This window comes from Canis lupus, chromosome X (assembly GCF_048164855.1).
Source record: "Canis lupus baileyi chromosome X, mCanLup2.hap1, whole genome shotgun sequence".
In the NCBI taxonomy this organism is placed as follows: Eukaryota; Metazoa; Chordata; class Mammalia; order Carnivora; family Canidae; genus Canis; species Canis lupus.
In genome coordinates, this window is record NC_132876.1 from 47,868,785 (window position 1) to 47,940,873 (window position 72,089).

Genomic DNA, 72,089 nt, shown 5'->3' on the forward strand with positions numbered 1-72,089 from the left:
GTAAGGCAGTCCATGGAGTAGATTGTTCTTCCAAGGTACGCCTGGGTGGCTCAGTGTTTGGGCGTCTGCCTTTGGCTCAGGGCGTGATCCTCAGTTTGGGGATCAAGTCCCACAATGAGCTCCCTGCATGGGGTCTGCTTCTCCCTCTGCCTATGTATCTGCCTCTCTCTGTGTGTCATAAATAAATAAATAAATAAATAAATAAATAAATAAATAAAATCTTTTAAAAAATTGTTCTTCCAAAAAAATTAATTTAAGGTGTCCTGGGAAAGTGAGCTGGGCAAAGAGCTTCTGAGAAATCATCTCTTCTCCTGGGAGCAATTGGAGAAGAGGATGGAAAGAGGGCCCTTGAATGAAGCCTAACTACATGTAGCAAAAGGTATAACATTTCTCTTCTCGCTCGATGTGCTAGCAAAACTTAATCAGGCCATTTCCCCCATTTTCATATTTTGGCAAAATACACACATTATGTTATGTTAAAATGTTATCATTTTAACCATTTTAAGGTGTATGATTCATAGCATTACGTACATTCATAATGTTGTGCAAGCATTAACACTATCTAGTTTCAGAACATTCCTTCATCCTACAAGAAACCCCATATCAATTAAGCACTCACTCCTCATTTTCCCCTCTTTCCCCACAGCCCCTGACAGTGAAACTTCTTCTTCCTAACTTGCTTATTCTGAATATTTCAAATAAATGGAATCATACAAATGGCCGTTTGCATCTAGCTTCTTTTAGTTAGCATAATGATTTTTTGTTTGGTTGGTTTTTTTAGATTTAAATTTTTTAGATTTAAACTCAAGTTAGTTTGCATATAGTGTATTATTAGTTTCAGTAGCATAATTTTTTCAGGTTCATACATTGTGTAAATGAATGAAGACCACCCAAATGAGAACAAATAAAGGCTATTTTTTTCATACCTTGTTATAGGAAGAAAGTTCTTCACTATTATTTTTGTATTACTAGATATTTAGTATTATTTACTATGTAAGTATTATTACTTACATTTGAAAGTCTAAGGCAACAGGGGAAGGTAAAATGTTTATAGTGGAAAAAAGGGAGTTTCAGGTATGTTCTAATTGAAGACTGTTAGCAAGGGGGGGTATTTATTGTATAAATAGAATCATATAACATGTGACCTTTGCATCTTGATTCTTTCACTTAGCATGATGTTTTTCAGGTTTATCCATATTGAAACATGTATCAGTACTTTACTTGTTTTTACAGCTGTGTATACACCACATTCTGTTTATCTAGTCACTTGCTTATGGATGGTCAATTCTATCTTGTAACCCCAAGATTCATCTAGGAGATTCTGATGAGGGACAAACTCTTAGGTGATCCAATTCAAATTACACATATAAATTATTATTTTGCAAAGGAAAAAATAATGTAAGAATGTACAATGGAGTATTGGGTATATAAGAGAAGATACAGAAAATAATTTAATATCCATAATAGAACATTGGTAAATTAATGAAGGCAATTTCTACAAATAATGGAATACTATGCCACCATTAAAAATAAATTAGGGCAGCCTGGGTGGCTCAGCAGTTTAGTGCCACCTTAGCCCAGGGCAAGATCCTGGAGACCCAGGATCGAGTCACACATCCGGCTCCCTGCATGGAGCCTGCTTCTCCCTCTGCCTGTGTCTCTGCCTCTTTCTGTCTCTCTCTGAGTCTCTCATGAATAAATAAATAAAATCTTTTTAAAAATTAATTAATTAATTAAATGTGAAATAGGAAATGAGTTTCACCTATCAGATTGGCAAAAAATTTTTTATAATACATTTATTTTTTATAGGTGTTCAATTTGACAACATACAGAATAACACCCAGTGCTCATCCCGTCAAGTGCCACCCTCAGTACCCATCATCCATTCACCCCCACCCCCCGCCCTCCTCCCCTGACACTCCCCCAGTTCATTTCCCAGAGTTAGGAGTCCTTATGTTCTGTCTCCCTTTCTGATATTACCCACAAATTTCTTCTCCCTTCCCTTACAATCCCTTTCACTATTATTTATAATCCCCAAATGAATGAGAACATATACTGTTTGTCCTTCTCCAATTGACTTATTTCACTCAACATAATACCCTCCAGTTCCATCCACGTTGAAGCAAATGGTGGGTATTTGTCATTTCTAATGGCTGAGTAATATTCCATTGTATACATAAACCACATCTTCTTTATTCACTTCATCTTTCGATGGACACCGAGGCTCCTTCCACAGTTTGGCTATGGTGTCTTGATGACTGTCTTGATGACCACAGCTTTGTAGTACAACCTGAAATCTGGCATTGTGATGCCCCCAGATATGGTTTTCTTTTTTAAAATTCCCCTGGCTATTCGGGGGCTTTTCTGATTCCAAACAAATCTTAACATAATTTGTTCTAACTCTCTGAAGAAACTCCATGGTGTTTTGATAGAGATTGCATTAAACGTGTATATTGCCCTGGGTAACATTGACATTTTCACAATATTAATTCTGCTAATCCATGAGCATGGAATATTTTTCCATCTCTTTGTGTCTTCCTCAATTTCTTTTAGGAGTGTTCTATACTTTTTAGGGTATAGATCCTTTACCGCTTTGGTTAGGTTTATTCCTAGGTATCTCATGCTTTTGGGTGCAATTGTAAATGGGATTGACTCCTTAATTTCTCTTTCTTCAGTCTCATTGTTAGTGTGTAGAAATGCCACTGATTTCTGGGCATTGATTTTGTATCCTGCCACGCTACCAAATTGCTGTATGAGTTCTAGCAATCTTGGGGTGGAGACTTTTGGGTTTTCTACGTAGAGTATCATGTCATCGGTGAAGAAGGAGAGTTTGACTTCTTCTTTGCCAATTAGAATGCCTTTAATGTCTTTTTGTTGGCTGGTTGCTGAGGCTATGACTTCCAGTACTATGTTGAATAGCAGTGGTGAGAGTGAACTTCCCTGTCTTGTTCCTGATCTTAGGGGAAAGGCTCCCAGTGCTTCCCCATTGAGAATGATATTTGCTGTGGGCTTTTCGTAGATGACTTTTAAGATGTTGAGGAATGTTCCCTCTATCCCTACACTCTGAAGAGTTTTGATCAGGAATGGATGCTGTATTTTGTCAAATGCTTTCTCTGCATCTATTGAGAGGATCATATGGTCCTTGGTTTTTCTCTTGCTGATATGATGAATCACATTGATTGTTTTACGAGTGTTGAACCAGCCTTGTGTCCCGGGGATAAATCCTACTTGGTCATGGTGAATAATTTTCTTAATGTACTCTTGGATCCTCTTGGCTAGTATCTTGTTGAGAATTTTTGCATCCATGTTCATCAGGGATATTGGTCTGTAATTATCCTTTTTGCTGGGGTCTTTGTCTGGTTTTGGAATTAAGGTGATGCTGGCCTCATAGAACGAATTTGGAAGCACTCCATCTCTTTCTATCTTTCCAAAGAGCTTTAGCAGAATAGGTATGGTTTCTTCTTTAAATGATTGATAGAATTCCCCTGGGAAGCCATCTGGCCCTGGACTTTTGTGTCTTGGGAGGTTTTTGATGACTGCTTCAATTTCCTCCCTGGTTGTTTGCCTGGTCAGGTTTTCTATTTCTTCCTGTTCCAGTTTTGGTAGTTTGTGGCTTTCCAGGAATGCGTCCATTTCTTCTAGATTGCCTAATTTATTGGCGTATAGCTGTTCATAATATGCTTTTAAAATCGTTTGTATTTCCTTGGTGTTGGTAGTGATCTCTCCTTTCTCATTCATGATTTTATTAATTTGAATCTTCTCTCTCTTCTTTTTAATAAGGCTGGCTAATGGTTTATCCATCTTATTAATTCTTTCAAAGAACCATCTCCTGGTTTGTTGATCTGTTCCACAGTTCTTCTGGTCTCGATTTTGTTGAGTTCTGCTCAATCTTTATTAACTCTGTTCTGCTGGGTGTAGGATCTATTTGCTGTTTTTTCTCTAGCTTCTTTATGTGTAAGGTTAGCTTTTGTATTTGAGTTCTTTCCAGTTTTTGAATGGATGCTTGTATTGCGATCTATTTCCCCCTTAGGACTTCTTTTGCTGCATTCCAAAGATTTTGAACGGTTGTATCTTCATTCTCATTAGTTTCCATCTATCTTTTTAATTCTTCCTTAATTTCCTGGTTGACCCTTTCATCTTTTAGCAGGATGGTCCCAACCTCCACGTGTTTGAAGTCCTTCCAAACTTCTTGTTGTGATTTAGTTCTAATTTCAAGGCATTATGGTCTGAGACTATGCAGGGGATGATCCCAATCTTTTGGTATCGGTTCAGACCCGATTTGTGACCCAGTATGTGGTTTATTCTGGAGAAAGTTCCATGTGCACTTGAGAAGAATGTGTATTCAGTTGCGTTTGGATGTAAAGTTCTGTAGATATCTGTGAAATCCATCTGGTCCAGTGTATCATTTAAAGCTCTCATTTCTTTGGAGATGTTGTGTTTAGAAGACCTATCGAGTGTAGAAAGCGTTAGATTGAAGTCACCAAGTATTAGTTTATTATTATCTAAGTATATCTTTACTTTGGTTATTAATTGATTTATATATTTGGCAGCTCCCACATTCGGGGCATATATATTGAGGATTGTTAAGTCCTCTTGTTGGATAGATCCTTTAAGTATGATATAGGGCCCCTCTTCATCTCTCACTACAGTCTTCGGGGTAAATTTTAGTTCATCTGATATAAGGATGGCTACCCCTGCTTTCTTTTGAGGACCATTTGAATGGTAAATGGTTCTCCAACCTTTTATTTTCAGGCTGAAAGTGTCCTTCTGTCTAAAATGAGTCTCTTGTAGACAGCAAATACATGGGTCCTGCTTTTTTATCCAGTCTGACACCCTGTACCTTTTGATGGGGACATTAAGCCCATTCACGTTCAGAGTTACTATTGACAGATATGAGTTTAGTGTCATCATGATATCTATTCAGTTCTTGATTTTGTGGATTGTTCCACTGGACTTCTTCTTAAAGGGGAATTTTAAGAGTCCTCCTTAAAATTTCTTTTTTTTACAATAAATTTATTTTTTATAGGTGTTCAATTTGCCAACATACAGAATAACACCCAGTGCTCATCCCGTCAAGTGCCACCCTCAGTGCCCGTCACCCATTCACCCCCCCCGCCCTCCTCCCCTTCCACCACCCCTATTTCGTTTCTCAGAGTTAGGAGTCTTTATGTTCTGTCTCCCTTTCTTATATTTCCCACACATTTCTCCTCCCTTCCCTTATATTCCCTTTCACTATTATTTATATTCCCCAAATGAATGAGAACCCATTAAAATTTCTTGCAGAGCTGGTTTGGAGGTCACATATTCTTTCAGTTCCTGCCTGTCTTGGAAGCTCTTTATCTCTCCTTCCATTCTGAATGAGAGCCTTGCTGGATAAAGTGTTCTTGGTTGCATGTTTTTCTCATTTAGGACGCTGAATATATCCTGCTAGCCATTTCTGGCCTGCCAGGTCTCTGTGGAGAGAGGTCTGCTGTTACCCTAATACTCCTCGCCATAAAAGTCAGGGATTTCTTGTCTCTTGCTGCTTTAAGGATCTCTTTATCTTTGAAATTTGCAAGTTTCACTCTTATATGTTGAGGTGTTGAACGGTTTTTATTGATTTTAGGGGGGATCTCTCTATTTCCTGGATCTGAATGCCTGTTTCCCTTCCCAGATTAGGAAAGTTTTCAGCTAGGATTTGTTCAAATACATACTCTGGCACTCTGGCCCTTTCGGCGCCCTTGGAACCCTAGTTAAACGTAGGTTTTTCTTCCTCAGGCTGTCGTTTATTTCCCTTAATCTATCCTCATGGTCTTTTAATTGTTTGTCTCTTTTTTCCTCAGTTTCCCTCTTTGCCATTAACTTGTCTTCTATGTCACTGACTCGTTCTTCCACTTCGTGAACCCTCGTCGTTAGGACTTCTAGTTTGGATTGCATCTCATTCAATTGATTTTTAATTTCTGCCTGATTAGATCTAAATTCTGCAGTCATGAAGTCTCTTGAATCCTTTATGCTTTTTTCTATAGCCACCAGTAGGTGTATAATAGTGCTTCTGAATTGGCTTTCTGACATTGAATTGTAATCCAGATTTTGTAACTCTGTGGGAGAGAGGACTGTTTCTGATTCTTTCTTTTGAGGTGAGGTTTTCCTTCTAGTCATTTTGCTCAGTGCAGAGTGGCCAAAAGCAAGTTGTATTGGGAAAAGGAGAAAAAGAGCGGAGAGAAAGAAGGAAAGAAAAGAGAAAAAGAAAAAAGAAAAAAAGAAGAAAAAAGAGAAGAAAAAGAGAAAGAAAAAGAAAGAAAGGGAAAAAGGGTGGGGGAAGCAAACAGAAATCAAAAGCAAAAAAAAAAAAAAAAACCACGGGGGAGTATCTTCTGATTGTGTATACTTTAAGTCCCTTGACTTCTCCTGGAACTTTCCATCTAGCTGGTCTTCTGGGGGAGGGGCCTGTTGTGCTGATTTTCAGGTGTTAGCACTTGGGGGAGCTGCTCTGCCCCCTGCCTGGTGCTGGGCTCAGTGGGGGTTGTTTACCCCGTGAGGCCCCTGGAGGAACAACCCCAGTGTCTGTGGCAGCTCTGGAAACCTTGATTCAGCTCCCACAGTAACTACGGAGCTCTCAGCCTGCAGGGGCCTGGATGCTCCGGGGGCGGGGCCGCTGATCTGCTCAGCAGGAGCGTCCTTGCTGTCCTGGGCCCTCCTGGCCTCTACCTGTCCGGGAGGGGGGGGTGGAGGCCGGGCCTGTGCTGTTGGATTCGCGCTCCCGGCAGCGCAGCCCCCTCCGCGGAGCCACCGCCCGAGCCCCTCCGAGCTGCTCCCGGGTCCAGCCGTGTGGGCTGCAGCCCTTTAGGGAGCTCCGCGCACTCTCCCCGGGGCGCAGGTGTCTGTTAGTGTCCCAGGGAGCCTGAGGGCTTCCCCGCCCTCCTGGGGTCCTGCTCTAACTCCCTGCTAGCGCCTTTCCACCCGGGAAGATTGGTGAAGCTCCTGCTTCTCCAGGATGGAGCTCTCCTGTCCTGGGGACACTCGCCCCGGCCTTAGCCCAGCTCCTCACGGGGCCCCTCCCCCTTGGATGCCTTTTGTTTATTTCTTTTTTCCCTGTCTTCCCACCTTGATAGAAGCATGAACTCTTCTCACTGTAGCATTCCAGCTGTTCTCTCTTTAAATCTCAGGCCAAATTCGTAGATTTTCAGGATGATTTGAAGTTTATCTAGGTAATTTGGTGGGGACAGGTGACTTGGGGACCCTACTCTTCCGCCATCTTGCCCCTCCACCCCACATTGTAGTTCTAATTCTACTTTCTTGCTGGGACACGGGGACAGATTATATAGAATGTCTTGAGCCCTGGAGTGCTGTTTCATGGTTTAGTCGAGTTCCTTCCTGTGTAAAAGGAAGGTGTGAGCAGATGGCAGGTGATTCCAAGACTACATGCGAGCTTTCACACACCCTGGGCAGTCTACCTGCGGCTCCAGAGCTTGAGCTAATACCGCAATTTTTTTTTTTAAAAGATTGATGATATCCAGTGTTGCTAAAGGTATAGAAAAGCAAATACTTTCACAAACTGTTGGTGGGAATACAAATACATGCAATCATTTTGGAGATCAAATTAGCAAAACTTATTAAAATTGAATGATGTATCTATTTGCAAATGCAGTTACACTTCTAAGAAATTGTAATATAAAACTATTTCTATGTATTCAAAGAGACATGTAGTTCAATTTTGTATTAAATAGAATTCTCCCTAGAAGCAGAACCAATAAAGTATATATAAGAAGGTTTATTATAGAAATTGACTTACTTCAGTTATAGACCCTGAGAAGTTCCACAATCTGCCATGCCTAAGCTGGAGTGGAGTCCATGGTGGAACTGTTAGTTGGAGGCTGAAGGCCTGAGAACAGGGCAGTTGAAATCCTGGAGTCCAAGGGCCCAAGAAGCAGGAGCTCTAATGTCCAAGGGCAGGAGAAGGTGGATGTAGCAACTGAATAAGTGAAGGAATTTACTCTTCCTTCATCTTTTTGTTCTACATGGACCCTCAAAGGTGATGCCCTCTCACATTGGTGAGGACTGATATCTTCTCAGTCTTTGGATTCAAATGCTAATCTTTTCCAGAAACACCTTCACAAATGAACCTAGAAGTAACATTTAACCAGTTATCTGGGCATCCCTTAGCTCAGTTGAGTTGACTCATAAAATTAACCATTACAGGGGCACATGGGTGGCTCAGTGGTTGAGCGTCTGCCTTCAGCTCATGGCATGATCCCGGGTTCTGGGATCGAGTCCCATATCAGTTTCCTTGCAGGGAGCCTGCTTCTACCTCTGCCTATGTCTCTGCCTCTCTCTCTCTCTGTGCCTCACATGAATAAATAAATAAAATCTTTAAAAAATTAACCATCACAGATGTTAACTGAACTTGAATTTAATAGCAGAAGAATGGGAAATAAATGTCTATCACCTGAGAACTTGTTAAACAGACCATAAAACATCCATACAATGGAATACTAAAACACTACAAAAAAGAAGGTTTAAAAATACTGAAACAGAAAGCTATCAAAGACAAATTGTGAAGTAAAAAAAATAAGTTGCAGAATTATTTATGAACATGTAATATATATGCATATATATGTGCCTACATTGAGCTGAAGGCTGGGTTAAGTCTCTTTTTTGTCAGTAGGTTTGTGGTGGTAGAGGTGAATACCAAACCAGGCAGTGTTTTCTCTTCTAGATTGACTTCAAAGAAGTTCCCATGTCCATTGTGAGTCATGGCAGAGGCCCCACCCTTATTTCTTCCATTTTTTAAACATCCTAAGCAGAATTTCTGACATTGATCTGTATTTTTTAAATTCACTTCATTCCCTTGCTATTCAAAATGTGGTCCACATGTAGAGAGGGGTAATGCAGACAGAGCTAAGCATACTTCCTGAATTGTGGAGATGGAGCCAAGAGTGTAGGGAGATCAAGGAATCTAGAGTTCATTTGACAGACAGGAGGGATACACAGAGAGAGAAATCTAGAGAGCTATAGAAGGACCCCCATGGGAATTCATCAGAGCACTGATAACCTCTTGTGTGTGAAGAAAATTCTCAAGTTTAAGGAAGAACAACCTGAAAGTATCGGAGTGCTTGGCACTCACACAGGGCCACAAATAGTCCCAATCCACCAGTCAAAACCTCAAAACTCATGAAGCATTGGATAGAATTATCAGAAGGATTTACATCAGTAGCAGGTAATAATTAGTCCTAGACTAAATAAAGATCGGGTTCCACTTAACATAACTTAAAACAAGACCTAAAAGGATAAACCTGTTCTCAAGCAATTTAATGCATCCCAGAACCAGACTCGTGAATATTTATGAGTACAAAAATTATACAGGAGGCAAAAATGCCAACCTCCCAATCTCTCTTAAGAAAAATAATAGGTATGAGCCACACATATAAGGACAATTGATTTTTGACATGGGAAAATATGATTTATTGCAGAAGTGATAGTGTTTTCAACAAATGATGCTAGAAAACTTGGACATGCAAATTTTTAAAAGAAAAAAGATTGAATTTTTACTTCACATGGTACACAAAAATTAACTCAAAGTGGATCAAATTTAAATGTAAAATCTAAAAATCTTAAACTTCTAAAAGAAACACAGAGTATCTTTGTGGCCTTAGGTTAGACAGATATTTCTTAGACATGACACCAAAAGAACAATCTATAGAAAAACAAATTGAGAGGTGTCTGGGTGGCTAAGTTGGTTAAGTGTCTGTCTTTGGCTCAGGTCATGATCCCAGGGTCCTGGGATGGAGCCCTGCATTAGGCTCCCTGCTCAGCAGGGAGTCTGCTTCTCCCTCTGCCCCTCTCCTTGCTCATGCTTTCTCTCTCTCTCTCTCTCAAATAAATATAATCTTTTTTAAAAAGGAAAAACAAATTGATAAATTAGACCTCATCAAACCTAAAAAAATTTTCTTTGTGAAAGCCATTGGTAACATAATAAAAAGACATGCTATAAACTGGCATAAAACTCTATAATACATATACATAATACAGGACTTGTATTCAGAGTATTTAAGAAAGAACTCTTAAAAGTCAATAAGAAAATACCTTCCTGGGATCCCTGGGTGGCGCAGCGGTTTGGCGCCTGCCTTTGGCCCAGGGCGCGATCCTGGAGACCCAGGATCGAATCCCACGTCGGGCTCCCAGTGCATGAAGCCTGCTTCTCCCTCTGCCTATGTCTCTGCCTCTCTCTCTGTGTGTGTGACTATCATAAATAAATAAAAAATCTAAAAAAAAGAAAATACCTTCCTTCTCTGGAAATAGGCTAAATATTTGACTAGACATATTACCAAGAAGATATACAGGTAACCAAAAAGCACAGGAAATAATGCTCAACATTATTGTTCATTAAAGAAATGAAAATTAAAGCCACAATGAAACACTAGTGCACACTTATTTGAATAGCTAAAATTCAACGTGGATGGAACTGGAGGGTATTATGCTGAGTGAAGTAAGTCAGTCGGAGAAGGACAAACATTATATGTTCTCATTCATTTGGGGAATATAAATAATAGTGAAAGGGAAAATAAGGGAAGGGAGAAGAAATGTGTGGGAAATATCAGAAAGGGAGACAGAACGTAAAGACTGCTAACTCTGGGAAACGAACTAGGGGTGGTAGAAGGGGAGGAGGGCGGGGGGTGGGAGTGAATGGGTGATGGGCATTGGGTGTTATTCTGTATGTTAGTAAATTGAACACCAATAAAAAAAAATATCATTATAAAAAAAAAAAAAAAAAAAAGAAAAGACTGACCACACCAAGTGTTGATGAGGAGATTAAGAAACTAAAATTCTCCTACATTGCTTGTTGGCATGTAAAATGATACAACTACTGTGGAAAAACAGATTAAAGGAAAAATGAGTGGGAAAAGTTAGAGGATGACAAAACATGAGACTCCTAACTCTGGGAAATGAACAAGGGGAAGTGTAAGGGGAGGTGGGCAGAGGGATGGGGTGACTGGGTGACAGGCACTGAAAGGGGTACTTGATGGGGTGAGCACTGGGTGTCATACTATATGTTGGCAAATCAAACTTCAGTTAAAAATATATAAAAATGGAAAAAGGTTTCCTTAAAAGTTAAAAACATATACCTTTCATATAATATAATCATTCCACTTAAAGGTATTTATGCAAAGGAAATAAAGGCATATAAACATAAAAACATTTTTCTATGAATGATCATGACAGTTTTAGTTGTGATAGTTCAAATCTAGAAATAATCCAAATATCTATTATCGGGTGAATGGCTAACAAACTGTGGTACAGCCATATAATGAAATATTACTTGGCAATAAAAAGGAATAAACTATAGACAACTTGGAACCACATTAACAAGATGACAGATTAGGAATCTCAGGTCCTTTATTACTTATGGAAATGTTTAAAATAACAACTAGAGAATGGCTATAATTACTTTATAGGAGTTCTGGAAAACAGGTCTACAACAATCAAGTGAATGTCTACCCAAGAAAAAACTACATTCAAATTATACGAAATTATAAGGCATTTTTGCTCATCCTTGCTCCACTTCTTTCCGGAAACAACAGAGCAAACTCAGAATACAGGCCCAAATCCCAATCAGAAAGAACAGAGCAAATCTTATTTGCAACATCCTAACCTGTCTGGGGGCTGCCCAAGGGACTTGTCTCTACTTTACCTCAGTTCCGAGCTCAGATCTGTGGCGTAGCTCAGATCTCAAGTTGGAAAAAGCTATGGGAAGCAGCAGATACTGCTGATGAAACCTGCAGGACTATAGACATGCAGATATCTGGGGAAAGATATTACAGTAGAGAAATAAGTAAAATATCTAAGTCCCCCAATAAAAGGCTGGGATGAAACTTTGGAAATTAAGACATTTGAGAGCAGTCATATATATGGGGGAATTTCAAAAAGCACATGCATATTATAGGGACTATAGTCAATGATATTGTAATAGCATTGTATGGTGACTCATGGTAGTTAAACTTGTGATGAGCATAGCATAACATACTGAGAAGTTGAATCACAAAGCTGTACACCTAAAGCTAATGTAACATGTGTATCAACTATACTTCAAAAAATAAAAGAAAGTACATGCACAGGCCCAGACAAAATGCATAACCAGAGAAAACTGAGAAGTATTTAGGCTTTCACTTCAGGCTGAATTCAAGACTCAGAATATGACCTGTTACAAAAACAGGGAACTTGAACAATAATACTATAGACCAAATGAATGTAACAGACATTTACAGATTACTCTAGTCAACAATAGCAAAATACACATTTTTCTCAAGCACATGTGGAATATTCATCAAGGTAAGTCATAAGCCATAATTAAACATTAACTAAAATAAGAAGAAGGAAAAAAGAGTATGACTTGCTAATTAGTGAAGGTATTACACAGCATGGAGACAGTCTGCAAAGACTGGGAGTGGTAGATATTCATTCAAGGGACCAATATTCAACACAAAACACAAGGCATACAAAGAAGTAGGAAAACACAGCCCACTTAATGGAAGAAAATATAGTGACATAAATCATCTGGGAGGAAGCAGTCATTAAGTTACAAAAGAAAAAGATTAAAATAACTGTGCTAAATATTCTCAATGAGCTTTAAAAAATGCACAAAGAGCTAATGGAACACAGGAAAACAGCATATGAACAAAATAAGAAAATAAAGATAAATACAAGAAGGATCCAAATGGAAACTCTGGAGTAATAAAATATATATGTTTTATTTTATAGTAAGTGAATTGAAAAACTCACTATGGGAATTGGACAAAACACTTGAGCAGACAAAAGAATGAGTGAACTTGACAGGTCATTTGAAACTATTGAGTCTGAGGAACAAAAGGAAAAAATAAAAGTAAACAGAGCCTGAGAGACTTACGAGAAACCATCCAGCAGACCAATATGCACATTATAGGAGTTGCAGAAGAAGAGAAAGTAGCAGAGATAATTTTTTCAAAGAAATAATGGCTGAAAACTTCCCAAATGAGGGAAAATAAAGATGCACAAATCCAAAAACCTGAGTGAACTCCAAAGAGACCCACATCAAATGCATTACATTCAAACTTTGAAGGCCAAAGCCAAAGAGAGTCTTGAAAGCACCAAAAGAAGAGTGGCTCAATAGGTACAATGGATCCTCAATGAAATTACCAGTAGATTCTCAGCAGAAACTACAGATGAGAAAGCAGTTGGAGGATATATTTAAATTATTGAAAGAAAAAAAAAACTACTGTATCTTTCTAATATATTTTAAGTAAGTAAGTGTGATACCTCCCCCTTAGTTCTTCTTTTGCAAGATTGACTTGGCTATTTGTGCTCTTTCATGGTTCCATATGAATTGTAGAATTGTTTTTTTTTCTTTTCATGTAAAGTATATCATTAGGATTTTGATAGGGATTGCATTGAAACTGTAGATAGATTTGGGTAGTATGGACATTATAACAATATTATAACAATTCCAATTTATGAATATGAGATGTCTTTGCATTTATTCATTACTGCTGTAATTTCTATCATAAATGTTTTATAGTTTTCAGTATACAGGTCTTTCACCTCCTTACGTAAGTTTATTCCTAAATAGATTATTCTTCCTGGTGCTATTGTAAATAAAATTGCTTATCTAATTTTCCTTTCAGATAGTTGTTAGTCTATAGGAACACAACTGATATTTTATGTTGATTTTGTATTCTGCAACTTTACTGAATTCATTTATTAGTTCTAACAGGTTTTTTTTTATCATTTTTGGGGTTTTCTATATATAAGATCATGCTGTCATTGATCTTGCAATGGGACATAATAAAGTCTAGAAATAAATGTACACCTACAAAGTCTACTGATCTCTGACAATGGTACAAAGAATACACAATAGGGATAAGATAGTCTCTTAAAAAACTGGTTCTTCATAAGCTGGAGATCTGCATGCAAAAGAGTAAAATTGGATCTTTATCTTATATCATACACAAAAATTAACTAAAAATGGATTAAAGACTTAAACATAAGACCCCAAACTATAAAGTGCATAAGAGAAATACTTCAATATATTGGTCTTGGTGATGATTTCTTGTGTAAGACATGAAAAACACAGGTAAAAACAAAAAATTAACAATTTTTATTGTATCAAACTAAAAATCTTCTGCATAGCAAAGGAAACAAAGAGTGGAAAGACAACCTATGAAATGGGAGAGAATATATGCAAACCATATATTTGATAAGGGATTGGTATACAGAATATATAAGTAACTCTTACACTCCATAGGCAGAAAAACTAATAACATTATTAAAAATAGACTAAGGACTTGAATAAACATTAATCAAAAAAAGATGAATGGCCAGAAATACATGAAAAATTGCTCAGTATTACTGATCATCAAGGAAAGGCAAATCAAAACTTCAATGAGATATTGCCTCACCCCTGTCAGATGTGTATTATCAAAAAAGTAAAGACAGCAAATATTGGTAATAATGTGGAGAAATGAGAACTCTTGAACACTATTGTGTGAGTGCAAAATGGTGCAGCCACTATTGGAAATTGTTGGGAAAGGCAGTCTCATGCATGCAGTCTTTTGACCCCCACTCAGTTGCATAAGAATATGCCTTGGAACACTTCCTTACTAAGAAATAGTGTGCTCCCACAGCCTGCACCTAGCTTATCATCTTCTGTGGGACTACCTTTCCCTGTTTTGTGCTCAATGAATTCTCTTTTGTCTTTGCTTAGTGTATAGGCATCTGGCTAACCCCACTGTTATATCTCTTCTCCATGGGGAGGTGACAGGTATTTTTACATCGTCACAGAAGAGATGTATGTAGGCAGATTGCCCTGCACTGGCCTCTAGAAGAGGCCTGCTGGACATGGGGGACTGATGCACACTACTGATGCTCTTTTTGCTCTCCTCCATGTGAGTAAAGCATTGTTCTATCCAGTATTTAACTGTGTTGTGTTCTTCTTGGAAATTCTGATACCAATGATGCAATAGCGGAAGTATTTATAGTTCTCCTTTGGGATTTGTAACCAGTGCAAGATGCCCTACAACCTTGGGATTGATAACCAGTGCATGGTTATCTGCTCAACAAAAGCAGTATGGAGGTTCCTCAAAAACTTGAAAATAGAATTATTACCTCATCCAACAATACTATTTCTAGGTATTTATCCAAAAGAATTGAAATCAGGATCTCAAAAAGATATCTACGCTGTCATGTTCATTGCAACAATATTTACAATAGCCAAAATGTGGAAACAGTGTAAATGTCCATTGATAGATACATGGATAAAGAAAATGGGAGCATATGCATACAATGGATTATCACTCAGCCTTCAAAAATATGAAGGAAATTTTGCAATATGCAACCAACATGGATAAACCTGGAAGGCATTATACCAAGTGAAATAAGCCAGACATAGAAAGACAGGCATTGCATAATTCTACTTATATGAGGTATCTAAAATAGTCACACTGATAGAATCAAAGGGTGGCATGGAATTTGCCAGGGTTTGGGGGGGTTGGGGAAATGGAGAGTTACTAATCAATGGGCATAAAGTTTCAGTTAAGCAAGATAAATAAATCCTAGAGATCTTCTGCATAACATTGTACAAATAGTCATCAATGCTGTATTGTACACTTAAAATTTGTTAAAAAGGTGTCATGTTAAGTGTTTACAATAAAATAAATAAATTAAAAAAGGAAAAATAGAACACTGTCAACTGAGAATTCTATGTTTAACTGTTTTTCTTTTAAATGAGGGCATTTCCAGACAAACAAAACCTGAGGGAGTTTATTACCACTAAATCTTCTTGCAAGAAATGCTAAAGAGGAAAGACTATCCACTGGAAAAAAGACAGTCTCTTCAATAAATGGTGCTGGGAAAATTGGACATCCACATGCAGAAGAATGAAACTAGACCACTCTCTTTCACCATACACAAAGATAGACTCAAAATGGATGAAAGATCTAAATGTGAGACAAGATTCCATCAAAATCCTAGAGGAGAACACAGGCAACTCCCTTTTTGAATTTGGCCACAGCAACTTCTTGCAAGATACATCCATGATGGCAAGAGAAACAAAAGCAAAAATGAACTATTGGGACTTCATCAAGATAAGAAGCTTTTGCACAGCAGAAGAAACAGTCCACAAAACTAAAAGACAACCTACAGAATGGGAGAAGATATTTGCAAATGACCTATCAGATAAAGGGCTAGTTTCCAAGATCTATAAAGAACTTATTAAACTCAACAGCAAAGAGACAAACAATCCAATCATGAAATGGGCAAAAGACATGAACAGAAATCTCAGAGGAAGACATAGACATGGCCAACATGCACATGAGAAAATGCTCCGCATCACTGGCCATCAGGGAAATACAAATCAAAACCACAATGAGATACCACCTCACACCAGTGACAATGAGGAAAATTAACAAGGCAGGAAACAACAAATGTTGGAGAGGATGTCGAGAAAGGGGGACCCTCTTGCACTGTTGGTGGGAATGCGAACTGGTGCAGCCACTCTGGAAAACTGTGTGGAGGTTCCTCAAAGAGTTAAAAATAGACCTGCCCTACGACCCAGCAATTGCACTGCTGGGCATTTACCCCAAAGATACAGATACAATGAAATGCCGGCACACCTGCACCCCGATGTTTATAGCAGCAATGTCCACAAAAGCCAAACTGCGGAAGGAGCTTCAGTGTCCATCGAAAGATGAATGGATAAAGAAGATGTGGTTTATGTATACAATGGAATATTACTCTGCCATTAGAAACGACAAATACCCACCATCCATTTGCTTCGACGTGGATGGATCTGGAGGGTATTATGCTGAGTGAAATAAGTCAATCGGAGAAGGACAAACATTGTATGGTCTTATTCATTTGGGGAATATAAAAAATAGTGAAAGGGAATAAAGGGTAAAGGAGAAAAATGAGTGGGAAATATCAGAAAGGGAGACACAACATGAGAGACTCCTAACTCTGGGAAACAAACTAGGGATGGTGGAAGGGGAGGTGGGCAGGGGATGGGGGTAACTGGGTGACGGGCACTGAGGGGGGCACTTGATGGGATGAGCACTGGGTATTATTCTATATGTTGGCAAATTAAACACCAATAAAAAATAAATTTATATAAAAAAAGAAACGCTAAAGAGATTCCTTCAAGTTGGAAAGAAAAGATGGTAGAAGTTATTTGAAGCCATATGAAAATATAAAGATCTCCAGTAAAGGTAAGTACATAGGCAAAGATAAAAACAATTATGATTGCAATTTTGGTGTGTAACTCCATCCTTTATTTTGATGGGATTTAAAAGATGAATGCACAAAAATTCATTATGAATATATTTTAATGGGCACACAATATATAAAAATGTAATTTGTGACATTAATAACATAAAGTTGGGGGGCTGACCTGTAAAAGTAGAGTTTTTATATGTGATTGAAATTAAGTTACTTCCAATTTATATTACTATGTTATAATTTCAGGATGCTATATGTATTCCCCATCGTAGCCACATAGAAAATATCTATAGAATATATACAAAAGGAAAAGGGAAGATAATGAAAATATATAACAACAACAAAAATTAACTAAATACAAATGAGGACAGTAATGGAAGAAATGAGGAATCAAAAAAGCTATAAAAAATACAGAAAACAACAAAATCCTAAAGCAAATACTTCCCTGTCAGTAATTACTTTAAATATAAATGGATTAAACACCCAAATCAAATACATAGATAGTCAGAGTGGATTAAAAAACAGTATCCAACTTTATGCTGTCTACGAGAGACTTATTTTAGATCTAAGGACATTCATAAGTTGAACGTGAAAGAATGGGGAAAGATATCTAGGCAAAGAGTAACCAAAGGAGAGCAAGAGTGGCTATTCCAATATCAAATAAAATAGACTTTAATAAAAAAAGTGATGAGAGGCAAAAAAAGATGTTATAAAATGACAAAAGTGTCACTAGGTCAAAAAGATGTAATGACTTTAAAAATAGATGCATTAAACATCAAAGGATAAAAATATATGAAGCAAACATTGACAAAAATGGAAAAGAGTTATAGATAGCTCTAAAACAACAGTAGAAGACTTTAGCATTTCACTTTCAATAATGGATAGAACAGAAAGAATATCAATAAGAAAATAGAGGGCCCCAACAACACCACAAACAAATTAGACCAATATACATATACAGAACATCCACCAAACAAAAACACAATACAATTTTTTAAGTACAGATGGAATATTCTTCAGGATAGACCATATGTTAGGTCACAAAACAGGTTTCAATAGATTTGAAAAGGCAGATTTTATACAAAATATGTTCTCCAACCACAATGGAATAAAACTAAAAATAAGTAACAGAAAGAAAATAAGAAAATGTATAAATATGTGGAAATAACACACTCTTAAAAACTAGTGAGTCAAAGAAGTCACAAAGGGAAAATAGAAAACATCTTGAGACGAAAATGAAAACACAACGTAATACTTATGGGACACAGTAAAAACAGTGTTAAGAGAGATACTTATGGTTCTACATTTAAAAAGGAGAAAAGATATGAAATCAACAACCTAACTTTATACTTCAAAGAACTAGAAAACAGAAGAACAAATTAAATTCAAAGTTAGTAGAAGGAAGGAAGCAATAAAGATTAGAGCTAAGGTAAATAAAATAGAGAATAGAAAAATAATAGATATCAAGATGATTGATATCAAGAGTTAATTTCTTTAAAACAACCAACAAAATGGATACATCTATTGATTTATAATCTATGTAGTCTGTATAATCCAAAAAAATCTATTGATTTATAGACTGACTAATAAAAAAAGAAGACTCAACAGTATCAGAAACAAAAATGTGGATGTTACTACCAATTCACAGAAATAAAATGGATAGCATGCCTGCATGGCTCAGTGAGTTAAGCCTCTGCCTTCAGCTCAGGTCACCATCCCAGGGTCCTGGGATGGAGTTCTGCATCTGGCTCACTGCTCAGCAGGGAGTCTCCTTCTCCCTCTCCCTTTGCCTGTTCCCCCTGCTCATGCAGTCTCTCTCGTGCTCTCTCTCAAATAAATATAATCTTTTAAAAAAAGAAAAAGGAAAACAGAGTACTTTAATCAATTGTATGTAAACAAATTGGATAACCTAAATGAAATGGACAAATTCTTAGAAACATATAGCCTATTTAAACTAAATATGAAGAAATAAAATGTCTGAAGAAATCTGCAAATAGTAAGCAGACTGAATCAGGGAAAAAACACAAAAAACAACAACAAAAACCTTTCCAATAAAGAAAAGCCCAAGACCAGATTTCTTCATAGGTGAATTCTACTAAACGTTTAAAGACTAACACCAATCCTTTTGAAATTCTTCCTCTAAAATTGAAGAGAGAATACTTTCTAACTTATTCAGTGAGGCCAGCATTACCCTGATACCAAAGCCAAAGGCATTACAAAAAAGAAACTACAGAGCAATCTTATAAATATCAATGCAAAAATCTTCAACTAAATACTAGCAAACTGATTTCATCAGCACACTAAAGAGATTATATACCATAACCAATGGGATTTATTCCTTACCGCACCAATGATTTAACACGCTGAAAATCAATCAATGGAGTACACCACATGAACACAATGGAAGGGACTAAAACCCACTTGATCATCTCAATTGACGTAGAAAAAAGCATTTGACAAAATTCAACACCTTTACATGATAAAATATCCAACAAACTAGGACTAGACAACATCTACCTAACATAATAATGGCCATGCATAGAAAGCCCCATTAAAAGCATACTCCTTAGTGAAAACAATAAGCTTTTCTGGTAACACCTGAAATAGGATAAAGATTCCCAATTTTGTCACTTCATAGTGCTGGAAATTTTAGCTAGTGCAATTAAGAAAGGAATGTAAATAAAATGCATCCAAATGGTAAAAAGAAAAAGTAAAATTATCTCTGTTCATAGAAAACCCTAAAGATTCTTAAAAAAAAAAAAACTGTTAGCATTAATAAATGAATTAAGCGAAGTTGTGGGATACAAATACACCATGCAAAAATAAATTTCATTTCTATATATTAAAAATTCACAATTGAAGAAGGAAATTAAGAAAACAATTCCAGGGGCAGCTCGGGTGGCTCATCAGTTTAACGCTGCCTTCAGCCCAGGGCCTGATCCTGGAGACCTGGGATCGAGTCCCACGTCAGGCTCCCTGCATGGAGCCTGCTTCTCCCTCTGTCTGTGTCTCTGCCTCTCTCTCTGTCTCATGAATGAATAAATAAATTTGAAGAAGAAAACAATTCCACTTTATTGAGTTGTAATTTACTTACAATAAACTGTACATATTTTTAAATATACAATTTCATAACTCAATAAAGCTGATTTTTATTATGGTAAGGACACTTAACATGAGATCTACCTCCTTAACAAATTTTACAGGATATAACACAGGGGATCCCTGGGTGGCGCAGCGGTTTAGCGCTGCCTTTGGCCCAGGGTGCGATTCTGGAGACCTCGGATCGAGTCCCACGTCGGGCTCTCGGTGCATGGAGCCTGCTTCTCCCTCTGCCTATGTCTCTGCCTCTCTCTCTCTCTCTCTCTGTGTGACTATCATAAATAAATAAAAATTTTAAAAAAAGAACAACTTTATAAAAAAATAAATAAAGGGTACAACACAGTACTGTTTACGAAAGGCACAATTCTGCACAACAGATCTCTAGAACTTACTTGTCTTGCAAAACAGAAACTTTTTTTACGTTAAGTAACGAAAGCTGGTTTTAAATTGTGCTCCATAAATTGTGACCATTTGGGGGCTTATTTAATCAGGATCTGCATTTTAACAAAATCCACAGATGATCCGTATGTGAAACAAGTTTTCCAGAAACACTGCTTTATTTTTTTTTAAAGATTTTATTTATTTTATTTTATTTATTCCCAGAAACACTGCTTTAAAGAAAATATATTGGGTAGCCCGGATAGCTCAGCGGTTTACCGCCGCCTTTAGCCCAGGGCCTGATCCTGGAGACCTGAAATCGAGTCCCACGTCGGTCTCCCTGCATGGAGCCTGCGTCTCCCTCTGCCTGTGTCTCTGTCTCTGTCTCTCTCTCTCATAAATAAATATTTTTTAAAAAAAAGAACATATATTATTTTTGCAGAGAAGAATATAAGAAATTGTTATTTCATAAAGAAATACAAGAACCCAAGAAATAATTATTGTTTTCGGAAAGTGGATTATGAAACTACAGTATATATGATTCTTTTTCTCCTGGTCTTATTGAGATAGAATTGACATATAACATATATAAGTTTAAGGTGTATAGCATAATGATTTGATATATGTGTACATTGCAAAATGTTTACCAACCATCACCTCACAGTTACTTTTTTTTGTGATGAGAACTTCTAAGATCTACAGTCTTAGCAACTTTCAAATATGCAATATAGAATGTTAACTTAAGTCATCATGTTGAACATTATACCCCCAGAACTAATTTATCTTATAATTGGAAGTTTGTACCTTTTGACCACCTTCACCCAATTCCCCCACCTTCCACTCTCCACAACTGGCAATCACAAATATGACCTCTGTTTCTATTAGTTTGGTGTTTTAAGATTCTACATGTAAGTAAGATTATATAGTATTTGCCTTTGTCTGACTTAATTCACTTAGCATAATGCCCTCAAGGTCCATCCACGTTGTCACAAATGGTAGGATTTCCTTCTTTTTTATGGATCGAATACAATTACATTACCCCTCCCCCCCACACACACATCACATTTTCTTTATCCATTCATATCAATGAACACTTAGATTGTTTCCATGTCTTTTTCAGACAATTTGTCATTAGTATACAGAAATACTATAGCAGCACTCCAACTGGTCTTAAAGGTTCACTTGCTTCAAGCTTATGTCCATCTTGCTTGCTGACCTAAGTCCCTTGATTTACAGCAGAACTAACCTATTTTCTTTGAGATTTGCAAACAACTCACCTTGAGGAGTGAAGGACCAAACTTTCCCGGAAGATAAGGCCTGACTACATTAAAAAAAAAAAAACTGCCATTGATGCCATCAAGTGTGTTCGGGGTCAGGCAACTGCCTGAGCACCTGCTTCTCCTGTAGGTAGCTCCCTTCCCTTTTTCCATGCCTTTCCTTTTAAAACTCTCCAGCTTCACCTGGGCGGGGAAGATGGTCTGTTAGACATTAAGCCACCATCTTCCAAGGTTGCTGACTTCCTGAATAAAGCAATCTTTCCTTTCCCACCATGACTTGTCTCTCCAGTAATTGATTTTTGAGCTACAAGCAGGCAAACCTGAGTTTGGAAGCAGTTCTCTGGTAACAATACTGATTTTCGCTTGTTGATTTTGTATCCTGCAACTTTACCGAATTCATTTATTAAATCTAACAATTTTTTTTGGTGGGGTCTTTAAAATTTTCTGCATTTAAAAATCATGTCATTTGCAAATAATTGTTTTCTGGTTGTTCTTTAAAAAAAAGATTTTATTTATTTATGAGAGACGAGAGAGACAGAGAGAGAGAGAGAGGGAGAGATAGAGAGAGAGAAGCGGGCTCCATGTAGGTAGCCTAACGTGGGACTCAATCCTGGGTCTCCAGGGTCACACCCTGGGCTGAGGGCAGCGCTAAACTGCTAAACGGGCTGCCCTTTACTGATTGTTCTGTAGGTCTATTGTTACTTGCTTGGTATCTTGCTGTCTTCTTTTATGATTTGACGGCTTTTTGTAGCTTTGTGCTTTGACTCCTTTATCATAATCATTTGTGTACCAGGAATAAATTCTACTTGGTCATGGTGAATAATTTTCTTAATGTACTCTTGGATCCTATTGGCTAGTATCTTGTTGAGAATTTTTGCATCCATGTTCATCAGGGATATTGGTCTATAATTCTCCTTTTTGGTGGGGTCTTTGTCTGGTTTCAGAATTAAGGTGATGCTGGCCTCATACAACGAGTTTGGAAGTACTCCATCTCTTTCTATCTTTCCAAACAGCTTTAATAGAATAGGTATGGTTTCTTCTTTAAATGTTTGATAGAATTCCCCAGGGAAGCCATCTGGCCCTGGACTTTTGTGTCTTAGGAGGTTTTTGATGACTGCTTCAATTTCCTCCCTGGTTATTGGCCTGTTCAGGCTTTCTATTTCTTCCAGTTCCAGTATTGGTAGTTTGTGGTTTTCCAGAAATGCGTTCATTTCCTCTAGATTGCCTAATTTATTGGCGTATAGCTGTTCATAATATGTTTTTAAAATCGTTTGTATTTCCTTGGTGTTGGTAGTGATCTCTCCTTTCTCATTCATGATTTTATTAATTTGAGTCTTCTCATTTTGTTTTTAATAAAGCTGGCTAATGCTTTATCTATCTTATTAATTCTTTCAAAGAACCATCTCCTGGTTTTGTTGATCTGTTCTACAGTTCTTCTGGTCTCTATTTCATTGAGTTCTGTTCGAAACTTTATTAACTTTCTTCTTCTGCTGGGTGTAGGTTTTATTTGCTGCTCTTTCTCCAGTTCCTTTAGGTGCATGGTTAGCTTGTGTATTTGAGTTTTTTCCAATTTTTTGAGGGATGTTTCTATTGTGATGTACTTCCCTCTCAGGACTGCTTTTGCTGCATCCCAAAGATTTTGAATGGTTGTATCTTCATTCTCATTAGTTTCTATGAATCATTTTAATTCTTCCCTTATTTCCTGGTTGACCCTTTCATCTTTTAGCAGGGTGGTCCTTAATCTCCACGTGTTTGAAATCCTTCCAAACTTCTTCTTGTGATTTAGTTCTAGTTTCAAAGCATTATGGTCTGAAAATATTCAGGGGATGATACCAATCTTTTGGTATCAGTTAAGACCTGATTTGTGACCCAGTATGTGTTCTATTCTGGATAAAGTTCCATGTGCACTTGAGAAGAATGTGTATTCAGTTGCATTTGGATGTAAAGTTCTGTAAATATCTGTGAAATCCATCTGGTCCAGTGTATCATTTAAAGATCTTGTTTTGGGCAACCCAGGTGGCTCAGCGGTTTAGTGCCGCCTTCAGCCCAGGGCCTGAACCTGGAGACCCCCTCCGCACGGAGCCGCCGCCTGAGCCGCCCCCGAGGTGCTCCGGGGTCCAGCCGTGGGCGCGCTGCAGCCCTTAGGGAGCTCGGCGCATTCTCCCCTGGGCGCAGGTGTCTGTTAGTGTCCCAGGGAGCCTGAGGGCATCCCCGCTCCTCCTGGGTCCTGCTCCAACTCCCTGCGAGCCCCTTTCCGCCCGGGAAGGTTGGTGCAGCTCCTGCTTCTCTGGGACGGGGCTCTCCTGTCCTGGGGACACTCGCCCCGGCCTTAGCCCGGCTCCTCGCGGGGCCCCTCCCCCTTGGAAGCCTTTTGTTTCTTTATTTCTTTTTTCCCGTCTTCCTACCTTGATGGATGCGCGAACTCTTCTCACTGTAGCGTTCCAGCTGTTCTCTCTTTAAATCTCAGGCCGAATTCGTAGATTTTCAGGATGATTTGAAGGTTATCTAGGTAATTTGGTGGGGACAGGTGTCTTAGGGACCCTACTCTTCCGCCATCTTGCCCCGCCCCCTTAAATGGTGAGTTTTATTTGCATATAATTCCCAAGGTTATTTTAAACATTTAAATTTTGTTTCAGTTTTGTCTAATAATATGGTTAATATCAATCAATATAACCCACATATAAACTCTTTGGGGTCTGGGTCTGCGATAATTTTTTTTAAAGATTTTATTTATTTATTCATGAGACACACAGAGAGAGAGAGAGAGAGAGAGAGGCAGAGACACAGGCAGAGGGAGAAGCAGGCTCCATGCAGGGAGCCCGATGTGGGACTGGATCCCAGGTCTCCTGGACCAGGGCACGGGCCAAAGGCAGCACTAAACCGCTGAGCCACCCAGGCTGCCCTGCAATAATTTTTTAAAGATCTATTTATTCATTTTTAGAGAGAGAGCGCACATGAGTGCGAGGGGCAGAGGGAAAGGTAGAAAGAATCTCAAGCCAACTCTGTGCTGAGCACAGAGCCTGACACGGGGCTCAATCTCATGACCCTGAGATCACCACCTGAACCGAAACCAAAGTTGGACACTTAACCAACTGCACCACCCAGGTACCCCAAGGGTCCTTAATAGTTTTTTTTTTAATTTATTTTTTATTTATGATAGGCACACAGTGAGAGAGAGAGAGAGAGGCAGAGACACAGGCAGAGGGAGAAGCAGGCTCCATGCACCGGGAGCCCGACGTGGGATTCGATCCCGGGTCTCCAGGATCACGCCCTGGGCCAAAGGCAGGCGCTAAACCGCTGCGCCACCCGGGGATCCCCTTAATAGTTTTTAAAAGCGCAAGGGTCTCCTCAGATCAAAAGTTTGAGAATTGCTTCTCTATGTGAACCTCAAACATTCCACGAGTTGGGTATCTGTGATGTCCTCTAAGCCTTAGAAAAAACAAGATCCTACTTAAGATCTGTCACATGGGTTTGCAGGGAGGGCAACTACAAAAGATCAGATCTATCTGAGTGAGGGTCAGAAGATCTGAGTCCCAATGCCTGTGCCCCTGTGATTATTGAATGCACATAAGCTTGGTGTCTGGTATTCTGAGTCCCAGAAAGACAAATATTACAAGAGACACAATGATAAATCTGCAGGGAAAGATGCTGAGAAGTTTCCTGAGTCCTAGAGCCAGCGGCATTGCCAATGACAGGACATTGGGTGAGTCAATTCCCTTCTACAGGCCCAAACTAGGATGAAATTGTGAGCCTGCCTAGTTTTCCTGGAGTATTGTGGAGACCCACAAGATCCTAGCTACACAACCACTCTTTGGTTCTCAGCAGGGCAGGAAGGAGGAACAAACTCTGTTAAGGCCAAAGAATTATTTTAAGTGTGGATGAAAAAGTTTAACAAAACAAAAGGAAAACTGTATTCAACTTTTACTCTGATATATTGATAGAAAGAAAGGAATGAGCTTTGTTGAATGCAAGGTCACCATTAGATTTTATCACTAGTATTATTATTTATTGAGCTTCATTAATGCAAGTAGAATATAAAGTTCACCTCAAATAATAGTCCCCTTTCTTCTAGGTAATTGGGGAAAATCACCATTACCCAGTGCATGTGGCATTTCTTTGAGTTTTCTACTTTATCACCAGTTTTTGAGAGGGAAAATATGTTCTGACCATTCTTCTTATTCTCTCAGAGGTAATTTGGTTTTTTAGCCTTTTTCTTTGCCTGAAGTTATTTTTAAGTCATTGCTCTTGAGATGTTTGGAAGTTAGAAGGGAAAGCTAATATGAATATAATTGGCAAAAATATCCACATTGGGAATTTTTGCCTATTTTGAAGACTTGCAGAAAAAGAAGAAAAGAATCTGAGCCTATTTTGCTTTTTATTTATTTTTTAAGTTATAAGTACTTTATTTTTATTGCCATTATTATTAATTCCAGTATAGTTAACATACAATGTTATATTAGTTTTAGGTGTACAATATAGTGATTCAACATTTCCATACATCACCCAGAGCTCATCACAAGTGCACTTACTAATCCCCATCATCTACTTTACCAATGTCCCACTGAACTCCCTTCTGATATCCATCAGTTTGTTCTCTTTTTTTAAAAAAAAGATTTATTTATTTATTTATTTAGAGGCAGAGACACAGGCAGAGGGAGAAGCAGGCTCCATGCAGGAACCCTGACGTGGGACTCCATCCCGAGTCTCCAGGATCACACCCCAGGATGCAGGCGGCGCTAAACCGCTGCACCACTGGGGCTGCCCCATCAGTTTGTTCTCTATAGTTAAAAGAGTCCGTTTCTTGCATTCTCTCTCTTTTCCCCTTTGCTCATTTGTTTTGTTTCTTAAATTCAACACATATGTGAAATCATATGGTATTTGTCTTTCTCTGACTGACTTATACTTAGCATTATACTTTCTGGCTCCACCCATGTTGTTGCAAATGGCAAGATTTCAGTCCTTTTAATGGCTGAATAATACTCCATCGTGTGTGTGTGTGTGTGTATCTATATGTCTTATATATCTATATAATATCTTCTTTATCCATTTATCTATCCATGGACTGATTCCATAATGTGGCTATTGTAAATAATGCTGCTATAAGCACAGGGGTGTATATGTCCCTACAAATTAGTGCTTTTATTGTTTTGGGGGCAGATATCCAGTAGTGTGATTACTGGATCCTAAGCCATTCTATTTTGAAGTTTTGGAGGAACCTCCATTCTGTTTTTTACAGTGGCTGTAGCAGTTTGTATTCATACCAACAGTGTAAGAATGTTCCCCTTTTTCTACATCCTGCCAACACCTGTTTCCTGTGTCATTAATCTTAGCCATTCTGACATGTGTGAGGTGACATCTCATTGTAATTTTGATTTGTGTTTTCCTGATGATGGATGATGTTAAGCATCTTTTCATGTGTCAGTTGGCCATCTGGATGTCTTCTTTGGAAAAATGTTTGTTCATGTCTTCTGCCCATTTTTAAATTATATTATCTGGTTTTTGTGTATTAAGTTCTTTATATATTTTGGATACTAAACCCTAATTGGATATGTCATTTGCAAATATCTTCTCCCATTTAGTAGGTTGCCTTTTTGTTTTGTTCATTGTTTCCTTTGCTGTGTAGAAGCTTTTAATTTTGAAGTAGTCCCAATAGTCAATTAGGCTTTTGTTTCCCTTGCGTCAAGAGACCTATCTAGAAAGATGTTAGTTATGGCCCATGTCAAAGAAATTATTATTTTTGCTCTCTTGTAGAATGTTTATGATTTTAAGTCTTTAATAAATTTTGAGTTAATTTTTGTGTATGGTATAAGAAAGTGGACCAGTTTCATTCTTTTGCATGTATCTGACCAGTTTCCCAGCACCATTTGTTATAGAGATGGTCTTTTTCCCAGTGGATATTCTTTCTTGCTTTGTCAAAGATTAATTGAACATATGAACCCATTTCTGGGTTTTCTTTCTGTTTTATTAATCTATGTGTGTATTTTTGTGCCAGTACCATACGGTTTGAATTACTACAGTTTTGTAGTTAGCATAAGTTGAAGTCAAATTGTGATACTTCCAGCTTTGGTTTTAGTTTTCAAAATTGCTTTGTCAATAGGGGATCTTTTGTGGTTCCATATAAATTTTAGAATTGTTTGTTGTAGTTCCGTGAAAATGCTGTTGGTATTTTTACATGGACTGCATTAAATGTGTAGATTGCTTTGGGTAATATAGACATTTTAAAAATATTTGTTCTTCCAATCAATGAGCATGGAATGTCTTTCCATTTCTTTGCATCATCTGCAATATCTTTCATCAATGTTTTATAGTTTTCAGAGTACAGGTCTTTCATGTCTTTGGTTACATTTATTCCTAGGTATTTTATTATTTTGGGTACAATTGTAAATGGGATTGTTTTCTTAATTTCTCCTTCTGCTGCATCATTATCAGTGTATAGAAATGCAACAGATTCCTGCACATTGATTTTGCTATCCTATGAGTTTACTGAATTCATTCATCAGTTCTAGTAGTTTTTTTGGTGGTGTCTTTCAGGTTTTCTATATAAGGCATCTGCAAATAGTGAAAGTTTTACTTCTTCATTACAAATTTAGGTGACTTTTATTCCTTTTTCTTGTCTGATTGTTGTGACTAAGACTTCCAGTACTATGTTGAATAAAAATGATGAGAATGAATATCCTTGTCTTGTTCCTGACCTTAGGAGGAAAGCTCTCAGTTTCTCCCCATTGAGTATGATGTTCACTGTGGGTTTTTCATGTATGGCCTTTATTCTGTTGAGGTATGTTCCCTTTAAACCTACTTTTTTGAGGGCATTTATTATGAATGGATATTGTACATTGTCAAATGCTTTTTTTTGCATTTATTGACATGATCGTATGGTTTTTATCCTTTATCTTATTGATGTGATGTATCATATTGATTGATTTGCAAACATTGAACCACCTTGTAATCTCAGGAATAAATCTCACCTGATAGTGGTGAATGATTTTTTGATGTATTGTTGGATTTTGTTTGCTAGTATATTGTTGAAGATTTTTGCATGTATTTCATCATAGACATTGGACTATAGTTATCTTTTATTGTCATATACTTATCTTCTTTTGGCATCAGGATGATACTGGCCACATAGAATGAAAAGTTTTCCTTCTAGTGTTTGGAATAGTTTGTGAAGAATAGGTATTAACTCTTCTTCAAATGTTTGGTAGAATTCACCTGTGAAGCTCTCTAGTCCTGGACATTTGTTTGTTAGGAGGTTTTAGACTACTGACTCAATCATTGCTGGTAATTAGTCCGTTCAAATTTTCTATTTCTTCCTGGTTTGGTTTTGGTAGGTTATGTGTTTCTAGGAATTTATCCATTTCATTTATGTTGTCTAACTTGTTGGCATATAGTTTTTCATAATATTCTCTTACAATGGTTTATATTTCTGTGGCATTGATTGTCATTTCTCCTCTTTCATTTGTCATTTTACTTATTTGAGTCCTCTCTCTCTCTCTGTCTCTTTTGATGAGTCTGGCTAGGGATTAACAATTTTGTTGATCTTTTTAAGGAACTATCTCCTGGTTTCATTGATCTATTATATTCTTTTTGTAGTTTCTATATCATTTATTTCTGCTCAAGGAGCAGGGCACTCAGCTCCTTGGGTTAAATGATTAAATTTGTTGGAGATTCTCTGTACTTGAGTCTGGATATCTGTTTCCCTCCCCAGATTTGGGAAATTTTCAGCCTTTATTTCTTCAAATACATACTCTGCCTCCCCTTCTCCTTCTGGGACCCCTATGATGAGAATGTTATTATGCTTGATTGAGTCACTGAGTTCTCTAAAGCTGTTCTCATTATGCAATATTTGTTTGTCTCTCACCTCTTCAGCTTGATTACTTTCTATTTATCTATCCTCCAGGTCACTGGTATGTTTCTCTGCTACCTGTAGCCTACTATGTATTCCATGTATTGTATTTTTAATTTCATTTATTGAATTCTTCATCTCAGATGTGTTATTTTTTATCTCTGATGTCTTTCACCCTTTTCTGAAGTCCAATAAGTATTTTTATAATCATTATTTTAAATTCTCTATCAGGCCTACTACTTATTTCTGTTTCATTTAGATCTCTTGCTGTGATTTTGTTGTGTTCTTTCATTTGGGACATATTTCTCTGTTTCCTCATTTTGTCCACCTCTCTGTGTCTGTTTCTGTGTGTCAGGAAACACAGCTATCTTCTGTTTTTGAAAGTAGTGGGTTTATGAAAAAGAAACCCTGTAGGTCCTTGCAGTGCAGTGTTCCCTACTCACCAGAACCTAGCACTTCAAAGTAGACTCCTATTTGTGTTGTGTCATTCGATTGTGTATGAGTCACTTTTCTTTTAAGAAAGTTTTTATTTATTTATTCATGAGAGTCGGAGGGAGAGAGAGAGAGAGAGAGAGACAGGCAGAGGGGGAAGCAAGCTCCCTGCAGGGAGCCCCATGTGGGACTGGATCCCGGGATTAAGCCCTGAGCCCAAGGCAGAGGCTTAAACGCTGAGCCACCCAGGCATCCCGAGTCACTTTTCCTTTCAGTCCAGACTTCTGCATTGATTCCCTGCCTGTTGTGGGCTGTGCTTGCTCTCTGTGTTGTTAGGCCCTTGTAGACTGGCTCTGATGGCATGACCACAGGAGGGCTAGAGAGCAGGGTGATGGTTTTAGCAAAATTTGCAGTGAGCTGCTAGTCTTAGGCTGAATCCTTGAAGTGCTGTGGCAGCCACGGGCATGGTGTGCATTAGCCATAGTGGTCTTGACCAGGGGTGCCCCAGCTGGGTAGAGCACAGCTCACAGTGCATTAGCAAAATTTATGCTTGAGCCACGAGTCCTACGCAGGATCCCCAAAATCATGAAGGCTGCTCGGGGCTTGGTGTGTTTGCGGGGGTGGAGGGCAGCAGCTATGCAGGGCACTCAGCGTTAAAAAAAAAATTGCATTGAGCCCAGGATCAAGGCCAGCAGGCTTGGAGTGGGTGAGTCCTCAGGAGAACTCGTGGGCAGGACACACTTTTAGTAGGATGGGTAGCAAATGTCTGTCCAGTGCTGCCTCCTGCAGGTGGCTCTGTGTTTGAACTTGGTAGGGGGTAGGAAAATGGTGTCTACCAGCTCCTTTGTTCCTGGAGAAGTCCCCCAACATGCTCTGAAACCCTTATAAACTGATCTCCCTCCCATTTGCCCCAGGCCTTGTGCTAACTCTTTAAGGGTGGGGATCCAGCTATCACTGGCTCAGTGCTGAGTTAGCCGACTTTTAAAGCTCCAGGCTCCAAATAATGCGGGTTATACAAACTCCCAGAATTCAGCTCCTCTGGTTTTCAAGGTCAGATATTATGGGGATTGTTTTCTCCGTGGCTTCCTGGTGCTTTCTTCTCTCCATGTCCGCAGCTCCCTCCCTCCTGAAGGCAGCTCTTCGCCAGTTTCTGCCCTTCCTAAACCCTTTGATGTGGCTTCTCCACATTTGGTTGTGGAGTTTGTTCTGCCAGTCTTTGCTTGCTCTGCAGTTTATTTACTGGGATGTGAGTGATATCTGGTTGTAAGCATGGGATGGGGTAAGGTTAGGATCCTCTTACTCCGTCATCTTCCTGGCTCCTTTCTATTTCGTTTTTCAATAGCATCTAATTTCTAGCTCATTCTTTGCACAACAAAATGTATTTCATCATTTTTGTGACTCATTAGCTGGTAGATATTTACTGAGCACCCACCAGTGACAGAAAAGCAGTGAAAGATAACATGATGAATGTAACACAAAATGTTTCAGGGTTATGAAAATAATGATGTAGCAGTTAGGTTGCTACTTAATAGCTACATAACCTTATGCAAATGACTTTTTAATAGTTTCATTTATGGAGTACAGATGAAAATGGTGAAATGAGATGCCATACATAGAGTGTCTAGCATAGCGTAGTGCCTGGCTCCTGGAAGATAATCAAATCTGCCCTCCCCTCCACCATGGTTTTTGTGCTCATTGCTATATCCACGGGTACTTGTCTGCCAGATTGAGTTCTATTGTGCAGAAGATAAACACATTACCAGTATTGTCATTCTCCTAGGTTTTTGTTTGGGTATATATGCTAATGATTCAGCGTAGGCACCATATCAGTCAAGGTTTAAACTGGTCAGTACCTGGACCACAGAAAAAATGCTGTGTATAAAGGAGAATTGAGCAAGTGTTTAGAGCACAGTCATTGAAATCATACAAAACTATATGGGATTTCTGGCTCTGTCACTCAATTAGCAATATAACCTCTGAAAGTTTTCTTAGCTTTGTTAAGCCTTGGTTTCTCCATCTAGCAAATAAGGATAACAAGAAATATATCAAAGATTTTAGAGTCAGGGAGGAAAATAAGCATACATTTACATTATATATAAACTTCAGAACCATTTTTATGTTGTAGAATGATTAAGGTGATATAACTGGGACAAGAATGAAAATATCACCCATGTAAAAAGTGTGTGTACGTTCCTGCTTCCTGTACAAAAACCCTCTTGTTCAGCAGCAGAGAAGTGAGATAACCTGATGTTGGTTCTATCCTTCAAGTTACACAGAGAAATAACTCTACAAAAGAACAAAGCAAAATAATGATTCTGCTGAACAAAACACCATGAGAGGAAGAAAATCTGGATCCCAGGGCTATATTAACCACATTCTCACCTTATGATATTGCATGAGTCACTCCACCCTTCCTTACTTCCATCAGAAACACTAGTAATACCACCTAGCCCTGATGGTCATCCAGAAAAAGCATAATGAAGAGACACTTGCTCTGTTTTATTCTAAACTAATTACAAGGGTAAAACCATTAAAGTTAATACAAGTATGTATAATTTAGTAAAATAGAATAGAAAGCCCAGAAAGAGATCAAATTATTTATTTATAAGTGCTTATTATGATGAAACTGGCATTTTCAAATCACTGTGTAAAGAATTTTTAAATTATCTTTATTAAATATTCAAAAGAAAATAAAGTTAGATTTTATTCCTCACAGCATTTTATATACCATATAAAGTCAAATGATAAAGGTATTATTTAAAATAATATATTTATTAAGATCCCAATATTTAATAAAAAAGCAAACAGAACCTCTATTGTGCCTATACATACAAAACATTCATGAAGTAGTTCAGAATCAGTTTGAGTTGTTTCATTTGAATCATAAAGTTTGCCTGATCAGTAACGTGGTGTGTGAATAACTGAAGAAGGGACCTACACAAATTCAATGCATTGTTTCTTCCGTGGTTTAAAATACATCAAAGACTATACTTTCCATTCAAGAGATTTTTGCATTTCTGAAGGATTAATGTTTAGTTCTTAACTTACATTTTATTTTTTAAAGACTTATTTATTTATTTGGGAGAGAGAGAGAAAGAGAAAGAGCAGAGGGACAGGCGAAGGGAAAGAATCTCAAGTAGATTCGAAGCTGAGGATGGAGCCTGGTGCAGGGCTCCATCTCACGACCCTGGGATGACCTGAGCCAAAATCAAGAGTCCAATGCTTAACCGACAGAAACACCCAGACACCCCCTTGACTTACATTTTAAATATAAGGAATTGTTTTTTCAATATCTAGGGCCTCGTATTTCATTCATCAATTCCTTTACTCATGTAATAAAAGAACCCTCAGTTGACTAAGTGCTAAGTTTTTTTTCACTGTAGAATTGAAGATGGTAGTGGGGGTATTATGGCAAGTATTAATTGTTCCTCTTCATACTGAAACTATATTATTGAGTGTAAAGAATGTCAGCTTCAGGGAAAAGAAGAGATGTCTTCATTGGTTACTTTTTGTTCCAATCACGTGATAATCACAACTGTCTAGGCAGGTACAACTTAATAAAAAGACATAAGACATTTAACAACCAATTGTTTCTGTGCTGGTTAAATAAAGGTAAAACATAATTTTTTTCATTCAAAATTATGAACATTTATATTTTAATAGATATTGCCAAATGACCACTAAAAGGAACTATGCCAAATTATCCCTCTTTACCTACAATAGTATATGAAATTGCCTGATTCTCTGCAACAGTAATTTTCAAATTTGCCTATACATTAGAATCACGTGGGTAGCTTTTTAAAAATTATCAAACTCCACGTTTCTCTCCAGACCAATTAAATCATCATCTCTGGGAGCAGGAACTTGAGCATTAGTATTTTCTAAAAGCTCTCTAGGTGATTACAATGCAACCAGGGTTGAGAATAACGATTCTATACCTTCAACAGCAATGAAAATGTTTTATTCACACCTAGAAATTCTACTTCTAGAAACTTTCTGAGAGGAATACCTGCACAAATGAATGTGTATCCAGTCCAGGGCTCTGGTTTTGGCAGAAAGAAAATAAGGCAAGAGAATTGAGAGTACTGGCATTAAAATTGTACAAAATAATGAATTTGAGACTTATCCTCTGCATCACTTGCCATCAGGGAAATACAAATCAAAACTACAATGAGATACCACCTCACACCAGTGAGAATGGGGAAAATTAACAAGGCAGGAAACAACAAATGTTGGAGAGGATGCGGAGAAAAGGGAACCCTCTTACACTGTTGGTGGGAATGTGAACTGGTGCAGCCACTCTGGAAAACTGTGTGGAGGTTCCTCAAACAGTTAAAAATATACCTGCCCTACGACCCAGCAATTGCACTGTTGGGGATTTACCCCAAAGATACAAATGCAATGAAACGCCGGGACACCTGCACCCCGATGTTTCTAGCAGCAATGGCCACGATAGCCAAACTGTGGAAGGAGCCTCGGTGTCCAACGAAAGATGAATGGATAAAGAAGATGTGGTTTATGTATACAATGGAATATTACTCAGCTATTAGAAATGACAAATACCCACCATTTGCTTCAACGTGGATGGAACTGGAGGGTATTATGCTGAGTGAAGTAAGTCAGTCGGAGAAGGACAAACATTATATGTTCTCATTCATTTGGGGAATATAAATAATAGTGAAAGGGAAAAGAAGGGAAGGGGGAAGAAATGTGTGGGAAATATCAGAAAGGGAGACAGAACGTAAAGACTGCTAACTCTGGGAAACGAACTAGGGGTGGTAGAAGGGGAGGAGGGCGGGGGGTGGGAGTGAATGGGTGACGGGCACTGGGTGTTAGTAAATTGAACACCAATAAAAAAATTAAAAAAAAAAGAGTTCTTAAAATCAAAACTATTACTTATCCTGCCATGTGTGTGACATACTTATTCAAAAGTGGAATTTATGTAAGTTCTCAGACTGTATATTTATATAGAGCCTTTGATAAATTATATAAAGCCTGAACACTGGGGAATCTTTTGCTTAACATGAATAGATCTTTTACTGAAAAAACTTAGTAGACACTAACACTGTCAGTGTTATGAATATGCAGAAAGGCAATTCAGCCATCAGATGTCAGATTCCTTTAAAAGCCAGATGGATATCTATAGAAGTGGTCATAACAATTTTTAACTGCAGAAACCTTTTCCTAAACACACTCTTACTCATAACCTCAAACTGAAGCCCCATACATATGGACTGTACTTACAGACCCAACTCACTCACCCTGCCCCTGAATCTCCGCAGTGCCTTCTGAAACATTTTCAGGTAATCCTAGAACTGGAGTAAACAGATTGAAAATCACTGTTCTGGGGTAAAACGTCCCACCTGGAATGCTGGAAATGTGTTACAGGTGTGTCAGAGATATTGCTTCCCTGAGTGCTCGAAGTGGTTGCAGTAGGGAATGGGGCAGTTAGAGTCACTGGTACTGATGTCTTTAATGGAAAGCAGATGGTTTTGTTTCTCCCAGTACAAATATTATCATTTTCTGACATGATAAAGTTTAGGAAGCACTGATCTAGAGAAAAGAAATATTCAATATATAGCCATGGGTATAAAATAATGGTCCTTATACTTTATGTGACATAGAAACCAGTTCTGAAGACAATTCTGATTTTTTCTGATTACAGCATAAGTGCATGGCTTTCCATGGAGGCCATTGCAAAATATAGTTCATGTGCACTTACATTTTCATGTTTTTTAAGGAGTGCAATCAATCTCATATCATATTTTCATTGTATAGGATCAAGATGGTTCTTATAAAAGATTAATGCTTCATATTCTTAAACAGCAATAGTATAGCTGTACATGAAAGTCATATAATTTACAATTGTACCAAAACCCGTAAGATACCTAGGAATAAACCTAACCAAAGAGATAAAGGATCTATGCTCTAAAAACTACAGAACACTTATGAAAGAAACTAAGGAAGACAAAAAGAAATGGAAAAACATGCCATGTTCATGGCTTGGAAGAACAAATATTGTTAAAATGTCTATGCTACCCAATGCAATCTACACATTCAATGCAATCCCTATCAAAACACCATCAACTTTTTTCACAGAGCTGAAACAATCAATTCTAAAATTTGTATGGAAACAGAAGACCCTGAATAGTTAGAGGAATGTTGAAAAAGAAAACCAAAGCTGGGGACATCACAATGCTGGACTTCAAGCTCTATTACAAAGCTGTAATCATTAAGGCAGTATGGTACTGGCACAAAAAGACACATAGATAAAGGAAACAGAATAGAGAACCCAGAAATGGACCCTCGACTCTGGTCAACTCATCTTCAACAAAGCAGTAAAGAATATCCAATGGAAAAAAGACAATCTCTTCAACAAATGGTGTTGGGAAAATTGGACAGACACATGCAGAAGAATGAAATTGGGCAGCCCCGGTGACCCAGCAGTTTAGCACTGCCTTCAGCCCGGGGTGTGATCCTGGGGACCCAGGATCGTGTCCCACGCTGGGCTCCCTGCATGGAGCCTGCTTCTCCCTCTGCCTGTGTCTCTGCCTCTCTCTCTCTCTCTCTCTCTCTCTCTCTCTCTGTGTGTGTGTGTCTGTCATGAATAAATAAATAAAATCTTTTTTTAAAAAAAGAAACTGGACCACTTTCTTACACCATACACAAAAACAGACTAAAAATAGATGAAAGACCTAATGTGAGACAGGAATCCATTAAAATCCTAGAGGAGAACACAGGCAGCAACCTTGGTGACCTCAGCCTCAGCAAGTTCTAGCTAGATACATCTCCTCAAAGGCAAAGGAAAAAGGACAAAAATGAACTATTGGGACTTCATCAAGATAAAAATCTTTTGCACAGCAAAGGTAACAGTGACAAAACCAAAAAGGCAACCTACAGAATAGAAGGTATTTGCAAATGTCTTGTCAGATATATGGCTAGTATCCAAAATATATAATAAACTCATCAAACTCAACACACAAAAAAACAAATAATCCAGTCAAGAAATGGGCAGAAGACATGAACAGACATTTCTCCAAAGAAGATAGGGCAGCCTGGGTGGCTCAGCGGTTTAGAGCCGCCTTGGGCCCAGGGCATGATCCTGGAGACCCAGGATCCAGTCATCAGGCTCCCTGCATGGAGCCTGCTTCTCCCTCTGCCTGTGTCTCTACCTCTCTGTCTCTCTGTTTCTCATGAATAAATTTTAAAAAAAGAAGACATGGCCAACAGACACATGAAAAAATGTTTCAAATCCCTTGTTTATCAGGGAAGTACAAATCAAAACCACAATGAGATACAGCTTTAAACCAGTTAGAATGGCTAAAATTAACAAGAAAGGAAACAACAAATGTTGGCAAGGATGTGGAGAAAGGGAAACCCTCTTATACTGTTGGTGGGAACTTAAGCTGGTGCAGCCATTCTGGAAAACAATACAGAGGTTCCTCAAGAAGTTGAAAATAGAGCTACCCTATTACCCAGCAACTGCACTACTAGGTATTTATCCAAAGGATACAAACGTTGTGATCTGAAGGGGCACATGCACCCCGATGTTAATAGTAGCAATGTCCACAATAGCCAAACTATGGAAAGAGCCCAGATGTCCATCAACAGATGAATAGATAAGGATGTGGTATACATATACAATGGAATATTACTCAGCCATCAAAAGGATGAAACCTTACCATTTATATCGATGTGGTTGGAACTAGAGGATATTATGCTCAGCAAAATAAGGCAATCAGAGAAAGACAATTATCATATGGTTTCACTCATATGTAGAATTTAAGAAACAAAACAGGATCACAGGGTAGAGAGTAGAAAATAAAATAAGATGAAATCAGAGAGGGATACAAACCATAAGAGACTCTTAACTATAGGAAACAAGCTGAGGATTGCTGGAGGGGAGGTGCAGGGGTGTAGGGTAACCAGGTGATGGGCATTAAGGAGGCCACATGGTGTGATGAGCACTGGGTGTTATATTCAAGTGATGAATTGCTGAACTCTACATCTGAAACTAATAATACACGATACGTTAACTAATTGACTTTAAATAAGTATAAAAAAGAAAGCTACATAATATAGTGTGGGCCCAGTTGACCATACTCTCCAATTCATCTTCCATTCATCTTCCATTTTTATATTAAAATGACATTTCATCATCAAGGAGGAGGGGATAGCATCTTCTTGATTCAAAGGAAAGCATCTGGAAACACATTATTGCTTCCTGCATCACTCTTACCCCCAACCATTGCTGACATACTGGGCATTTTGTCCATTCCTGACATATTTTAAAATACTTTTTATTGAGGTATAATTAACATACAGTGTTATATTAGTGTGTGTCCATAATACAATTCAGGATAAAATTCTTTAACACAATGTCAGCATATCTAAACTCTTCACTCTTCTCTTTTAAATTTAGTTCACAAAGTGTAAGGTGATACAACTTTTCTGGGTGTCAAGTGGTGGTGGTACTTGTGAGGGCCTGAGTCTGAAGATCACATGGGAAGAATAGCAATGAGGGGGCATATGTAAAATAGGGAAAGTGATACATACATGTATATATTCTGCTCCCTTCCTATTAAGTGATGGGGCCCATCCTCATATCTCTAGATTTAATCCAAAATAATATAGACTTATATTATGAATGTTATGGAATTATGGAATATTATCTAAACTTTAAAATGTTATAAAAAAGATTTTTTTTTTGCCTCTCAGAGTAACAAAGACTAATAAACTGTTTTTTTTTTATTTATTTGTGACAGTCACAGAGAGAGAGAGAATGAGGCAGAGACACAGGCAGAGGAAGAAGCAGGCTCCATGCACCGGGAGCCCGACGTGGGATTCGATCCCGGGTCTCCAGGATCGCGCCCTGGGCCAAAGGCAGGCGCCAAACCGCTGCGCCACCCAGGGATCCCAACAAAGACTAATAATATTGATGAGTGTTAGCAAGTATATGAAGAAATAGACATTCATGCTTCATGGGTTGAGGGGATATATTTTAGAAATCAGTTGGCCAACATATATCTTTTTCTTTAGAGATTTATTTATTGATTTATTCATGAGAGAGAGAGAGAGAGAGAGGCAGAGACATAGGCAGAGGGAGGAGAAGCAAGCATCATGCAAGGAGCCTGATGTGGGACTCAATCCCGGGACTCCGGGATCATGCCCTGAGCTGAAGTCACGCTCAACCACTGAGCCACCCAGGCATCTCTGACCAGCATATATCAAAATTTGTAAATATCTGTAAGAAAAGCAGTCCCTGACATCTAGGAGCTGGCCTGGCACTCACAGCCAAGCCTTGGTGTTCTCTTGTTGAAAATAAACAACTTCACAGGACATTAATATCAGATAAGGTCACTCTATTACTGTGATGTATCAAGAGAAAAACATGACCACTGTGTAATCATGTATGAACACTTGGAGACATTGTTCAAATCACAAAAATAACTAAATATCCCCTCATTCTGGCTGATATGAGTGATTTCTGCTTCTTTACCTATCACAATTTTAGCCCCAGCCTTGTCTTCCCCGTTTGTAGAGTAAAATTTTAGATACCAAATCATGCTTCGATTACTCAAGCTTCCTGACAACTTTCAATCTACAGTGAAGCCTCACTCCCTTAAACTGTCCCCTGAATCACCTAAGTCTGAATCCTAGAAGTCATTTCTAAAACCCTCTTATTGGAGTACCAGATGATTTGCCATGGTACATGTTCTTTCTCTTTGTAACCAAACTTGTTCAATTACAGGCATATTCCTGGTGGTTTTTGGCTGGAGAGCATTGCCATTCATGATCTTTGACAAAGAAGTTCCACTTCAAATAATTTATCATACAGAAATATTCAAACAGGCATGATGATATAAACAGAGATACATCAATTTTCACAGGAAAAAATATGAATATGAAAGAATATGCTAAAAAGTATGTTGCATAACTACAAAATGCTGCCAAGAGAAATTAAAGGAGACCTAAATAAGTAGATCTATTTTGTTCATGGGTCAGAAGATTCAATATTATTAAGACGTTAGTTCTCCTTAGTCTATTAATTTAAAACTATATAAATCAAAATCCCAGCTAGAGTTTTTGTAGAAATGGATAAGCAGATTCTAAAATTTATATGGAAAAGCAAAAGTAAAAATAATCAAAATAACTTTGAAAAACAACAGAGTTAAAGAGCTCATGCTGCCTGATTTCAAGACATTATAAAGCTACAGTAATCAAGACAGCATGGTACTGCAATCAAGATACACAAGTAGATCAATGCAACGGAATAGAGTCCAGAAACAGATCCATACGTATGGGGACAACTGATTTTTTGACAAAGATGCAACAAAGAGAACTTAAGAGATTGAAAGAAGTCTCTTAAGCAAGTGATACTGCAACAATTGGATGTCATCACTATGCCAAAAAATGAACTTTAACTTATGACTTAGGCAATACATAAAATCTCAAAATGGATCAGACCTAAATGTGAAACCTAAAACTATAAAACTTTTAGCATATAAAATCTTTGTGACCTTGGTTAGGGGATTGTTTCTCATATGCAACAGCAAAATACAACTGGTAAAAGAACTGTTCATCAAAATTTAAAACCTCTATTCTTCAAAAGTCCTTTTTAAGAGTAAAAAAGCAATGCATAGACTAGGATAAACTATTTGTAAAACATATATCCGGTAATAAACTTGTATCCAGTAAATGTAAAACCAATGCTTACAAATCAACAATAAAAATGAACCACCCAGTTAAAAAAGAGCAAAACATTTACATAAACTTCACTCAAGATATATGGATGGCAAATATGCATATGAAAAGATGTTCAACATCATTATTAGAGAAATGCAAATTCTAACTGCAAATGAGAATGAAAACAGAGTCAGTACATCTTGGGTATCAGTCTGAGCAATATTTTTTTGGATCTATTTTCTCAAGGAAAACAAAAATAAGCTAATGGAACTACATCAAACAAAGCTTTTGCACAGCAAAGGAAACCATCAAAAGAATGAAAAGACAATCTACTGAATGGGAAAAGATATCTGTAAATGATAAGACTGATAAGGGGCTAATAACCCAAGTATATAAAGAAAACTCATACAATTCAATATTTAAAAAACAAAACACAATCCAATTAAAAGATAGGCAGAGGACCTGAACAGACATTTCTCCAAAGATGTACAGATGGCCAACATAAGTTGCTCAACATTACTGATCACTGGGGAAATGCAAATCAAAACCACAGCATCAGTTTACACCTGTCAGAATGGCTAGTATCAAAGAGAAATAAACCATATTGGTAAGGATGTGGAGAAAAGAGAAACTTCTTGCACTGTTTGTGGGAATGCAAAATGGTGGCTACTATGGAACAGTATGGAGGGTTCTCAAAAAAATGAAAATAGAACTATCATTCAATCCAGCAATTCCACTTCTGGGTATTTATCTGAGGAAAATGACACTAATTCAAAAAGATACATGCATTTCTATGTTCACTGCAGCATTATTTACAATAGCCATGATATGAAAGCAACCTGTGTCCATTGATAGATAATGAATAAAGATGTGACATATATACAATGGATTATTTATTCAGTCATACAACAGTATGAAATCTTGCCATTCTTGACAACATGGATGGACCTAAAAATATTTTAAGTAAAATTAGACAGAGAAAGTCAAATACTATATGGTTTCACTTATACGTGGAACCTAAGAAATAAATGAACAAAACAGAAACAGACTCATAGATACAGAGAATAATCTGGTGGTTGCCAGAGGGGCGGGAGTAGGAAGGGAATGGACAAAATAGGAGAAGGGGATTAGAACGTACAAACATCCAGTTATAAAGACACAAGGACAGAATGTACAGTATAGAGAATTTAGTAAATATTTAACAATTTTATATGGTGACAGATGGTAGCTAGACTTATCATGGTGATCATTTTGTAACATATAAATGTTGAATCACTATGTTATACACCTAAAACTAATATACTATTGAATGTCAACTGCACTAAAATTTAAAAAAAGAACTACAATAACATATGGCTAAAATTAAAAGACTGACCATATTAAGTGTTAAAAAGCATGTGGAGAAATCAGAACTCTAACACTGTTGCATGAATGTAAAATAGTACAACCACTCTGGAAATGTAAGTTAAATGTATACCTACCATATGGTCTAGCCATTCCATTCCTAGGTATTTACCCAAAAGAAAAGAAAAGCACATACCCAGAGGAAGAGTTGTATACAAATGCCCATAGCAGCTTTATTTGTAATAGCCCAAAATCTGGAAACCCAAAATCTCCATCAACTGGTAAACGGATAAGCTGTGATATAACCATATAGTGGACTACTCGGAAATACAAAGCAATGAACTATTAATACACGTAACAACATGGATGGGTCTCAAATAATTATGCCGAGTAAAAGAAGCCATACACTTCTGACCACTCCCCCCATACATTCTGTATTGTTCCATTTGTATAAAATTATAAAATTACAAAAAATGAAAACAATTCTATATTATCAAAAAACAAATCAGTGGTTGCCTGGCGGTGGGGAGACATGGGGAAGGGTGGGAGGGATTAAAAGGGGCATGAAGAAATTCTGGGGGGGGGTTGATGTTCAATATCTCGACCGTGGTGATAGTTTCACCTATGTGTGAAACTGTATTAAATTATACATATTTTATTTAGAGAGAACACAGAGGGGTGGGGCAAAGGGAGGAGAGAATCTTAAGCAGGCTCCACACTCAGTGTGGAGTCCAATGCTGGGCTTGATCTCATGACCCTGAGATCATAACCTGAGCTGAAATCAAAAGTCAGTCATTTAACCAAATGAGCCACCCAAGAGCCCTAAGATTGTATATTTTAAATATGTATGGATCAATATATGTTGATTGTACCTTAATGAAGCTATTAAGTAAAAATCTTGTGGCAGATCTGCATAATACCAAGTTAGAAAGATAATTGTAAAGATGAGGCAGGTTGCAGAATACCAGACTCTTGTTTTCCCAAAAGAAAAAATATGTACATATTATTAAGAGGGATATGCAATGAAACACTGGGGCACTATGTGCTAATCATTAATAGCAAAGAAACATTAAATGATTCAAAAATATGTTACAGAAGCACATTTATTGACATGGAAAGATGCTCACAATATACAGTTGGGGGGGGGAAAGCAAGTTACAAACAGTACTTACAGTATGATCTTGTTTTAGTTTAACTATTGAAAAACCTCAAAGCATATAACCTAATATTTTCACACACTGAGACATTCTCTTCAGCTTGCATCAGCAGTTGTAATTTCTACCATGAGTTATCTGATGAAGGTAGAATAAGTGAAAAATAGTAATTCCTCTTATATCAAACAGCCTATAGCAACTCCTGCCTTCTTTACAAGTTGAGTGCACATTCAGCAATGAATGTGTAGGTGTATGGATGTATGTGAGTGCTGTTAGTTATCTTTTTGTGTACATATGCTTTATTTCTGCAACGAGATTACATATTCAGTATTTTTTTCAGTTTTGCCACTTGAAGCCACAAATGGATTTAAGCAAATATTAATGAACAAGTTAGCCTACTTAAGATGAACTGGTTCACTATCTTAAGTAAAATGTTAAAGTTACCCATCTACACAAGATAAAAAAAAAACAAGATAAAAATCAACAGATGTTTTCAGGTTACAATGCAATATTCATTGGTATCTCAAAAATGGTCTGGCTCAAACCTAGAGACTGTGGCAGGTAACATCATGTTAAAGATGTAATTTATAATGTACATACTGTAATAATCAAAACATTATGCAAGGCTCTTTAGGAAGAGCCAATTAGACTTTGGAGATTGTTCAAAGACTAATATTATTATTATTTCTTATTATCTTATTTCTGGCTCATTTTACATTGTTTCAATAATTACTTTAACTTCACGGAAAATGGCCATCAGCGTATTATAACTCATGTGATCGACAACTACAATTGAACCCTTTCTGATATGCTCCTTTATGTTAATAAATATGGCCACAGCACTAACGAGATTGGCTTTTGCCTCTTTCTGGTTAAAGATGAGTTTTAAAGCTGCTAAGGCCTTTGCATTGATCATGTCTCTGGCTGCAGCTGGATTTTCAGACATATTCAAAAGTACTTTTAAAACAAGATTTCTGGTTTTACGATTACCCAAGGATAGCAAGTGGAAAAGCTCTGAAAAGTAATTGGCAACAATGTGGTGATGGTCAAAATCAGTAGTCAGTTGCCCTAGTATCCTTAATCCAGATTGCTGTCCCGGTGAGTTCAAGGGAAAAGACATGGTTTCCTTACACATATGCTTAACATGTAATTCAATCTTGCGTTGTCTCTCATCCCCAGAAGGGGGATTCAGAGTAATTATGGCCTTTTTTCTGATTTCAGAGGAAGGAAAACTGAGCAAGCTTTCAATAAGCGTCACGACACCCACCTCATTAATAAACTCTTGGGCAAAGGGGTGAACATTAATGATCCCCATTGCAATTTGAGCTATTTTATGAATGAGAGGATCAGTAGTTGACTTAAGTAAGGTAACAAGTTTTTCAAATTCCTCAGAATCCATGTAGCATTCCATTTTGCAAGGGCAAGCAAATGGCTTAATCCCATTCATTTCCCTGATCCTGATTTGGCGTCTAATCTCCTCTATGGTCTGGATGCAAGGGTCAGAACCAAATGGGTACTCTGGGACAGGCTGTGAGCACGAAGTAGTGCTCCTAGAAGGGCATGTTGTTGCCACAGGCAAAGAATGGGCATTTTCCTCAGCTGAGGCCAGGACAATATATGAAGGAGGCTTTGTCTCAAATGGGACTTGGGATCTAAATCCTAACACTGCTGGAGTTACAGCAGGGGCTTTAGGCCAGATAGTTACCTCAGACCAGTCCTTAGGCCTATTTTTTTCATTAATTTCATCCACAGGCTGGGGCCTAACTATCCTGCTCACAGGTCTAGGATTAGGGTCAAAACTAGTTTCATCTCCATCCCAAAACCAGTTTCCAATAACGTTTTCTTCCTCCTCCTCCTCAGTCCCTTGCTTAGCTTTGCAGCTAGCCTCAGCCACAGACTCTAACTTTTCAGCACAGGACGGGGAACCAATACCAGCTTTACCTTCATCCTTAGCACTCGAACGATTACTAGCCTCTTCTCCATCCCAAAACCAGGAACCAACATTAGCCTCTTCCCCAGTCCAAAACCAGGTCCCAATACCAGCCTTATCTTTACATGTGGACTTGGTCTCAGCATTAGCCTCAGCCACAGAACAAATCCCAGATACTTTAGTGGCCTCATCTCTAGCTTTGGGACTGAAATCTGCCAGGGCTCTTTCCCTTCTCTCAGTAACAATCTTGTTCCTAGACTTTGCCTTCATGGCTGCCGCTGCATCAGCTTGAGACCCTGGCTTGGCTATTGCTTTGTCCTGGGTCTTGGCTACAGGTCTGACTACGCCAGTAGCCTCCCTCTTTGCTTCAGCTTGTAAACTGGCCCGTTTTTGAGTTTTGGCTTTGTTTCTACCCTCATTCTTAGCCCCAGTCATGGTTGAAGACCAGTTATACAGATAGCCCTGTATAATCTTGGCCTTGGTTCTTGTGTTGCAGGTCAATGTCTCAACACTCTGACTGGGTCAGACATAAACTTTGTAGCAAGAGTTAGTCATCAGCTCAGCAGTCACACAGTCCCCTTTTCCAACACACAGCCTCTGTGAATGATACAGAGAGAAGACAGAGGCATTCAGCCTGAGTGAAGATGATGGTTCCTGAGTGCAGACCTGTTGAAGGTGATGATCTGCCACTCCAAGGCCACTACAGCCACCACTGGAGATGAACCTGAGGTGGAAGAAAATGAGCTTTAAGTCACTTCCAACTGTGATTCTCTATGCAGATAGCCACATAAGGCATGAGAAAATAAAGATGAATTGTGTGGTAGAATAGTAGAAAACTCTGCTACCTCATTTTATCCCTTCCACACTCCCCCTAATGCCCAACAATGTACTGCCCAGGCACTAACACACTGTTTTCTCTATATCACACTGGAGCAGTGATAATGGAAAAGCTTCCTGAAAGTGAAAGAGCCTAACATCCAGCCGCTTTGGTATATACCACTATACTCTACAGGTCTATCCCCAGATAGGCTTCACACAAACCCATACTCATCTAGTGCAATTTTCTCCCCCTTTCTTACTTCCAGGAACAATAAGCCCTATAGCTGATGTACAGGCTGACCTATGGACAGGAGGTATACAGGAGGGCTGGAATTTTGAGTATTTGGTAAATAGACATATACTCTGGATTCTAAACCTAATATATGCCTTTCCAAACCTAAAACTTTGGTTATATAATGTTTCTAGCCTCCTTGGTCCTCCTCATGGCTTGCCATGCCATTTCCTGGGTATCAGTTACCATATAGGCAAAATCCTGGCTTAACTTATTCCCATTTCCTATAAACAAATGTGAAGATAGAAGTGTCTGGAAAGTTGGAAGACAAATGGCTTCAAGATATGATCTGGTCTTACCTACTTGCCAAAAGCCTATTTCCCTCCCCAATCAATAGGAGTACTCATGCTTACACTCACCTTGGATCCAAATGAATAGTTTCGTTCTCTTGCTTAATTCAAAGTGGACAACTATCTACAAATTTCTACAGGAACCTATAAAGAAACAAACTTAAGAATAGATAAAAAGGCAAAAGAGAAAAAAATAGAAGAGACTGAGCTAGCCCAACACCCATGACAAGTGTTCTAACACGTATATCTGTTTACTTGAGGCCAAGTTAAAAGTCTCCCTGTCTGCTCCTACCAAATGATTCTGCATCCATTCCCCTAAGACCAGCAGCTTGTCTCATTATACTTCCTCCCAATTTTTAGTTCTGTCATTTTCCCAGCAGAGACCACATCTCGTTCCCTGAACAAAATGAGATGCAAGAGTGGATAGTGTATTGTAGGCAATTGTATTTAGAGAGCCATCAGTGAAGGTAATAGTGACTATTATTTCAATACCATCTTTGCATACCCCTGCCCCTTACTTTTCCCCATGCATACATAGACCCTACCTCATTGCAACCTATGCCAGCCAGCCCACACAGCAGGGATCCTCAGGGACTTCTATCCTTCCCACCAAACAACAGGTCTTTAGCTGGAGAAGAGTCACATCCTAAAAAAAGGAGGAGGAGCATGAATGCAAAACACCAAGAGAATATATTGACAACAGCAGGAAAATACCAGGTTAATAGATTCCCAGAATTCAGGTCCTAACACCACCTGTTGAAGAATCAAGAAGTAAGTATAGGGATCCCTGGGTGGCGCAGCGGTTTGGCGCCTGCCTTTGGCCCAGGGAGCGATCCTGGAGACCCGGAATCGAGTCCCGCATCGGGCTCCCGGTGCGTGGAGCCTGCTTCTCCCTCTGCCTGTGTCTCTGCCTCTCTCTCTCTCTCTCTGTGACTATCATAAATAAATAAATAAAAATTAAAAAAAAAATTAAAAAAAAATTTTTAAAAAATAAATAAAAAAATAAAAAAAAAGAAGCATAAATGTCATAGGTTCTAAATTGACCCATCAGAAAACATTCCCCTCTATTCTGACCCATTCCCACACCTCAACATATTAAAGTGGGATGGAATGTTGGAAAATAAAAAAAGGATCCTGGAAGAGAAAGGTGAATTAATACCATACTATTTCCTTACAGGGACCCTTCCAGTAAAAGGTGATCTACTCCTCTTCCTGTCATTTCCTTGCAGCCGCAGTCCGGGGGCCGCAGGGGCCATGGTTCTGGCGATAAGAAGTCCAAAAAGCGTAGCCGGCGCAAGGAAACCTACTCGATGTATATCTACAAGGTGCTAAAGCAGGTGCACCCGGACATCGGCATCTCTTCCAAGGCCATGAGCATCATGAACTCATTTGTGAACGATGTGTTTGAACGGCTGGCTGGCGAGGCTGCCCGGCTGGCCCAATACTCGGGCCGGACCACACTGACATCCCGGGAGGTCCAGACAGCGGTGCATCTGCCGCTGCCCGGAGAGCTGGCCAAGCATGCTGTATCTGATGGCACCAAGGCCGTCACCAAGTACACCAGCTCCAAGTGACCCAGGGCCTTCCATTAATAAAGAGTAAGATGCTCCCAAAAAACAAACAAAAAGGGTTTTGCACCCAGTTAAGGGTGCAAAATAGAAGTATGGAAGGCATATACTGTATTATGAGGTGGATAAACATTTCATTTTGATGTCTTCATAATGTACCCACTCAACTGCCCTTTTCTTAATGCGCCAGACCTACCGCGCAAAGAGAAGACTTTGGCATCAATCAGCCGCCTGTGGTAAGGGACGGCACCCGCGGCGCGGGCCCAATAGGGCCCTTTCCAGAATCAGGGCCCGGAGTGGCCAACTCCACCCGCCACCCGCTCCCGCCAGCGGGGCACAGCGCTCGGACGCCGCCCCCCTCTCCCGCCCCGGCGGCTTCCCTGGGCGCCCCCCACCCCAGCACCCGCTCCGCCATTTCTTCCTCGGCAGCCTCCCCCCAGAGCTCTCCCCCGGCACAGGCACCGTCGAGGGCGGGTCGCGGGTCCCTGGAAAGGTGGCTGCGGAGTGGAGGGCGCAGTTCGTCTCCACAGGATCCGAGGGAGCCAGCCTCTCCGGCCAGCCCCGTGCCCTGGGCCCGGCCCGCGCGGGTCGTCGCCTCTCCTCGCCAGGGGTCCCGTGGCGCTGCGCACCTCTCTCAGGCACCAGCTACGACCGGGTCGCCTCCTCTTTGCCAGGCTGCCAGGGTCTGGGGTCCGGGAGGGCTGGAAGCGGGCGACAGTGGGGGCCTCCCCGCCTCCCCCACCCCACGACAGCCCCACTTGCCTTCACAGGCTCAAGGTGCCGGTCGTTGGGCTCCCCCTCCTCTCAGAGCTCCTCACCCGGATTCCCACCGCCTTGCGTGCGGCCACAATTGCAAAGAGGCGTCCCGCCCCCCCCACCCCCCCCCGCGCTGCCGCACCAAACTGGGCAGGGGCTGCGCAGGATGCGGCACGAAACGCTCGCGGCGAGGGTGTCGGGAAGGGGGGCGGAGGGATACGGCACGAATGGGCTCGACGCCCCCTCCCCGGCCCACCCTAGTTCCGACCCAGAGGGGGCGGGGCCGGGAGGAGCCCCAGCCTAAGGGGCGGGCTCACAGCAGCCCGCCTCTGCAGACAGACCTCGGCGGCGACCACCCCCTCACTGCTGGCACCGCGATATGTGGGACCGGGGGACCGTTAGCGGTGGGGGCTAGCATCGAGAGACCGGGGGTGAGGGGGACGGGGGGGGGGAAGGGCGGAGAAAGTGCGCTGCAGGCAGCAGCGGATGGATATCAACCGCCCCTCGGTGTGGGAGAGCCCCCAGACTGCTCACCGTCTGCCTGCCCCCCTCCCCCATTCCGTCCGCCACCCTCACTCGAGGCTGGTGGGCGAGGGGCTGTCAGGACAGCAGGCTGCAAGGGGAGAGACGACCTAAGCCCAGACTGCCCCGGAGGTCCTGGGGTGGCCCTTTCCTTCATTGCTTCGCGGGGCCACGGAAGGGAGGAAGGTGGGCGGGGGTTCCCATGGAGGCCTCACCACTGCGCCTTTTCTAATGGAAGGCGATCTACACACCTGTAACCTGAGCAAACCAACCACTGCTCTGCGCCCATTCTTTCTGCCACACTGCTGTTTTCCCCGCCTCATTCAAACCGGTAACATGGACGGGATGAGCACTGGGTGTTATTCTGTATGTTGGTAAATTGAACACCAATAAAAAATTAATTTATTAAAAAAAAAAAAAAAACGGTAACATGCTTTGCCATTTCGCGGTCCTCACAGTTAGTTGCCCAAGAAGGAGGGCCGTTTTTTTCCCTATCAGGACCCGCACTGGGTCATACGATCTTTCCTGTCTGTTGCCCCCGTGGCCCGGTGCCGGGCTGGTCCTGGCTCCTCTTCAACTGGGCTATCAAGTCTCTTGCAGTCCCATCCAAGCTCTCACGATCTTCGGCAGTGTGGAAATGTGGCAGGGATTAGAACCAGCTTGGATCTCAGCCACTTGCCATACACACTTGTCTAGTTTATCCATTACAGCTGTTAATATATTAAGCATTCTTATTTTAAATTCCCTATCACGTACTTCCAAAATCTGAATTATATCTGAGTCTGGTTCTGATGGCTAGCTTTGTATCCTCAAAACGGGCTTTTTTCTTTCTTTTTAGCATGCCTTATAATTTTGTGTTGAAAACTGAATATGGGGCAGACCGGGTGGCTCAGCGGTTTAGCGCTGCCTTCAGCCCAGGGCGTGATCCTGGAGACCCGGGATGGAGTCCCGCATTGGGCTCCTTGCATGGAGCCTGCTTCTCCCTCTGCCTGTGTCTCTGCCTCTGTGTGTCTCTCATGAATAAATAAATAAAAACTTAAAAAAAACTGAATATGTTGCATTGGGTGATAGGATTTGAGGTGAACAGACGTTTAGCAAGAAGTTTTAAGTTTTGCTGATTAGTAGTTGGGCTGTGGGTAATGTTTGCTGTAGTTCTAAGTGCTATGGTCTTCAAATTCCTCGTGTCCTTATTTTTATCTCCCCTCCAAACTTTGGGCTTTCCTAATTACTCCTTGCAGAGTCTACTTCTTGCAACTCCTTTAGCTATACTCTACTGTTATGACATTGGAGGCTTGTTAGCAATGTGATAATGTGTGGAGGAAAGCAAGTGTTCTATAATCTTATGATTAAAAATCAGTGTTTTGTGGGCCTGTGTCCCTAGGCTATTACCTTCACAAGTGTTTCTTAGCTTCTTTCTCTTCCTTATGTAAGAATGGAAGGCTAAAGTGGGCTGGATAGGAAGAATGCCTTTTCCTCAGCCGAGATAAGGCTCAGGGAAAGACTTTTTCACTAGTAGGCCTTTATCACAGAGATGGTTCATGGTATATTCACAAGAGTGTATTTTCCCCTCCCACAGCCATGGGGATCTTTCTGGGATGTTCACTTGTGAGAACTTGCTGGAATTCCTAGAGGGTAAAGCCCACTAAATCTCTAAGCCTATAAGTCCCTATGGGGTTTCTCACTCTCAAACTATTCCACATCCAGTCTCTAGCAATTTGTCAAAATTACCATTTAAGTGTTCTCACATGTTTATATTTCTAACATTTTCTGTTCTATGTAAGGAGAGATAGGCTGTGCCTCTCCAGATTTGTCTTTTCTCCAGAATTTGGGGTGATTATTTGCCCTGTAACCTCAGTTATTTTATGGGCCTAAGATAAGTCATTGATTCTCAGTTTGTTCAGCTTTTTATTTCCTGTTTAGAAGTACAGGAGCAATGATTTCCAAGTTCTTTACATGTCCTAACTGAACCTGGAAGTCTGGCCTATAGATTTTAATGGGGTAGCTAAAGACCAGTGAACACAGCATTTGTCCTCTTCCTTTTAGCTGTATATTCGATCTTGGAATAAAGTTGCCCTTGAAAACTGAGCTGTTTCGTAAATACTGGCTCTTTCCCTTCCCAGGTATAAAATATTTATATGGTTCCCTGAACCTGGCATCTCAGCCCCTAAGTTCATAACCTGGATCCAATGCAGATTAGAGTTAGACTTCCAAAATCAAAGTTCTTGGTGGTGAGGTCTGAGCAACTGTGACTTAACCCTGGGAGGAAAAAAGTCATCTTTATCACCACCACTACCACCACCAAGAGGCACTGCACTATACTACTAAGTGCTTCCTTAGACTAGAATGGCCAGTTTCTGAGTTCCAAAAGCACTTTTTAAAATGCGCCTGGATGGTAGCGTAAGATCTTTGTCTTCTAGGCTCTACTCTGGAACTTGGCCAGACTTTAGAGCCAGGCAAAAACTGAAGAGAGACTTTACCATTCACTATTTGTGTCATGTTGGAAAAAGTACTTAATGTCTATATAAAAGGCTGTTTATAACTACTTCACAGGATTCTCGTGCACACTAAATTAGGAAGTATCTGATAGTGTGAAACACCTGCATGTATCAGGTCTTTCTAGTTCCTTTTAAAATTGTGATCCGGTCATATTATGAGATAGGCTGTGGAAACTCAAAATGAATAGATGAGAACTTGGGGTGCCTGGGTGGCTCAGTGGTTGAGCATCTATCTGTCTTTGGCTCAGGTCGTGATCCCGAAGTCCTGGGATTGAGTCCCACATCAGGCTCCCTAGGATCCTGCTTCTCCCTCTGCCTATGTCTCTTTCTCTGTCATGAATAAATAAATAAAATATTTTTAAAGAATAGGTGAGAACTCTATGGTGGCTTTTAGTGGTCGTAACTGATGAGATATTGCTACTGTGCTCTTTGTCACTGTAACCTCAGTATTTTGTATACTGTATTGCTTACCATAGCCCCTTACTAGAAGAATGCCATGTTTGCCTCCCCGCTCCTTGTAGTCATGTAGCAAAGGGGGGCTGATCCCACTTCCAGGGGTGAGTCGGCTTGCTCGAGGGGTAATCCATCCCCGTCGTACTCCCTAGTTCAGGGAGGGGTGGTGATATAACTCTACTCAATCAGGCATTAGGGGAAGATTGCAGAAGGACTTCTTTTTTAATTTTTTTTATTTTTTTTTAATTTTTATTTATTTATGATAGTCACAGAGAGAGAGAGGCAGAGACATAGGCAGAGGGGGAAGCAGGCTCCATGCACCGGGAGCCTGATGTGGGATTCGATCCCGGGTCTCCAGGATCGCGCCCTGGGCCAAAGGCAGGCACCAAACCGCTGCGCCACCCAGAGATCCCTGCAGAAGGACTTCTGAGGAAAGTGCCCTCACTCATAAGAAAAGGCCATCAGGAAGGCTTGTCTCCTTTTCTTTCTCAGGAAGTTGCTCGACACCTGCAAGTGTTGCAGCTACCAAGGTTCTAGCTTTAGAACAGTTGATATTGTGAATAGCAGAAGAAAGAGATGGAAAAAAAGTGGAGTCCATAGCTGAATCAAACAACCATCAAGGCTGCTCTGCCTCAATACTTCCAATCTGTGGATGATAATTTCCTTATTAAGTTTGTTTTAGTTGAGTTCCTTGTTATATGAAAATAGAAAAATCCTAAATGATATGTATGCTCAGGCACAAAACCACTTTTCAATGAGCAATAGTTCCTGACTTTTGCCTGCCAGTGAGCACCTACATCTTAAAACCTGTGTCAGAAACTCGTGTTTCCACGTGAAAGGAAAACTGTAGATTCCAAACACCTTGCCTAATGATCGCTAGAGGTCTGACAACTGTGATGGGCTTCTGTTCTATATTGAAAAGGAAAGCTTCCGGCAGAAAACCCAAGCCTTTCCTTATCTAAGGAGCTCAGAAGTACATTAAGTACCTGAGCTCAGTTAGTTTCAGATCAGAGAGTCATTGTGTGAAATGCACTCTTGTGAAATATCCATAATGTAGACATTAGAGATTGTCTGCTTTCAATCCAGGGCACTGTAGTGAGGTCAAGAAGGACAAACTCATAGTGTCAACAGTTGGAAAAATTTGGTTAACTCTCCCCAGGTGCACTGCACTAAGCAACATGGGTATAAGAAGAGGTGAATATTTAGGATTTATCAATTGAGACTTTGCCAGGCACTAGAGGATGAGATAGGTGAGTAGTAAAAATGATGGACCATGAGGGACCATTAAATTGAGAAGGAAGGAAAAGCTGGAGTAGGTTGATACACAGGAAGAAGGAGATAAGGGACAAGAAGTCTAATAACACTCAAACTTAAGTTTCTTTACAATGAATAAAGTATTTTGCCACAGGCTTTAAGAAACAAAATCTGATGATGAAGATAGGGATGGTGATGATGGCAGCTTTTACTGATAATTAGCACTAGAGGAATATAGATATAGTATAATGCTAACGCATACCAGCTCTAGATTCCACCTACCATGGTTTGAATCTCAGCAACTGTGTTAACCAATTCAGTGAGCTTGGGTAAGTAGTTTAACCAGTCCGTGCCTCAGCTTCCTCATTTGTAGAATGGAAGCAACAATAGCACCTACTCCATAAGTTTGTTTTGAAGATGAAATAAGTTAATACATTTAGAACCCTTAGAAGAGTATCTGGCTCTTACAAAGCACCTGATAAACCTTAACACTAACAATAATTACTAATTATAATTACTATTATAAGTAGTAAAAGGCTCAAGCATTGTGGTCAGACGGGTTTGATTCATACTTCTAGATTTCAAATTTCTTCTTCTATCTACCTGTCCTTCAACAATAGTTCTATCTTACTCATAAAAAAGACTCCAATAGGATCCCTGGGTGGCACAGCGGTTTGGCGCCTGCCTTTGGCCCAGGGCGCGATCCTGGAGACCCGGGATCGAATCCCACATCAGGCTCCCGGTGCATGGAGCCTGCTTCTCCCTCTGCCTATGTCTCTGTCTTTCTCTCTCTCTCTGTATGACTATCATAAATAAAAAAAAATTAAAAAAGACTCCAATATATGATATAAAGTAACAAATGCTAAAACAGGGCCAAATAAAATACTATATAAGTATAAAGGATGGAGGGATTACTTCCTACCATCATGCAAAGAGTAAGGGTGAGGGTATCAGAAAGACTTCAAACCCTAACATTTGAGACTGAGCCTAAAAGGATGATTATGTTCCCACAGGCACAGAAATGGTTACAAGAGCATTAAAGATTGATGGAGTAGTGTGGGGAAAGTCACAGAAGGAGTAAAGCACAAAGTATAGTTGGGTTGGCCAAAAGCAGATAGTCCAATGTGGGTTGAGTGCAGGCAAAGTGGAGAAGGACTTAGACTAGTGTGAAGCATCTGAGAGTGACTGCCTCTTTAAACTGTGTCATTATCTAATTCTAGTCCTGGCCCTGACTTGGAAGAATGTGTTGGGAGATGGAGATAGAAAGGTAGAATTGTATGGAAGGGTGCAGGGCCTTGACACTCTCCATAGAGAACCTGATAGTATTTTATAGATGATATTCCATTGAAGGTTGCTCTTTTAAAACTAGGGGCAGAGTAGAGTGCCAGTAAGTGATAACAGTCCAGCTGTACTATAAAAAGATACCTTTCTTTCATGACTGGAGTGATGACAAATCTGCTCTAATTTTATCCCCAGGCAGCAACATTTCAAGTCAAGTGACATTTTAATGATATTAAAGTGGTATTACTTGAGATAGCCCATAATATTAATCCAGAAAAGGGGCAGAAACAAAAGGGCCATATGAATGATGAGGTTTTTACTTCAATTACACCCCAGGAAAAAACTGATGGATGATCCTCTCCCCTAAAAGTCATACACAAGGAGTGATCAGAACAGAGATAATCATCTTCATACTTGGGGACACACACACACATAAACACACATATCACACTTACCCCACCCTTTGGCCAAGACTGAAAAAATCCACAGGTATTAATTGGCTAAGTATCTGCTTCAAGTTGCACATGGGACTTAGAGGTATCCAGCCAGGCCACAATGTGAAGTTCCCCAAATAACAGCACTCCCAACAGGAATACTTGGTTGAGGGAGCTCTAATTTTAAAAAATATATAGAAATTATAGAGAACTTTATTTCTTTTTCTCATTTTTTAAATTTAAATTCAATTTTCCAAGATATAGTATAACACCCAGTGCTCATCCCATCATGTGTATAGAGAAGTTTAAAAATCATTTGAATTGTGCAGCTTGCCACAAAAAACACATGCTACTTTTTTTCAACCATAATATACTGGTGGCCTCTGCCTCCTTCATTTTAACTTGTTTATATATGATACATAGGATCAGAGACAGATATTAATCTAGGGATGGCTGCTAAAAATAGGGACATGTGACACCATTGTTCTGACATCAATTCTTTGACACCAACTACCTGGAGTTAGCATCAGACTCCACAGGTTTAAGGGTGCAGTCCTCAATCCTCAACAATACTGCCCCATTTCAGATCAATTACAAGTCATGGGGGCCTCTCATACTTCTGAGTGATCAGTTATAAATTTAGGGTCTCTCATGACCCCTTCAGGTTTGATAATTTACCAGAACTCACAGAACTCACTAAAAGTTCTATACTGGAATTACAGTTTTATTATAAAAGATACATATAGAACAAGGTCTGGAAGGGTCTCAGACACACAGCTTCCAAGCCCTGTTCCTATGGAGTCATGCCACATCAACCTCCCTGGGTATTAGTGTTTTTACCAATCAGGAAGCCCCATGGAGCCCTAAGTGTTCATTGGAGTTTTGTTATACAGATAGGATCCATTAAATCACAGGCCACATGACTGAACCTAAAATCCAGCCCTCCTCCTCTCTCTGAGAATTCCAGCTTACTTAAAGTTCCAACTCTAGTCACAGGGTTGGTCCTACTGGTGACCAGCCCGCATCCTGATCCTATCTAGGGGCCCACCAAAAGTCACGTTATCATAACAAATACACTCCCATCATTCAAGAAATATGTAGGTTTCTTGAATCTCTGTGCCAGGAACCAGGGATAAAGGTTAAATATATTCTTTCTTATAGCACACTATGTTTGAGGTATTCTCTTTTGTCAAATTCTAAAAACACACAGACGGGAAAACAGAGCTTGAGGAGAAAGACTATAATCTGAACAATGGACCCAACGCTTATATTATCAGAGTTCTGGAAAGAGGGGGGAAGAGAATATTTGTTATTACCAAGCAGGCAAGAAGGAAGAGAGGAGGAGGTAGTGCCAGGCCTTGATCTCTGTAATTTTACCCCACATGCCCACTGCTCAATCCTAGCTTTTGAATGTAAACAGGATGGCCTGAAGTATTAACTTAGCATGGTTTCAACTCTACACTGAATATAAAATAAGGATATAACAGGGCTTGGGAAAACTCATTACTTCCTGGCAATGCCTTCTTAAACTGCATCTGTAGCCAGTGGATGCATCAAGGGAACCAAAATGTCAAGGATTTACCAAGGGCAGGTACCCAGGATGAGACCAAAAGAAAAGGCCCTAAGAAATGAGCAAAGAAAAAAAAAAAAAGAAATGAGCAAAGAACAAATCACAAGGAAGAGAACGAAGTGTCTACAAAGGGAAACATAGAGACCATCCATAAAATGGTTTCTGTCAGTGGTTCCCAGAAAAAACTGCCTCTGAGGCTCAGGACAGCAGGGGTAGGGAGCCTCAGATCAAATAGCAACTTCTGTGCTCCTCGATGGGAAGGAGCTGCTGCCTGGGGCTAAGATCCAAGGATCATCTTGGGAGTTAAGGAACTTGGTGGTACCCCAATAAGAAATTCCATGTAAAGGGCCTGAAGCATCTAGGTTCCTTCCTCCTGAGTCTGTTCCCCTTTCCCTTCCCTAGAGCTGATCAGATTGTGGTTCATTATATTCCTGCATCTTTTAGAACCTGGAACCTTGAAGTATAAGGCAGATGTAACCCTGCCTCTTTATCCTGCACCTTCCCCCAATCTTGATCTGGTCTCAGCCATCCTCAATGTCTGGAAGAAAGATAGGCAGTAGAGAGTGAGTGCCAACAGGCGAGAGGAAAGAAGCGTAGCTCACAGTTCCCATTATTGAGGAAATTTTTTTTCTGTACCTTTCAAGATTTGTCTAGCTGGAGTAAGAATCCAATTGATGATACAGATTAACAGGAGAAAATAAAATTTAACTTCACACATAGAGGGAACCCACATAAACATGAGATTCCAAAGACAGTCAAAAAAATGAGGCAAGTTTGTCATACCTAACTAAGAGAAAGGGTAGGGATTTGGGACTTCAAAGGGAAGGAACGCAATTCAAAACAGGAAAGAATTAAACTTTGGTAAACAAATGTTAGTGGGGCCATGCAGAAACAATGGGGCATAGAAAGGAATTTTAACACATACTTTACTAAATTCCTCCCTGTCAACCACCCCTAGTTGATATCATACTGTAGTTATCTATGGTGGTAGCTCTCTTCCTGGAGCAGGTTCTCAACCTAAATTCTTTTTAGGTAGTTGGTGGGGAAGGTCAAAGTTTCCTCCTCAATCTTTTGGGCCTCAATTATTTTCAGCTCTAAATAATCCGCATGCCCAAATGGCACATTTTGGGGCAGCTTGCCCTAGGCCCCAACACCATTCTCACAACCACTTTCCAGATCCAGCGCCTGAGTTCAGAAATTGTCACTTCACCATTTCCTCTCTCTGGGCTCCTCTGTAGCCACCTCCCTCCGTGTGTCCACCTCCCTCACCCACAATAGAAAGAGTCACACAGAGCTGGGCAGGGAGGCTAGGTGTGGGGGAGGGGTGTTCAGAGGGCAGGAGACAGCAGAGAGCAGGAGGGTCCCAGGCACTTCCGGCCCCCACACCTAATAGTCTCAGCCACCACCTGCCACGGATGCCATTTCCCCGGCCTCGCACCCACCTCCTCCAACAGCAACCGCTGCTTCTCTCCACGTCCGCCTCGCACAAGATGACTTCCTGCCTCTTGAGCTCCTGGGCGAAAGACTGAACCCGGCTAAGACGCTGGCAATAGGCTGACGGGCTGTGCCCTCTACCAACAAACGCTGTAATTCTGGTCGCCTGAGAAATTCGTTTCCAAGTTAGTGCAGCATGGAGGGACACCCAGGGACACCCACCCACCCACCACAACATCCTACCGCTCCTCTCAAATTGTAGTCTGTCACTCGTCAAGTGTATGTCCTTCCTGCCTTGTCCGCGCTGCACACCCCTGTGCTTGCCCAAGTGAGAGCGTGGTCACGTGACCCACCACCAGCCTCACGTGACCGCGCGGTCAGTCAGCTTGTCTGCCACAGCCCTGCAGCACGAATGGCGGACTCTTCTGACCCTGAGGTTGAGATGCTTGCTCGAAGAATCTGAAGCTCCGGTCCCTGGTGAAGATAGAGAGCTGAAGGCAGACTGGATTTGGAGCCAGAGCTGCCAGCCCTAATGCTAGACCTGGGCCTTGCTCTGTTAGGAGCACAGGGATGGTGAGGAATACTCGGTGAGGAGATTGGAGACGAAAGGATTTTTATTATTCTGTATGATACTCGGGCGACACATTAACACACACACACAGGCACACACACACACACACACACACACACACACACACACACGCAGAATGTCTTGAAAAGTATTGATAAGCAAAACATTCAAACTCCAATGTCCACTACCAGGAAGACCCCTGTTAATGCTTGTGGTTTGTGAAGGTGGGCAAAACTGCCACTTTGCCCTACCTCGGTAGACCTTGCATACCAGAATCGGGTAGGAAAACAAAACCACTTTGCATGTTCAGAAAAATTATACAAAACTTGGCTAAAGACAGCACAGGTTACTGGCTATTATTCCAGTGCAGTGCTGGGCTTCGCTTTCTATTAAAGTTTTCAAAACGGAGAAGCTGATTTTAACTTGTAGACAATTTGTTTGTTACGGAAATGATTTATATTCGGTGGACAGATAACATCAATGGCTACAATGGATTTTCCTTAAAATATTAACTAGCTCTGTATTCAACTCAGCAATTTTATCCTAACATTTATTTTCTATGTATGAAATTTAATATACGTTTTGTTTATATTATATTCTGTATGTATACATATTCCCCTCAACCATTTTTCATATTCTTAGCATTTCCTTGTGTTGAAAAAAAATCATTCGCTTAATCATTTCTAAATTACAAGTTATAATTTTACCTTTTCAAAAATTAGCATACTTAGACAAAACAAATACCATTTTCACCATGTCTAAAAATATGTTTTCGAGAAGTCTGGATTCTCTCTCTAAACCAACCCTATTATTAACTTCTGGAATTCTTGCCTGAAGGTGTGGTATAATCTATTTATTATTGTGAAAATACACATAACCTAAAAATCATTTTAACCATTTTAAAATGTACAATTCAGTGGCATTAAGCATATTCACGATGCCATGCAATCATCACCACTATTTCTGGAATGTAATTGCCACTCTAAAACATTCCAACTTTTCTAAATGTTTTTATCCCTAAACATTCCTTTAACCCTTATAGCACAACCTTTTATGTAACTGTCTCCTTTCCAATATGTAATAACTTGAGGCACTAGATATATGCATATTAAAATTTAAAAAACCCTGTTTTAGTAATTTTTGCATATTCCCAGTGCTTGTCTCTGAAAATATTTTTAATATGGTGTATTTTATTCTAGAGTATAGAGTGTATGAAATTTCTAGACTTATTGAAACTACATAGAAATTGTCTACTTACATACAAGATTTTAAAATGGAATCTAATTTTCCATAGATATCACATTCTTCTGTTTCACTGGACATAAAAGCATCAGTGTCACTTCAGGACAATAAATAGATCATTTTTAAAACCATGGTGTTTCCTTACTACTTTCCTTGGACTAGGATCATCACAAAGGAAATCTTATTCCTGACTCCATTTAATTTGTGTTATTGTACTCTCTCATCTTTCATTCTTTGGGTGAAAGAGTGTGAGTTGGTACTAGTTGTAAAATGTGCAGATTTGCCTGACTTAGCTCTTTGAGCTGGCCTCATTTCAGCTGCATCCCTCACTAAACTTGCCTTACCTCTTCCAGATAGATAGGGTGCATCCTTGCTACTGGGACAGGCCTTCCAATTACACCTTTTCTTCACGTCACCACAGCTCACTTCTAAGAATGACCTTATCCTACACTTTAGTGACGAGTTTAAGTGGGTCCTTCTTCACTGAAGCATTTCTCAAATACCACAGCCTGCAGAAATCTCATTCTTAAACTCCAGGAATGGGATTTTTTCAATGAGGGTGTTTGTCATACTACTATTTATATTTGTAAGTGTGCATAATGTATCTGTACCTGGATTTCAAACTTAAGGGTCACTTCTTCCAATTTTCACATAGACCTTTATTGAAAACACAGACTTGAATAGAGAACCATATGTTTAAACAACAAATAGCAGGGTAGCTTGCACAGGTGACTCAGTTCATTGGAAGCTTAATACTGAAAAATATTGCAATCTGGACAGCAAGACAAATAACAAATATGTTTTCAGCTCTAATATTCATTTGGCATCCACAAAATGATCCAGCTCAAATTAAGAATTGAACAAAGTTAACATCAGCATTAAAATATAAAGTTACAACATAAACCAGACTCTGAAAACCAAAGCACTACTCAGGGCTCTTTGGGAACATAAGGCTGATCAAAGGCAGGTGGTTATTCATATTAGCTTTGTTGTCCCACCTCAGGATCATTTTGATTGTCTATTTGGACTTGTAGTTCCTTAGCTAACTTCTCAAATTCATGGAATGCAGAAATAAGCGGCTCAAGATTGAAATCCTCATCAATTAAGGACATAGTCCCATTTTTTATGATATTACTGATATTCTGAAACATCTTAATGACAATTTGAATATTATCATTTGTCTCTTCTATGTTAAAGAGACCCACAAATATCGATAGAGCTTTGGCACTGAATAGTTTTTTTGCCACAATAGGATTTTCAGACAAATTCAATAGCATTTTCAGAATGTGAAACTTCGTTCTTGCATTGCCTGTGGTTAATAAGGAGAGAAACCCAGACATATAATTGGCAACCAGTGTGTGATAGTCAGTAGTTATAGTGAGGTGTCTAAGCATCCGTAATCCAAGCAGCTGCTCAGGGGAACCCACATTATGAGCAAGGGTTTCCTCACACACTTGACATATGAATGTCTCAATCATGTTTAGATTTGGGTAAGGTGGAGCCATGTGAATCATATTTTCCAGGAAACTTGTCCTAACTCGGGACGAAGGATAATTAAGCAAGGTTTCAATAAGTGAGACAACACCTGAATCCCGAATAAAATCTCGAGTAAATTGAGAAGCACTTCTCATACCCATTGCAATTTTAGATATTTCATGAATAAAAGGATCCCGGATTTTGTCCATTAATAGGAGGAGTTCTTCAAACTCTCCAGTACCAATTTTAAGCTCACATTGTATGCAGCTGCAGGACCAACTCTCAGGCTCTGCACTCTCCCTGGCCTTAAGATGCTCCCGAATTTCTCTGACTGACCTGTAGGATGGATCATACTGAAATGGGAACTCAGGTTCAGTCTGATCAGGCTGAAGCAGAGATTCCTGCTCTTCCCCTTCTGAGGTAAATTCTGCATGCTTGGGCTTTCCCTCAAACATTTCAGAGAATACAGATGCTGCTTCTTCAGGAATTCTAAAGGAGCTTGGAGATGGGAAGCCAACTCCATGACAAGGACCAGGTTTGAATTCAACAGTGACCTCTTCCCAAGTTTGGGGCCTGGATGATGTCTTAAGTTCCTCCTCAGCTGAATGTCTGAATCTGGAATTAGCCTTGTATACAGGACTGGGATTTAGGTCAAAGCAGGCCTCATCCCTATCCCAGAACCAGGATCCAAATATGGCCTCTTCTTCAGACTCTGGCCTGGCCTCTTCTCTGGCCACAGCTCCCAAACTGGACTTTTCCTCAGTCCAGAACAAGGATCCACCAATGGCCCCCTCCTCCACCCCTGGTCTGGATTCACAGATGGCAGAAGCCCCAGCTTCCATACCAGCCTCTTTCTCTGCCCAGAACCAGGACCCAATAATTACTTCCTCTTCACACCTGGGCTCTTGTTTGACCCTGCCACTGTTATTAACATCTTTCTGGGCCCTGGGCTTCAAGATAGCATTAGGCTCTTCCTTGTCTCTGGTCCTAAATCTACTATTTGCCTCTTCTCCAGGCAAAAACCAAGACTCCTTATAGTACTCATCTTCAGACTCAGATTCAAAAAAGTCCTCTCTCTTTGTCCTGAGCTTGGACCTCATATTTGCCTCATCCTTGACTCTGGGCCTGAATAAGTTATTGGTATTTTCTCCAGCCCACAAGCAAAATGGGTTGCCAGACTCCTCTTCAGACCCAGACCAAGAATCAATATAGGGATCTTGCTTGGATCTGGGCTTGGATCTAGGGTTAGGCTGATGTTTAGCCCTGTGCCTGGACCTGGTATTGGCCTCTTCCCTGGGCCATGATCTGATACTGGCCTCTTCTCCGGCCCAGTAAGAAGACATTGTAGAGGTCTCATCTGCTGACCAGAATCCAGACTCATTAGAGGTTTCCTCTCTGGCCCGGGGCCTGGGATAGCACCAAGACCCCATATTAGCTTCCTCCCCTGTTCCAAACCAGGGTTGGATTCCTGTCTGAACCTGGGAGCCAGGAAATGTCTCAGTGTCCACATTGACCAGTTCCCTATCCACAGACAGGGCCAAAGGTTTAGCAACTGACCCAGAATCAGTACTGACAAGTGGCCACGCTACAGCATTGGTCTGGGCCAAGCTCTCTGTCTGTGACATTGCCTCTGCCCCAAACTCAGTCTGGGCCCAAGCTTGGGTTTCATCTTTGGGCCTTGCCCCAGGGATTGCCTTGGCCTCAGTCTTAGGACGTGCTCCCCCTACTGCCTTGGCTTCAGCTTTGGGCCTTGCCCCAGCCATTGCCTGGGACTCAGTTTTGGGTCTTGCCCCAGCCATTGCCTGGGACTCATTTTTGGGCCTTGCCCCAGACATTCCCTGTGATTCAGTTTTGGGTCTTGCCCCAGCCACTGCCTGCGATTCAGTTTTGGGCCTTGCCCCAGGCATTGACTTCGACTCGGTTTTGGGCCTTGCCCCAGACATTACCTGTGCCTGGGTCCTAACCTTGGGTCTGACCACCAATGGGACTTCATTCTCTCTTTCAGCCCCACCCCCAACCTCTTCTCCAGCCTTCTTTTCAGGCTTCGCCTGAGCAGAAGGTTCAATCTCAGCCCCAGTCATGGTGTAAGTTACAGAGGAGGCCCAGTTAAGTAACTCTATCCTAGTCTCAGCCTCTACCACAGACCTCTCACAGTTTTATATCTTCACACTGTTCTTTCAGTGATTCACGTAGTACAGTTGGAAACAAATGTTAGAATCAATCACCAGTCCAGCAGTCAATCAACTTCCTTCCGAAGCCTAGCCTCAGTCAATATCACAGACAAAATGCAGAAGAGGCACAACCAAGCTGGGGGATGGTGGATGTTCCTGGGTAGGTGCAGACCTGTTGAGGGTGGTGGTCAGCAGCAATTCCAGCACCACTAGAGCTGCCACTGGAGGTGTATCTAGGTAAAGAAAAATGACATGGGGCTTTGACTATCTTCCAATTGTATCACTCCATGCAGCGATTCACACAGAGAGACTGGACCTTGAGTGCTTAGTAAAACAGTTGAAAGTATTTCTGTCACCCTCACTTCACCCCACACATTAACCCCCAGAGTGGCCACATTATTTTGCCTGCTATGAAACAGGTGTGAGGTTAGTAGGAAAGGGGGTTGCCAACAGGAGAGGCTGAGGAGCCTGTAGGCTAGACCCTAATCACTCTTAGACCAGTGTTATCTCCACTTCCCCACCCAAATTTGTACCCACTCTCATACCACCTGCAGGGATATGGTGCAATTTCTTCCTCCTTACTTTCTTTCAGTGGTATTAAGCCCTATAGCAGAGAGAAGGCTGTCCTATAGAAATGTAAACATGCAGGAGAAAATGAACTCTGACTGCTTAGTTAACCGACACACTGATGCCTAATGTAAACATATCTCTGTTTAAAGTTCTAATTTGTCTAATTTTTCCTGTCTACTGGTCTCTGTTTTCAGGTCTTCTCCTCCAGTCACAACCTAATCCACACCTACCCCAAAATTCCTAATACCTCGTGCAGGAAATGGACAAGAGATGTGGCAATGTGCAAATCTGGCAGAGTAGACATGGATCAAACACATACAAGTGGATCAAAGACACCTGCTGTGATCTTGTTCTGAAACTATCCCCTGTATTGCTGTCCTTCACACCAACCTCCAGAGATTTGAGCCAGTCTCTTCCTCCTTCCCTTCCTTGCAGAAGTGAGCAGCTTTAAAGCAGGCCTAGGGACAAACAGATGAAAAAGCATGACACTCAGGAAACCATGGTAGCAAGTGAGCTCTGGATGAACCCACAAATACCAAGGATGGGAATCCAATATTGGTTTTTCAACAGAGTCCTCTTGGTAGAATATTCTAGTTTTACATAAGCTCTCCATTTCAGAGTTGCAGACAAGGACATCGCTTGACGTCACACTCTTCACATAGCTCCTTTCTCCAATTCTAAGGATTCACCACTAGGTGTACCACATCCCACTGCCTTGCGCAGCATAAATTGGGGGAAGGGTGCCCGCATATTCTAGAAAAAGGTTGTGCAGTGGCACTTGCAATTACTTCTTCTGTCTCACCCTCACCTCCTAGTCCATCTTTTCCTGCCACAAATTTTGGGTGGAGGTGAGGAAGGAAGACAAGGGAAGTGCTTAGAAAGCTAATACAAAGAAGAATTTTACAAGGTATTCCTGGATGCCTGACCTGTTCTGGTCGCAGTCACCCCACCCCGATTCGGGTCTCCACACTGTGGCTGCTGCCCACCGCCGCCCCCCGCCCCCAGCTCCACACACACCTCCAGAAATCCAGGCCATTGTCCTGCTCCTCCTTTTTCTGAAGCCTCTCCTTTACAGATGCACCCTGCGGGACGAAACCGCCAGACCTACCGCGCAGAGAGAAGACTTTGGCATCAATCAGCCGCCTGTGGTAAGGGACGGCACCCGCGGCGCGGGCCCAATAGGGCCCTTTCCAGAATCAGGGCCCGGAGTGGCCAACTCCACCCGCCACCCGCTCCCGCCAGCGGGGCACAGCGCTCGGACGCCGCCCCCCTCTCCCGCCCCGGCGGCTTCCCTGGGCGCCCCCCACCCCAGCACCCGCTCCGCCATTTCTTCCTCGGCAGCCTCCCCCCAGAGCTCTCCCCCGGCACAGGCACCGTCGAGGGCGGGTCGCGGGTCCCTGGAAAGGTGGCTGCGGAGTGGAGGGCGCAGTTCGTCTCCACAGGATCCGAGGGAGCCAGCCTCTCCGGCCAGCCCCGTGCCCTGGGCCCGGCCCGCGCGGGTCGTCGCCTCTCCTCGCCAGGGGTCCCGTGGCGCTGCGCACCTCTCTCAGGCACCAGCTACGACCGGGTCGCCTCCTCTTTGCCAGGCTGCCAGGGTCTGGGGTCCGGGAGGGCTGGAAGCGGGCGACAGTGGGGGCCTCCCCGCCTCCCCCACCCCACGACAGCCCCACTTGCCTTCACAGGCTCAAGGTGCCGGTCGTTGGGCTCCCCCTCCTCTCAGAGCTCCTCACCCGGATTCCCACCGCCTTGCGTGCGGCCACAATTGCAAAGAGGCGTCCCGCCCCCCCCACCCCCCCCCGCGCTGCCGCACCAAACTGGGCAGGGGCTGCGCAGGATGCGGCACGAAACGCTCGCGGCGAGGGTGTCGGGAAGGGGGGCGGAGGGATACGGCACGAATGGGCTCGACGCCCCCTCCCCGGCCCACCCTAGTTCCGACCCAGAGGGGGCGGGGCCGGGAGGAGCCCCAGCCTAAGGGGCGGGCTCACAGCAGCCCGCCTCTGCAGACAGACCTCGGCGGCGACCACCCCCTCACTGCTGGCACCGCGATATGTGGGACCGGGGGACCGTTAGCGGTGGGGGCTAGCATCGAGAGACCGGGGGTGAGGGGGACGGGGGGGGGGAAGGGCGGAGAAAGTGCGCTGCAGGCAGCAGCGGATGGATATCAACCGCCCCTCGGTGTGGGAGAGCCCCCAGACTGCTCACCGTCTGCCTGCCCCCCTCCCCCATTCCGTCCGCCACCCTCACTCGAGGCTGGTGGGCGAGGGGCTGTCAGGACAGCAGGCTGCAAGGGGAGAGACGACCTAAGCCCAGACTGCCCCGGAGGTCCTGGGGTGGCCCTTTCCTTCATTGCTTCGCGGGGCCACGGAAGGGAGGAAGGTGGGCGGGGGTTCCCATGGAGGCCTCACCACTGCGCCTTTTCTAATGGAAGGCGATCTACACACCTGTAACCTGAGCAAACCAACCACTGCTCTGCGCCCATTCTTTCTGCCACACTGCTGTTTTCCCCGCCTCATTCAAACCGGTAACATGGACGGGATGAGCACTGGGTGTTATTCTGTATGTTGGTAAATTGAACACCAATAAAAAATTAATTTATTAAAAAAAAAAAAAAAACGGTAACATGCTTTGCCATTTCGCGGTCCTCACAGTTAGTTGCCCAAGAAGGAGGGCCGTTTTTTTCCCTATCAGGACCCGCACTGGGTCATACGATCTTTCCTGTCTGTTGCCCCCGTGGCCCGGTGCCGGGCTGGTCCTGGCTCCTCTTCAACTGGGCTATCAAGTCTCTTGCAGTCCCATCCAAGCTCTCACGATCTTCGGCAGTGTGGAAATGTGGCAGGGATTAGAACCAGCTTGGATCTCAGCCACTTGCCATACACACCTGTCTAGTTTCCCCAGCCACACTTTGGAGGAAGGCGTCATCCTGTACCTACTGCCCCAAGACAGAAGCCTGGTGGTTCTTGAATCCTCTCATTTCTTTACCTTTACATCCTTCCTGTCGTCTTGAGCCCTTCCTTTCTGTGCTCCATGGCACAAACAGAGCAACATGTTTAGGCTCCACTGTGGTTGAGCACAAACCTGCTGGTGCCCATTTTAAACCCAATTAAATGGCACTTTCACTGTGATAGGCTGAATAAAGGTCCCTCAATGACGTCCATATCCTATTTTCCAGAACCTGTAAATATGTGATGTCACAGGGCAAAGGAGAAGTAAGATTGTTGGCGAAATTAAGATTACTAATCAGCTGAATTTAAAATAAAAATATGCTGGGTCTCTTCCTGGCCAGTGTAATTACAAAGGTACTTCAGATGTGGAAGAAGTAGGCAGAAGGGTCAGTGTCACAGTGAAGTAGAAAGAGAAAGCATTGCTGGCTTTGAAGATGAAACAAAACCAAGGCCCAAGGAATGCAGGTAGCTTCCTGATGCTAGAAAAGGCAAAAGCATTTCAGAGAAATGAATCCTGGCCATCGCCTTCATTTCAGACCAGTGAGATCCTTGTTGTTTTCCCAACATCCAGGACTGTAAGATAATACTTTTGTGTTATTTTAAGCTGCCAAGAATGTAGTAATGTGTTGACAACAGCAGTAGGAACTGAATTTACTCACCATGTTGATAAAGTCCATTCCCCTTGACTTACTTTACTTAGCCTTGAACCCCTGGGAAGATCACCTTGGGGGCTCATCTCTTACCCCTATAACCACCCTCTCCAGCAACCCCCGTCTCTATTTTCTAAAGAAGAGATTTTTGCAGTGGCCTTTGAGGTTTATCTTGAAGAAAGTCCCCATTTGCTGAAAATCACTGATGTTTTTGAGGATGAAAAGGGAACCATATTCTTTCCAGGAATTTTCAGATATTTTAATTTCATTCCAGGAATTTTCAGATATTTTCATTTCAAGTTTTGTTTTTAAGCATTTATTATAACTGTGCAATATTTAGGTGATAAAAATATCTGGAGATGATTCTATACAGTATCTGGACTGACAGTGGATATCAATTATCAGAGGAGGGCTTCTTTTTACTGTGCTGTTTAAATGGCTTTAGTTGAATTGTGGATCATTTTTTTCTTTGTTCCATAGCATACCCTCTTGGTTGAATGCCAGGCTTGAAGAAGGGAGTCTGAGCTCTGCTGGGATCTGTGGGTGTGTGTGAAGGTCTTTACCTCCCTGAACTGTTCTTTCACTTTCTTAAAGTCTCTGGTGCCTTTCATTAATTCAAGAAATACAAATGAATACTTTTATCTTAGGCACTGGAATCAGAGTAGAAACAATCGTGAAAGAAATCCCTGTTCTTGTGGACGCTACCTTTACTTATGGTTTCAGTCTCATCCTAAACGTTTACAGATATAGTCAAAATCATCCTGGCACAAGCTCCTCTGATAATTATGGATGTGGTAGAATCTTGATTCCAAAATCTTTCTGACAGAGGGATGGATCTATCAATAGCTGAGAGATTTTGTTGTAAGACTTTAAAATACTTGTTGAACAATTTATTGTGAATTTATTTAGAGAACAGGCACTATTATTCATTAACATTTCTTGAACTGAGAAAGGCCCTATTTTAAAATCTTCAAGTGTATTAACTTATAACAATAGTGGGATATTACCAAAATATACTATTAGAACCTTCATGTAACAGGTGAGGATACCAACTCAAATAGATTAAATTTCACCTTTAAAGTCAGAAAGAAAAATGATTAAAAGATTAAGGGATACTGACCTATGTCTACCTGTTAAGCAATATTTAGTTCATCCTACAATGGATTACAGTCTAACAGATTGCAACAGCCATGGTTCCACTATCACTGACTGCACTAGTACCTGTGTCACCCTGACACCCCTGAAATCTAAATCTCAGATTCAAATAATCCCCAATTGTTAAGCCTGAGATATAGAAGCAGCTGTGCTGATTAATCATAACTACATCTCTGCCCCCAGCCCTACCCCCTACTTCCCACAAACATGCGTGTGAACTTTCACAGTGGCATACACCTTGCCTGGGGACCAGGCATGATCTATTCCTTGTCTATCTCAATCATCATGGACACAGATCTTTTTTTTTTTGTTCTTGTTTTTCACTTAGCTTATTTTGGCTCTTTTTTTTTTCCCGTTAGAATCAGTTTGCTGATATCCACAAAATAACTTGTAGCATTTTGAGTGGTATTGCATTTAATCTATAGATTAAGATGGGAAGACCTGACATCTTGAAAATCTTGAGCTGTCCTATTCATCCTCATGGAATATCTTTCTACTTATTTAGATCTTTGATTTCTTTCATGGGTGTTTTGCAGTTTTCCTCATAGAGATTTTATACATATTTTTGCAGATTTTTACCTAAATATTTAATGTTGGTACTAATATAAATGGTATTGTGTTTTTAATTACAAATTCCAATTTTTCTTTGCTGGTATATAAGAAAAAATAGAAATTTGCGTATTAACCGTGTATCCTGCAAAATTGCTAATTGCTCATTAGTTCCAGGGCTTTTTTGTGGATTGAGATATTCTATAGACAATCGTGTCATCTGTGAACAACTACAGTTTTAATTCTTCCTTCCCTGTCAGTCTACCTTTATCTCCTTTTTTTCTCCTATTGCATTAGCTAGGACTTCCAGTTTTATATTAAACAAGAATAGTGAGTGGGGATATCCTTTCTTTGTACCTGATCTTAGCATCTTACCCTTATGTTAGCTGTAAATTTCTGTAGAGACTCCTTATTAAGTTTAGAGAATTTTTTTCTATTCCTAGTTTTCTGAGTTTTTATCATGAATGGGTGTTGAATTTTGCCAAATGCTTTTTCTGCTCTATTGACATGATCATATCATTTTTCTTCTTTAATATTTGATGTGATTGATTATATTAATTGATTTGCACGTTGAACAGTTTTGCATACTTGGAATACATTCTACTAGGTTGTAGTGTATATTCTTTTTATACATTGTTGGGGCTTATTGGCTAATATTTTGTGAGGATTTTTACATCTGTCTGCATGAAATATATTGCTCTGTAGTTTTCTCTTTTTGTAATATATTTGCCTGGTTTTAGTATTAGTCTGTAGTTTTCTCTTTTTGTAATGTATTTGCCTGGTTTTAGTATTAGGATAATGCCAGTCTCCGAATTTTGGGGGGAATTATTCCCTCAGCTTCTATTTTCTTTGAGAGATTAGATAAAATTGGTATAATTAGTTATTTAAATGTTTTGTAGGATTCACCAGTGACCCTGAGCCTGGTGCTTTCTCTTTTGGAAGGTTAAGCATTGATTCAACTTCTTTAATAGTTATAGGTTAATGCAGATTATCTATTTATACTATTTATATTTGTTTTAGTTTTGGTAGATTGTCTTTTAAGGAATTGTTGCAATTCTGTGTTATTAATGTTTTGGACAAAGTTGTTCATACTATTCCTTTATTATCCTTTTAATGTCCATAGAAATATTTCTAGTATCCACAATTTGTGTTTTTCTCTTTCCCCTTAAACTACCTAGTGACTTATAAATGTTAATAATCTTTTAAAGAACCAGGTTTTGGTTTTATTGAGTTTCTCTATTGATTTCCTGTTTACATTTTGTTGATTTTTCTGCTCTAATTTTTATTATCTTTTTTCCTTCTGATTAATTTGGCTTTAATTTGCTTTTCATTCTTTAGTTGCCTAAGGTGGAAGCTTCAATTATTGATTTTTAGATCTTTTTTATTTTTTAATATATTCGGTCATTGCTATAAAATTTCTCTGTAAGCACTGTCTTGCATCTCACAGATTTGATAAATTGTATTTTCATAATGTTTTTTCGAAATATTTTAGTTTCCCTTAGGAGTTCTCTGACCTGAGTGTTATTCAGAAGTGTGCTGGTTAATCTCCCGGTATTTTAGGGTTTTATAGTTATTTTTCTGTAATTTATTTCTAGTCTAATTCCACTGTGATCTGAGACCATAGTTTGTTTTTTATTAAAGATTTATTTATTTATTTATTTATTTATTTATTTATTTATTTATTCATGAGAAACACACACAGAGAGAGAGATAGGCAGAGACACAGACAGAGGGAGAAGCAGGCTCCACGCAAGGAGCCCAATGTGGGACTCGATCCCAGGTCTCCAGGATCACACCCTGGGCTGCAGGCGGCGCTAAACTGCTGCGCCACCGGGGCTGCCCTGAGACCATAGTTTAAATGATGTATGTTCTTTAAACATTTTTAAGAAGTATCTTATTTATTCATTTGAGAGAGAGTGAGAGAGAGAACATGAGTTGAGAGGAGAGAGGCAGAGAGAGAAGAAACAGACTCCCCACTGAGCAGGGAGCCTGCCACTGGGCTTGATCCCAGGACCCTGGGATCATGACCTGAGGCCAAGGCAAGCACTTAACTGAGTGATCCACATGGGCACCCCTTTTAAAAATGTGAAGGTGTGTTTTATGTCCAGGATATGATCTATCTTGCTGAATGTTCCAGGTGAGCTTGAGAAGAATGTGTATTCTGCTGCTTCAGATGAAGTATTTTATAAATGTTAATTAGATCCTTTTGATTGATGGTGCTGTTAAGCTCAA

The 72,089-nt window shown here is 40.5% G+C and overlaps 3 protein-coding genes across 6 annotated transcripts; 1 reads left to right on the plus strand and 2 right to left on the minus strand.

Annotated features, from left to right (window-relative positions):
- Window positions 1-43,364: 43,364 nt before the first annotated feature.
- GPRASP3 (G protein-coupled receptor associated sorting protein family member 3) lies at window positions 43,365-58,931 on the minus strand. Of its 4 annotated transcripts, XM_072815401.1 has the most exons (6): window positions 58,775-58,931; window positions 58,540-58,697; window positions 55,549-55,704; window positions 47,310-47,410; window positions 46,834-46,908; window positions 43,365-46,087 (listed from the first exon to the last, which is right to left on the minus strand). In XM_072815401.1, the coding sequence occupies exon 6, from the start codon at window positions 45,796-45,798 to the stop codon at window positions 44,146-44,148; it is 1,653 nt and encodes a 550-aa protein (XP_072671502.1). In that variant the 5' UTR covers window positions 45,799-46,087; window positions 46,834-46,908; window positions 47,310-47,410; window positions 55,549-55,704; window positions 58,540-58,697; window positions 58,775-58,931; the 3' UTR covers window positions 43,365-44,145. The 4 variants fall into 4 exon arrangements, with proteins under 4 accessions (XP_072671502.1, XP_072671499.1, XP_072671503.1 ...); XM_072815398.1 differs by lacking the exon at window positions 55,549-55,704; XM_072815402.1 differs by lacking the exons at window positions 55,549-55,704; window positions 58,540-58,697 and having other exon boundaries at window positions 58,775-58,900.
- LOC140628456 (histone H2B type 2-K1-like) lies at window positions 46,008-48,338 on the plus strand. Its single transcript, XM_072817804.1, has 3 exons — window positions 46,008-46,038; window positions 46,449-46,528; window positions 47,994-48,338. Exons 1-3 carry the CDS (start codon window positions 46,008-46,010, stop codon window positions 48,336-48,338), a joined length of 456 nt encoding a protein of 151 aa, XP_072673905.1.
- Window positions 58,932-60,979: 2,048 nt separating the features above from the next.
- On the minus strand, window positions 60,980-63,901 carry GPRASP2 (G protein-coupled receptor associated sorting protein 2). Its single transcript, XM_072815397.1, has one exon. The coding sequence runs from the start codon at window positions 63,899-63,901 to the stop codon at window positions 61,325-61,327; it is 2,577 nt and encodes an 858-aa protein (XP_072671498.1). The 3' UTR covers window positions 60,980-61,324.
- Window positions 63,902-72,089: the final 8,188 nt, after the last annotated feature.

Excerpts from the sequence above, each read along its gene's own strand:
- LOC140628456 (XM_072817804.1), top strand. The coding sequence starts at position 46,008 with ATGATGGTTCCTGAGTGCAGACCTGTTGAAG. Across the intron at positions 46,039-46,448 it reads TGAGTGCAGACCTGTTGAAG|GAACAATAAGCCCTATAGCT; the intron begins GTGATGATCTGC and ends TCTTACTTCCAG. Across the intron at positions 46,529-47,993 it reads GCTGGAATTTTGAGTATTTG|CCGCAGTCCGGGGGCCGCAG; the intron begins GTAAATAGACAT and ends ATTTCCTTGCAG.
- GPRASP2 (XM_072815397.1), bottom strand. The coding sequence starts at position 63,901 with ATGACTGGGGCTGAGATTGAACCTTCTGCTCAGGCGAAGCCTGAAAAG.
- GPRASP3 (XM_072815398.1), bottom strand. The coding sequence starts at position 45,798 with ATGACTGGGGCTAAGAATGAGGGTAGAAACAAAGCCAAAACTCAAAAA.